The 72,089-nt window shown below is 41.3% G+C and overlaps 3 protein-coding genes across 3 annotated transcripts; all 3 read left to right on the top strand.

Annotated features, from left to right (window-relative positions):
• Positions 1-1,017: 1,017 nt before the first annotated feature.
• Positions 1,018-12,262, top strand: LOC131190393 (vomeronasal type-2 receptor 26-like). The gene is made up of 5 exons (XM_058167713.1): positions 1,018-1,704; positions 3,466-3,757; positions 5,646-5,942; positions 6,141-6,458; positions 11,984-12,262. The coding sequence occupies exons 1-5, from the start codon at positions 1,484-1,486 to the stop codon at positions 12,236-12,238; spliced, it is 1,383 nt and encodes a 460-aa protein (XP_058023696.1). The 5' UTR covers positions 1,018-1,483; the 3' UTR covers positions 12,239-12,262.
• A 384-nt stretch (positions 12,263-12,646) lies between these two features.
• On the top strand, positions 12,647-14,918 carry LOC131190392 (vomeronasal type-2 receptor 26-like). The gene is made up of 2 exons (XM_058167712.1): positions 12,647-12,741; positions 14,008-14,918. The coding sequence occupies exons 1-2, from the start codon at positions 12,714-12,716 to the stop codon at positions 14,916-14,918; spliced, it is 939 nt and encodes a 312-aa protein (XP_058023695.1). The 5' UTR covers positions 12,647-12,713.
• A 30,775-nt stretch (positions 14,919-45,693) lies between these two features.
• On the top strand, positions 45,694-63,007 carry LOC131190391 (vomeronasal type-2 receptor 26-like). The gene is made up of 5 exons (XM_058167711.1): positions 45,694-45,975; positions 49,345-49,641; positions 57,836-58,063; positions 59,997-60,123; positions 62,106-63,007. The coding sequence occupies exons 1-5, from the start codon at positions 45,694-45,696 to the stop codon at positions 63,005-63,007; spliced, it is 1,836 nt and encodes a 611-aa protein (XP_058023694.1).
• Positions 63,008-72,089: the final 9,082 nt, after the last annotated feature.

The raw sequence follows: 72,089 nt of genomic DNA, 5'->3' as shown, positions 1-72,089 counted from the left end.
TCTTTCTTGTCTGTTTGTTTTTAAAAATATCAATAGTTTCCATTTCCTAGTACCAGGTCTTTTTCCTATCTTCATTTCCTTTAAGGAAAAGACTTACATTTGTTGCTTGTGGGCAACATAAGATAGCTTGTGAGCAATTTGGTCTCTTAAAAGGAGGCTGGTATTTTGCTTTGTGTGGCAGCATCACCATCTCCCTGCTTACTTTTTGTTTTAAATTAATGAAACCCTTTAAAAAAATAAAGCCAAGGACCATGGCAGGAAAAACACAGCCCTGGGTGTGTTTTATTTAATGGCATTGAAAACACCTTCTATCTGATTTAAAAGGGAAATGATTGTGGTAGAGACCGTTTCAGCTGTTTCCAAAAAAATCCATTTCTGGTAAGTAGTTGTTACTGTATTAATATAGAATAGAATAGAATAGAATAGAATAGAATAGAATAGAATAGAATAGAATAGAATAGAATAGAATTTTTATTGGCCAAGTGTGATTGGACACACAAGGAATTTGTCTTGGTGCATATGCTCTCAGTGTACATAAAAGAAAAGATACGTTCATCAAGGTACAACATTTACAACACAAATGATGGTAAATATATCAATATTAATTCTTATATACAATGAGAAAAATTATGTAAAACATTAATATTAATAGTACGTAACTACAGGATCACTGCAAGGTATAATGATCAAGAGGCTCCGCCCACCCGCCCGGACGTCATCACAGACACTCTGAGCATGTGCAGAAGGTTCTGCGCATGTGCAGAAGGGCCATGCAGGCACATAGTACAGATACATGCGGGTGTAGTCACAGTTCCGAACCAGTAGCGAAGCACCCAAACCCAGTCTTTTGAGTTGGAGATGTGTAGGGACATTCCTGAGTCTGGGAATCAGATCTTAGTAGTCATCATTGAAGCGGAGAAGAAAAAGGATTATCTCATTTCCAACAGGAAACTGATATTCTTTTCTATCAAGAAAGAATTTTTGGCTCATTAAAAAGTTTACTCAATTCATTTCTGTATCTCTTTCAAAGATATGTCTCTCAGAGTCTGTTATTCTGTTAAGAATAAGTCTCTTGAGTGAAAGGAATAAGAAGTTACCTGAATTGTTGTTTTGACAAGTCTTATATTAGAACTATGCCCATGAGTCATACAAAGTTTTTTCCCCTCATGCATAGTAGTTAATCCCTCATATGCACCAACCATCAGCAACAGATTCGACAAATATTTATGAACACTTATTAAAAATATCTAAAAATTTGTTCCACAAGGACCTCAAGGACTATGGAGAGCACATGTGAGACTCCTTTAGGCAGGACTGTGCCAGTCTGGATGCGATCTGGCTCATTTTAATGTGCCAGATTTCATTTTATCTTTACGAATACAGTCAGTGTGTCTGGATTCTTTGGCAAGAGAACTTCCTTAAACAGCTCTGAGGCCAAAGACAGGGGTGTCTGTGTCGGAGAACTGTGTCGAATATCTCCATCATGACATGTGAGAATCTGCTGCTGCTGCTGCTTCTCCTGGTGTCCCATTTTCCCTGTGGCACAATGATGACCAAATGTCCATTGAATATGCAGAAGGAGGAAAAACACAGATTCAATTACTACAAGCCAGGAGACTTCCTGATTGGTGCAATCATATCCACAACTATCACTATATTTCAACCATACGTTTTCTTTAAACCTCCAAACAACAGATTTCAAAGGTAATTCCTGATATCTACGTAAGCCTAGTGATTCATTTTATCCTTTCTTTCTTTCTTGTCTGTTTGTTTTTAAAAATATCAATAGTTTCCATTTCCTGGTACCAGGTCTTTTTCCCATCTTCATTTCCTTTAAGGAAAAGACTTAAATATGTTGCTTGTGGGCAACATAAGATGGCTTGTGAGCAATTTGGTCTCTCAAAAGGAGGCTGGTATTTTGCTTTGTGTGGCAGCATCACCATCTCCCTGCTTACTTTTTGTTTAAATTAATGAAACCCTTTAAAAAAAATAAAGAAGCCAAGGACCATGGCAGGAAAAACACAGATTCACTTACTACAAGCCAGGAGATTTCCTGATTGGTGCAATCATATCCACAACTATCACTATATTTCAACCATATGTTTTCTTTAAACCTCCAAACAACAGATTTCAAAGGTAATTCCTGATATCTACGTAAGCCTAGTGATTCATTTTATCCTTTCTTTCTTTCTTGTCTGTTTGTTTTTAAAAATATCAATAGTTTCCATTTCCTAGTACCAGGTCTTTTTCCTATCTTCATTTCCTTTAAGGAAAAGACTTACATTTGTTGCTTGTGGGCAACATAAGATAGCTTGTGAGCAATTTGGTCTCTTAAAAGGAGGCTGGTATTTTGCTTTGTGTGGCAGCATCACCATCTCCCTGCTTACTTTTTGTTTAAATTAATGAAACCCTTTAAAAAAAAATAAAGAAGCCAAGGACCATGGCAGGAAAAACACAGCCCTGGGTGTGTTTTATTTAATGGCATTGAAAACACCTTCTATCTGATTTAAAAGGGAAATGATTGTGGTAGAGACCGTTTCAGCTGTTTCCCAAAAAAATCCATTTCTGGTAAGTAGTTGTTACTGTATTAATATAGAATAAAATAGAATAGAATAGAATAGAATAGAATAGAATAGAATAGAATAGAATAGAATTTTTATTGGCCAAGCGTGATTGGACACACAAGGAATTTGTCTTGGTGCATATGCTCTCAGTGTACATAAAAGAAAAGATACGTTCATCAAGGTACAACATTTACAACACAAATGATGGTCAATATATCAATATTAATTCTTATATACAATGAGAAAAATTATGTAAAACATTAATATTAATAGTACGTAACTACAGAATCACTGCAAGGTATAATGATTAATATCTGTCGTGGCTAATATATAACAAAACCTTTATATGCTATAATTTTTAAATTTGCATACCTATATGTTACTAGCCATCTATTTCTGAAAATGATGGAAATAGATTATTCTATGCAGAATACTGTCTGAAAAGATAATAACAATAAAAGTAAATTATTTTATGGCAAAGGAATACTAAGTTCCTAATATTAAGGATTTAATGACTAACAATGGAACGGGGCAAGGGGAGGCTTTGTCGTGGCTAGCAAATTCTTGTTTTCTTCTGACTTTTGCATGCTGAGAGGCAAAATTTAGAAACACTATAGGCTACTGTGGAAGAACAATATTAAAGAAATAAAATTAAATTAAAAGATGTAAAAGTCATCAGAACAGGCTCGTACTTAGCAGAAAATTTCCATAGCGATATTCTTAATTAATTTCAGATTGTTGGATTGTCCAGTTTCCAGACTAGACTCTTAAGACAGCAATCCAACTGATTAGTTATAAATGTCATAAAGGAATAGCTTCAGGAAAAATGATGTGATTTTATGAATTGAAGATGAAAACCCCACATCGACATGAAAACCAACTAAAATTGCTTATCTTGCAGTACACAGAGTATAAGCTTCTGGCACGTCCTGCCCTTCTTCTTTGCCACTCATGAGGTCAACCAGAACCCAAAGCTCTTACCAAACATCACCTTGGGCTACAGCATCTATGAGAACTTTTTCAATTCAAGGATAACATACGAGGTGATGATGGATTTGCTTTCTACGGGGCAGGAGAATGTCCCAAACTACAGTTGTGGAAAGCAAAATAATCTGTTGCCTCTACTTGAAGGGACTGATTCTGATCTCTTTAGTCAAATTTCCACCATGCTGAGCATCTACAAAATCCCACAGGTATGAATGAATACTGAAGCTAATTTCACTCTGCAAATAGACCCCCAAAAGCAATGGCAATAGCACTTAGATTTATAGACCGCTTCACTGTGCTTTACAGCCCTCTCTAAGCAGTTTACAGAGTCAGCATATTGCCCCAACAATCTAGATCCTCATTTTACCCACCTTGGAAGGATGGAAGGCTGGTGAGATTTGAACTGTCAAATTGCAAGCAGCCAGCAGGCAGCAGAAGTAGCCCATAGTACTACTGCATTCTAACCACTGCGGCACCATGGCTCAAAAGGTCAGATAATAAATAAAATTAGTGAGCCAATGGAGCTTTAAGAAGCCCTGAAATGGTATCAGGCATTCAAATAATGATATCCTTTTTGCAGCTGAACATTTATAGTTCAACTGAAATGCTCTTAACCATCCTGCACTGAAAACAACAAAATACCTTATCCCACCAGACTTGAAATCCTAGACTTAGAAGACTTGGAACTCCGTCGCCTTCGACAAGACCTAAGTTTAACTCAAAGAATCATCTATTGTAATGTCCTTCCTGTTAAAGACTACTTCAGCTTTAATTGCAATAATACAAGAGCAACCAATAGATTTAAACTTAATGTTAACTGCTTTAATCTAGACTGCAGAAAATATGACTTCTGCAACAGAATCATCAGTGCTTGGAATACTTTACCTGACTCTGTGGTCTCTTCCCATAATCCCATAATCCTAAAAGCTTTAACCAAAAACTTTCTACCATTGACCTCACCCCATTCCTAAGAGTACCATAAGGGGCGTGCATAAGAGCACAAACGTGCCTACCGTTCCTGTCCTATTGTTTATTGCTTATTCCTCCTAATATTTACTCATATATATGTTTATACACTATATAATCTTTTTTTGTATGATACTTATATATATTGTTGTGACAAAATAAAATAAATAAAAAAATAAAATCTTTGCCAATCCTTCTTCTGACTTTTCTTGATGTCTTTTAGTCACTTGACTTTGGAGAGAAAAACATCTTTTCAAACTTAGTTGAAACGAATTGAAAGAAAATATCAGGGCCTGTACTGTTTCAAAGGCTTTTTGGTCACAAGATGGTGGCGCGTTCACACGCAGCAGCCCTGGGCTCCCGATACTGGTGTGTGATGCTTGGAATAATGTGTGTATGGATGTGTGTGCACAGTGTAGTGCAAGGGGCAAAATTTGCCTTCACCTGCATAGAGCTGCTAAACATCATAACATCATAACTACGTAGTATGATGGACTGCAGGGCCAGCACAATGTGTAACATGTTCACACTGGTACAATAGGACTGGGTGTTTTGTTAATATGATTTATTGGGTTAGGGATTTTTTGTCTCCACTGTGAGTTGTATTGTGTTGCGAGTGGTGCACTGAAGGAGCTCAACCAATCTCATTGTACCTATGTTGTGAACTGACAATAAAGATTTGAATTTGAATTGAATTGAAGAAAAAAAATGAAAAGTATTATGTTAAGGGTTTTTTTTTAATTTCCCTCTTTGTACTTAAAGACAAAAACGAAAACATCCCACCCAACTTTTCTTTTTTCTGCTGAGTTCACATATCATTCCATCATCCCCAGGGCATTACTGAGACATGTGTAGCTGCTTTTATAATAGTTTTCTTGTCCTTTGTTCTTGCACTGCTGAAGATGTGGAAAAAAATGTCATATTTCGCCTCCCGTAATTTTGCAGAAAGTTGCTAATAGGCAATGACTGTAAATACAGGCAAGTGATTCCAGACTCTGAGGTGACATTTCCTGGTACAAACTCAAGAACAAAGGGAAGGAAGTTCTCTTCCATGGAGCCTTGATATGTAAGCACTTACTGTTGTCCTTAAAAGCAAAGAAATCAACCATCTTTTCTATCTCATCTTAGATCAATTATGGGGTCATCAGCCACATTCCAGAGCAGAAACATCATTTCCCTTTTTTCTACCGGGTGACCCCAAGTCAAGAACCTCCTCACTTGGCGATTGTCAAGCTGCTCCTGCATTTCCGATGGACGTGGATCGGCCTCGTTGCTCCGGACAATGAAAGTGGGGAAAAGTTCAGGAGAACTTTTATGCCAGCAGCCCTAAGGAAAGGGGTCTGTGTCGCCTTCTCAGAAAGGTTACCCGTGGTTATTGAAGTGGGAAAGAATAAGAACATCCTTCAATATTTTAGCGATGCCAAAGTAAAAACTCTTGTTTGTCACTTGAACTTTCAGGCCACAATAGTACTAGCAGTACTAATACGAGACGCTGAGGCTAGTGAAATCCTGTTTAGGAAAAAAGTATGGATTGCCACAGCTTTGTCCGATATAAGTGTGAGATTTTTTTACCGATTGCTTAATCTCCAGCATAACTATCTTTTATTATCCTTTACCACTCAGACAGAGAAAAGGACACAATATTATGATTTTAATTCACATTACTCTGCTACGGGGAATTTTGGGGAGGCAGCATTTCAGTGTTCCTATCCAAGCCCCTTGTTGTCTAAGAAATCTTGGAATACGTGCCTGGAAAAAGAGAGCTGGGAAACCCCACCCCAGGATCTGGTGGAAAGAATCCTGTCCGAGGATGGCTCCAGTATTTCCACAATAATCCAGGTTGTGGCCTCGGTCCTCAGTGCTGCCTCTTCTTACCAATTGAGTAAGAGGAGGATGCGTGTTGGGGACCATCAGACACCCCAGATAATACAGCCATGGCAGGTAAGACTTCAATTACAAAATTCCACTAACAATTTCCTTTCAATTCTTAAATGTTATGTTAGATGGAAGCACTAATAGATGGGGGCAGGGGTGGGGCTGCTGGGGGTTCACAGGGGTTCGGGAGGACCTCTAGCGAATATTCTGTGCAGTTCGGAGAACCCCCAAATCTCACTCATGGCTGGTTCTGCTCACTTTGCTCCTTCCAGGAGTCCCCACGCGGCCCGTTTTAGATGCAGGTAAGTGCAGGGCACGTGCGGAGTCTTGGGGAGGCCAAAAAAGGGTCTACTGGAAGCTCGGGAAGGCTGGAAATATTTGTGAAATAAATAAGTACCAGATGCCACAGTAACCATTATATTCTGTCTTAAATTCCAATATTGGTCTGATGTACCGTAGTTCCTGTCTGCCATACAAGGAGTGGACATGTCTCTCTTTATCTATTTATTTATTTTCATCAAACATCTATAAGATTACAGATAAACGTATAAACATAATTATGAATACATGAAATGTATAAACATGAATATGAATACATGGAAAGAGTAAAAGTAAAAAGGGACATTAGGATAGAGACGTAGGCATGCTGGTGCGCTTATGCACACCCCTTACAGACCTCTTAGGAATGGAGTGAGGTTGACAGTAGACAGTCTAAGGGTAAAGTTGTGGCGGTTTGGGGTTTATCGTATAGATAACCACTAAACTCCTTGGCCCGTCCCTGTAAGGGGTCATCCTGCACCTCCTGATGAAGGAGAGAGCGGGTCACCCGAAACAGGGCGGCCGGGCGGTTATCTGCCGACGCAATGAGGGAGGAAGCGTAGGAACGCTTCGCTTCCCTCAGTGCCACTAGGTAAGTCTTAGAGTAAGACTTAACTAGTGTCCGGTCAGCTTCGGAACGGCTGGATCTCCAAGCACTCTCTAGGCGTCTTCTCCGGCGTTTCATCTCCCTCAGCTCCTCGGAGAACCAAGGGGCTGGTTGAGATCTACGCTGGGTCAGAGGCCGCAAAGGCACGACCCGGTCTAAAGCCCCAGCCGCAGCCTGTTCCCAGGCCACAACTAGTTCTTCAGCCGTGCCATGGGCCAGATCCTCAGGAAACGGCCCAAGCTCCATCAGGAACCTCTCTGGGTCCATCAGGCGCCTGGGACGGAACCATCATATTGGTTCCGTCTCCCTGCGGTGGTGGGTAGGGGTCCGAAAGTCCAAGCGAAGGAGATAATGATCTGACCATGACAAAGGCTCTGTTACTAAATCTCCTAACTCCAGATCATTTAACCACTGACCAGAGATATAAATCAGGTCCAGTGTGCCTCCCCCAATGTGCGTAGGGCCATCAACTACTTGGATCAGGTCCAAGGCCGTCATGGAGGCCTGGAACTCCCGAGCTGCCATTGAGGACAAGCCGGTCGATGGCAAGTTGAAATCCCCCATGACCATAAGTCTGGGGGTCTCAACCGCCACCCCGGCCAGTACCTCCAACAGCTCGGGCAGTGCTGTAGTCACGCAGCAAGGAGCCAGGTACGTGATCAATAAGCCCATCTGACTCCTATGGCCCCACCTCACAAAGAGGGATTCACAACCGGCTATCTGAGGCACAGTGGACTCCCTCAGCTGTAGACTTTCCCTAATAACAACCAACCCCCCCCCACCCCTACCTTGGGCCCTCGGTTGATGGAATGCTCGGAAACCCGAGGGCACAGCTCAATAAGGGGAACACCCCCTTCCGTGCCCAACCAGGTCTCCGTAATGCCCATAAGGTCCGCGGACTCCCCCTGAATAAGATCACAAATTAGGGGGCTTTGTTAACCACGGACCATGCATTGCATAACATCAACCGGAGGCCCAGGCTCTGAGGATCCTGGCTGCCCGGGGAACGGGTGAAGTCTGAGGGGCCGGAGCATGCGATCGCTTTTAAACAGCGAGCACATGCTCCCAAAGATCGATGCGGCCCCTCGCTTCCGCCATACCTGCCTCTCCCACTTACCGTACAGATGGAACGACCCTCTAAACCCGGAACATACCCCTCCCCCCTGCCTTTGGACCTGATAAAGTAACGCCGTGAGCAAGCCCAGGAACTGGACCCCCTCTCCGACGAGTTACCCCCCACACCCGTCCTATCCCTCCCCCCCTTTAAAAAACCCTTTTCTAAAAAAACCCAAAGATTCTTCCTCGATGCATGCCACCTCTCTGGGTCCCAAAACCCATCAATAAGGCTGGCCCTCGGTAATGTGGAGGGCCATTCCTGTGGGGCGGGGGTATCTCGCAGGCGCAAGAGTTCATGTGGCGAATAACGCATGGAATCGACTGACAGCTGACTACATCCCCTTTAGCAGCTGAGATATTATGCTGAGATGTTTTTCTGGGGTCCGATATCAGATGGAAAAAGTAGAACAGGCAGTCCTTCCTGGATAGATGTAAAGTCCATTGATATCCTGGTGGATTAACAGACAAAAGATCGTAAACCGTCTTAACCCAACCAGAACCAAACATGACTGCTCTGTTCCATAATCCGAATCCCCTCAGGGAAGTAGATGGTGCTACCATCGCCTCTTTCACTGTCCGTCATTGTCCCCCCTATAAAAGGGGGACTCGTCGAACAGAGACCACAACGCCTCCGGCATTGACCACTCTGTTGCTGAAGTCGTATTTTCTGCAATCAAGTTTGGAGCGGTTTACCTTAAGTTTATATATATTATTTAATTATTTTATTTATTTATTTGTCACAACAATATATATAAGTATAAGCATGAAATAACCATACGAATTGGATACAACCAAAGGAAACGGTAGGCACGCTGGTGCTCTTCTTGTGAAATATCTCTGGACTCTACTCACAACCTCGGTGTTATAAGTACATTATAACATTCCTCTTCAGCATCTTCAAAAAACAAGCAGATCAGTTGACTTGCTTGTCACTAGTGCTTCCTGGTCACATAACCTGGCAATTTTCTTCTGCATTTTTAGTCTCCCGAGATCCTTTTTATCTTTCTTTCTCCTTTGAAAATTAAATCTTAGAATCTGGAGCCCTGTCGTTTCTCCCAACCTTTTCAGGTTGGTGGAAACACCACCAACTGTTGGTTACATAAAATACTACAGAAGATAAAATGTTGCAGAACTCCGAAAGGCCCTAAAATATCATTTATTATTTATTTATTTGTCAGACACAATATATATAAGTATAAGCATGAAATAACCATACAAATTGGATACAACCAAAGGGAACATTAGGACAGGAACGGTAGGCACGCTGGTGCTCTTCTTGTGAAATATCTCTGGACTCTACTCACAACCTCGGTGTTATAAGTACATTATAACATTCCTCGTCAGCATCTTCAAAAAACAAGCAGATCAGTTGACTTGCTTGTCACTAGTGCTTCCTGGTCACATAACCTGGCAATTTTCTTCTGCATTTTTAGTCTCCCGAGATCCTTTTTATCTTTCTTTCTCCTTTGAAAATTAAATCTTAGAATCTGGAGCCCTGCCGTTTCTCCCAACCTTTTCAGGTTGGTGGAAACACCACCAACTGTTGGTTACATAATATACTACAGAAGATCAAATGTTGCAGAACTCCGAAAGGCCCTAAAATATCATTTATTATTTATTGATTAAATTTATATCCCATCCCTCTTAGCAATAAGGCCACTCTGGGTAGCTTACAAACAGTAGAAAAATAATTATGATCAGTGGTGAAATCCAAACTTTTTTACTACCGGTTCTGTGGCCATGGCTTGGTGGGCGTGGTGCGGCTTGGTGGGCGTGGCTTGGTGGGTGTGGCAGGGGAAGGATACTGCAAAATCTCCATTCCCACCTCACTCTGGGACCAGCCAGAGATGATACTTGCCGGTTCTCCAGAACCTGTCGGAACCTGCTGAATTTCACCCCTGACTATGGGGTCATTAAAAGGAGATGATTAAAAATTTCATAAAACAGAGCAGGCAAAAATAATGAACTTAAAAGGTTTATGCATATGTGCAGTGATGGGATTGAAGTAATTTAACAACTGGCTCTCTGCCGTAATGATTTCTTCCAACAACCAGTTTGCAAAACTGCTCAGAAAGTTAACAACCAGTTTGCAAAACTGCTCAGAAAGTTAACAACCAGTTTGCAAAACTGCTCAGAAAGTTAACAACCAGTTTGCAAAACTGCTCAGAAAGTTAACAACGGTTCTCCAGAACCTGTCGGAACCTGCTGAATTTCACCCCGATTATGGGGTCATTAAAAGGAGATGATTAAAAATTTCATAAAACAGAGCAGGCAAAAATAATGAACTTAAAAGGTTTATGCATATGTGCAGTGATGGGATTGAAGTAATTTAACAACTGGCTCTCTGCCGTAATGATTTCTTCCAACAACCAGTTTGCAAAACTGCTCAGAAAGTTAACAACCAGTTTGCAAAACTGCTCAGAAAGTTAACAACCAGTTTGCAAAACTGCTCAGAAAGTTAACAACCAGTTTGCAAAACTGCTCAGAAAGTTAACAACCAGTTTGCAAAACTGCTCAGAAAGTTAACAACCAGTTTGCAAAACTGCTCAGAAAGTTAACAACCAGTTTGCAAAACTGCTCAGAAAGTTAACAACGGTTCTCCAGAACCTGTCGGAACCTGCTGAATTTCACCCCTGACTATGGGGTCATTAAAAGGAGATGATTAAAATTTCATAAAACAGAGCAGGCAAAAATAATGAACTTAAAAGGTTTATGCATATGTGCAGTGATGGGATTGAAGTAATTTAACAACTGGCTCTCTGCCGTAATGATTTCTTCCAACAACCAGTTTGCAAAACTGCTCAGAAAGTTAACAACCAGTTTGCAAAACTGCTCAGAAAGTTAACAACCAGTTTGCAAAACTGCTCAGAAAGTTAACAACGGTTCTCCAAACTGCTCAAAATTTCCGCTACCGGTTCTGTGGCCGTGGCTTGGTGGGCGTGGTGCGGCTTGGTGGGCGTGGCTTGGTGAGTGTGGCAGGGGAAGGATACTGCAAAATCTCCATTCCCACCTCACTCTGGAACCAGCCAGAGATGATACTTGCCGGTTCTCCAAACTGCTCAAAATTTCCGCTACCGGTTCTCCAGAACCTGTCGGAACCTGCTGAATTTCACCCCTGACTATGGGGTCATTAAAAGGAGATGATTAAAAATTTCATAAAACAGAGCAGGCAAAAATAATGAACTTAAAAGGTTTATGCATATGTGCAGTGATGGGATTGAAGTAATTTAACAACTGGCTCTCTGCCGTAATGATTTCTTCCAACAACCAGTTTGCAAAACTGCTCAGAAAGTTAACAACCGGTTCTCCCGAAGTGGTGCGAACTGGCTGAATCCCACCACTGCATATGTGTTTATGTATGAGAGAGAAAGAGACAGAAAGAATGGGAGAGGGAAAGGGAGATTTAGAGAAGGAGGGAAGAAAGGGGTGAGAAAGAGAATAATCTTCCTGCCACAGACAGACAGAGGCACTGAGCTGAATATCTCACCTCTGGCTTAGGGCTCCAAAGAAAATAAATACATGGCAAGTGTGATTCTCCATGTCTTTTCAGCTCCATCCTTTTCTTAGAAACTTCCAGATTTACAATCTTTCTGTGGAGGATGTTTATTTGGCTGAGGGTGGAATTCCTGTTGCTGACTTTGATATTATGGACTGGGCAGTATTTCCTAACAAGTCTTCTGCTGGGGTGAAAATAGGGAATGTTGAAAAAGAAGAAGTCTCTGCAGATATCAAGTTCTCCATCGATGAGAGTGTCATCATATGGCCAACTTTGTTTAACCAGGTAACCAGGTCTGCCTATTTGTGAATAATATTATTATTCACCCATTCCTAGGTATCCACCTGCTTTTGTATCAGTCTTCTCACTTCGATGGAGTCTCTGTGCTAATGACAAAAAAAAACTGGTTGAAGGAGATGCTATTATTTCTCCAAGATGTCTCCTGGATTGCTAACTGTGGAAATGCCAGCATTGTTCCAGGTTAGGATGGAAAGCATTTTGGCTAGTCCAATGATGCTTGTTCCCTGTAAGGAAGGTAAAGAACCACGCAAAACCCTTAGACCCCCGAGTTACTTACCTCAGGGCATGTAACTCAGTACAGTCCTTGGTGCTCTATCAGCACGGTTGTTTACAGATATTACTCCTGCGCTAAACCATATGTTTCCATAATTTTCTTTCTGTTTAGAAAGCCCCTTTTTCTAGGTGCACTAAAAGTTGCTTCCCAGGATACACCAAGCTCACAAGAGAAGGAGCACCAGTGTGCTGCTATGACTGCTCTCCATGCATGGAAGGAACAATCTCCACCCAGGAAGGTAGGTGGCTCAAGGACAAAAAAGGTACATCAGCCTTTTATTTTAAAGACACATATAGATAACTAAGATTTAATCTCCTCTGCCAGTATGCTGCATCCACACTTGGTAAACAGTGAAAAAAAAAAGACACAGCAGTGTTTAGTGTTCAATAAAAGTAGTATTTTACTAGGGTGGATGTTTTCAGAAACTGCTGAAACAGTAAAAAGTAATATTGAAAAAGATGGCAAAAATCTGTCAGTGTATGAAACTTCATGAATTGGAATAGACATGGTAACTGGTCAGCCCATGGGAACTGTTTGGTGACCCAGATACCTCAGAGCCTGGGCGTGGCTTAGTTTGCTTGATTTGAATATAAGAGTTACTTTGTCCTTGCAATATACCCTCTGTATTATATAGCTTCTGTGATTATATTGATTCTGGGCTTCTGGATTATGAGTTCTGGTTCTGGCTTCTGCTGCATGGGTATTGTATACATACATCATGCTTTATATTACTGTATATAAAGAAGTTCCTTTTATACACGAATCCTGCTGAATTATGTGCTGCTTGTGTGCTGCTTGGATTGCTGCAAAATCTAACATAATTGCAATACAAAGAAGGGATATTTTTTCATTTGTGATTGCTATGCGAACAAACTCAAAAGAATTCAGGCAATGAAATGCAACGGAATATTCAGAAAACAAACATTGAATCGAAACCCCAAATATTCTTTTCAGCTATAATTGTACCAAACTGGTACAGAACTGGAACAACACATTTTGTCAGTGATCGTCACATTGGGATGTGAAATTAGAGAATTTGCTGCAATGGCAAAATTTATAATATCTAAAGTATCTATGGTAGAAGTAGCAAGAATGGCTACCACATATGACACAGAGAATTTAAAACTTTGGAAGATAGTTTCTAGAAAGATAGTTCTTCACTTGGCAAATAATAAATTATACTTATAATTACACTTATACCTGTTATCTCGTACATGTTCAACAAACTAACTAAATAAATAAAAATAAAATGAAGGGATGGTGGCAATGTTTTTCTATAATCATTTAATATTTTATTCATGCTTATTGTCAATATCCAATGTAAATAATTTTTTCCTTTAAATTTCATTATTCTAATAATAGAGATATTTTTATTTTTTTAAAAATGCAAGAAAGGAGCAAAAAACACCTTCACTAGTGTATCTACACCCTTGCTCTAGTCAATTGGTCATGAGGTGTAAAATATCACTGAATCACTGGATAAACAGCAATTCATGTTTTCCAGATGCAGCACATTGTGAAAAGTGTCCAGATGAACAGCATTCCAACCAGAAGGGAAATCAGTGTGTTCCCAAAGTCATAACTTTCCTCTCCTACAAAGACCCGTTAGGTCTTATCTTGGCTATCATAGCCTTATTTTTGTCTCTAAACACTGCTTTAATTATGGCAATCTTCATTAAATACCGAGAAACCCCCATAGTCAAAGCCAACAACCGGGATCTCACCTACATTCTTCTGGTCTTTCTCTTGCTTTCATTTTTGACAACCCTTCTATTCATTGGTAAGCCCCAAAAAGTGACTTGCCTTCTTCAACAAATCACCTTCAGTGTTGTTTTCTCAGTTGCCATCTCTTCCTTGCTGGCCAAGACTATCATGGTGGTGGTGGCATTTTTGGCCACAAAACCAGGCAGCAGGATGAGGAAATGGTTGGGCAAAAGTCTGGCCAACTCCATTGTCTTGTCCTGTTCTGGAGTTCAGGTGGGCATCTGCCTTACATGGTTGGGGATTTCTCCCCCATTTCCACATTCTGACCTGCATTCCCAACCAGGAGAGATCCTCCTGCAATGTAACGAAGGCTCAGCCATCATGTTCTACACTGCCCTTGGCTACATGGGCTTCCTGGCTGCCGTCTGCTTCTTGGTGGCTTTCCTGGCCCGCAAGCTTCCAGGGACTTTCAATGAAGCCAAGTGGATCACTTTCAGCATGCTGGTCTTCTGCAGTGTTTGGATCTCCTTTGTCCCCACCTACCTGAGCACCAAAGGGAAATACATGGTGGCTGTGCAGATCTTCTCCATCCTGGCCTCCAGCCTTGGTTTACTGGGCTGTATTTTTCTCCCCAAATGTTACATCCTTATTCTGAGACCTCACCTGAACACTAAGGAGCATTTAATAATGAAAAGCAATGAAGGCTCTTGATTTTGAAAGATATATGTTACCCAAATTATTATTAAGTTAAAATAGGATAGTTGGAAGTAAAATCTTTGTTATATGTTCTAAAAACTCTCTCACATGAAGTCTCAATTATGACTGATATAATAAGATATACTAGAGATGTGAAAGGTAATTTTCTTTTGAATCATTGCTTTTTTTTTTTACTATAATCCATATTTAAGAAGAATCATTATATGTATGTATGTATGTATGTATGTATGTATGTATGTATGTATGTATCTATCTATCTATCTATCTATCTATCTATCTATCTACGTAGGTCTTTGGTTATTCGGGTTTTCTCCCGCGTAAAATTGGAGACCAAAATTTAATCCCCACATGCTTCCAATTGAAATTCCACTCCAACTCTGCAGCCGCCAAACGCATCCTAAAAAGAACAGAATTGGCCCATTCCAATTAAAGACTTTAAAAAGACCAGAACTATCACCAAAACTGAACACTTTAACAACCGTATAATCAGAGAAGCCATCAAGATAGAAAAACATTCACACAGCATGAACAAACTAGATGATACCTCCCGCCTACCAGCCATTTGGAAACCCGCCCTTCTTTATTTATTTTATTTATTTTTTATTTATCAAATTTTTATACCGCCCTTCTCCCGAAGGACTCAGGGCGGTGTACAGCCTAAATAAAACACAATATATATACAATTAAAATCAAAATTTAAAATAAAGCATATTACAAAAAGGCCAATGTTTAAAAATTTAAATTTAAAATTTAAAAATTTAAAACCCCACAACAATAAAACCCAATTTAAAATGTTAAAAAACCATTATGCCAGTCCAGCTTGAATAAATAAATAGGTTTTAGCTCACGGCGAAAGGTCCGAAGATCAGGCACTTGGCGTAGGCCAGGGGGAAGTTCATTCCAGAGCGTGGCTGCTCCAACAGAGAAGGCCCTACTCCTGGGGGCCGCCAGCCGACATTGTTTGGTGGACGGCACCCTGAGGAGACCTTCTCTGTGAGAGCGTACCGGTCGGTGGGAGGCATAAGGTAACAGCAGGCGGTCTCGTAAGTACCCGGGTCCTAAGCCATTAGGACCCTTAGGACCCTAAGTTTGCCTTATTGACAAACGAGTCCCTAACATGAGGAATGACACCAGACTCACACTCACGAGGTCCACACAGGATGTCACCACCACACATCCACCCAGAAAGCAGACCCAAACCCACACTGATCATGAAGCACGACCAAGGACCAGAAGCCAGACCTCAGCTGAAACATTAGCCATTTCAAACCCCTCCAATCCATACATGCAGCAGACTGACACCCACTATGAAGATGGAGCACAACCACGAACATGAAGCCAAACAACAGCAATGCAGCTCACCAACTCAAATCCCCCTGCAACTCAGACTAATCTGAGCACAACCAAGCCCCCATCCAAACAGGACACACCCCCAGCCAATCAGAGCACAAAAAACCCCATCCAATCAGAGCACAGCCAAGCTCCCACCCAATCAGTTCAAACCCACACTAGCAGTTAAAAGGAAGAAACAGCTGTGATCACACATTGCTCCCAGAAGCACGAAGCTGAAGCCTGAAGATGACGAATGAGACTTCGTCGAAACGTCGCCAAGACACTTCCAATTTTACACGGGAGAAAACCCGAATAATCAAAGACCTACATATATATAGACCTATATATATATATATATATATATACGCATTATAGAAACACATTTGCTTTATCTAATGTTTAGTAGATATGATAAGGTAGGTAGGTAATCGTTTGCTAATCTTTATGAAGTTTTGATGTTTTTTGTTTTCTTTCTTTTCATGTCATATTGTTATGGGTTGAGGTTTTTTCCTTCTGCCTGGGCAATGAATTTATTTTATGCCACCACTTGTTTTTTCCAAATCAACTGGCCCAATTTGATTGTTTTATTTGGGGGGGAAAAGTGTGCTACCATAGATGAGATTATTGATGTTTCTTCCACCTCTTCTTCTAATCCAAATTCTCTTAATATCCTTTCAGTATAAAGGATGAATAAATAAGAACAGAGTAATACTGCCTTGTCTCACTTCTTTACCATCCTGGAATTATTTCATTTTGCCCTATCCTATCCTATTATTACTATACACTTATTACTATAACCATGTTGCTTGTATCTTTCAATTTATATTGTTTTTATTTGTTTCCTAGTACGATTTGATAGCTTGTTAGTAACCTTGACTATCACTAAGTGTTGTATCTGTTTATTCTTGATGAATATATTTTATTCTCCTTATGTACACTGAGAGCATATGCACCAAATACAAATTTCCTGTGTGTCCAGTCACACTTGGCCAATACACTTGGCTAAGCTCCATGGCTTAGGGCCCGGGTACTTACGGGACTGCCTGCTGTTACCTTATGCCTCCCACCGACCCGTACGCTCACACAGAGAGGGTCTTCTCAGGGTGCCGTCTGCCAAGCAATGTCGGTTGGCGGCCCCCAGGGGAAGGGCCTTCTCTGTTGGAGCACCTACCCTCTGGAATGAACTTCCCCCTGGTTTGCGTCAACTACCTGACCTTCGGACCTTTCGCCATGAATTGAAAACGTACTTGTTTATTCAAGCGGGACTGGCTTAATTTTAATATTCTAAATTTTTAAATTTTTAAATTTTAATAATTTTTAACTGGTGTATTTTATTGATGGGTCAAATTTGACGGTTTTAATTTTCGGCCATTCTTAGAATATGTTATTTTAACTATGGTTTTAATCTGTATATCGCTCTGTTTTAATCTGGCTGTACACCTCCCCGAGTCCTTCGGGAGAAGGGCGGTATAAAAATCTAAATAATAAATAAATAATACAGAAAGAAAGAAAGAAAGAAAGAAAGAAAGAAAGAAAGAAAGAAAGAAAGAATTCTATTCTATTCTATTCTATTCTATTCTATTCTATTCTATTCTATTCTTCCTGTCTTATGTGTAGATTTCTCATGAGGACAATTTGATATTGTATGATTCTCATTTCTCAAGGACATTCAACATCTCAGTATAGTTTATTTCTTCTAATTATTTGTTTATTTTAAAATATTTTAAAATATTTTTATGGCTGCCCATCTTAGAATGATTCTGCCTGGCTTAGAACAATAAAATTACACTGTAATATTCTATTATATTCTGGAATAAGATAACTAGCCTAAGATGACACTCTGTAAAAAGGAATGGGTTAGCTCTAAGAGGTCTCCAACTTATTGCCAACATGCTCATTGAAATCTGTAGCCTTTTTCTCCTGAAAAATGCTCATTGAAATCTGTAGCCTTTTTCTCCAACCCCTTTAAATATGCCCAAATTGGCCATTTGAATCCAGTGTTAGATAGGCTTTCCTTGCCCAAAGGATACAGATTTATCTCAGGTAAGAGCAATTAAAACAGCTGCAACAAGACAAATATGTTTCACAGTGACATAGCCACATAGCCATAGATCCTGGAAAAGATAATGAGGCAGTGAATCCATTGACATCTAGTGGAAAGCAAAGTTATAACTTTTTAAATGTTATTGCATTCTTTGACTAATTGCCTAAATTAGTGGACCGGCGAAATACTGTGGGCATAATTTTCTTGGACTTCAGTAAGGCATTTGATAAAATAGACCAAAACCCACTATTTGGTAAAATAGAAAATTGTGGATGAGACATCATCAACATCAGATGGATTCGTAACTGGCTGATCAACACAATATGTAATCCTTAATGGAACTACATCTACATGGAGAGAAGCATGCAATACGATACCTCAAGGTTCTGTTTTAGGCTCATCACTTTTCAATATCTCCAGAAATGATTTAGATTAGGGGACAGAAGAGGAACACATCAAATTTTTAGATGACACCAAGCTGGCTGGAATAGCCAGCAGTCCACAAGATAGGCTCGAGATCCAGAAATATCTCAACAGAAATGAACATATGACCCTATTCAACAAAATTAATTTCAATGATGAGAAAAGTAAGATTTTACACTTAGGTAAGAAAAAACGAATGCACAGGTATAGAATAAGTGGTTTCTGGTTCAAGAGCAGAAACTGAAAAAGATCTAGGAATCCTAGTGGATACCCACTAAAGTATTAGCCACCGGTGAATTGCTGCTGCCAGATAGAAAAATGTGGGTTGATAGCCCAATACAGCCAACACAGTCCTAATGATGCATTACTGAAGGATAAAATCTAGATCATGTGAAGTGTTAATACCACTTATACAGTGGTGGGATTCAGCCAGTTCGCACCACTTCAGGAAAACCGGTTGTTAACTTTCTCAGCAGTTTGGCAAACTGGTTGTTGGAAAAAATCATTAGGGCAGAGAACCGGTGGTTAAATTACTTGAATCCCACCACTGACTTTATAATACTGTAGTAAGACCACACTTGAATTATTGCATCCAATTTTGGTCACCATGATATAAAAAAAGATGTTGAGACTGTAAAAAGAGTGCAGAGAAGAGCAGCAAAAATGACTAAGTGACTGAAGGCTAAAACAGATGAAAAATGGTTGCAGGAATAGAGTATGTCTATTCTAATGAAGAGAAGGGCTGGGGTGGCATGATAGCAGTAGTCCTGACTGTTTGGGAAGAGATTAGGGGAAAGAGTATGATTCTTTGACTCTTTATTCAATATTTAGTATTGTGTAAGGGTTCTGTGGTATTGTGTCATGTTGTGACTCCAGCCCCTGAACCTGGCCCCATGCCCAAAAGTGACTCCGAAAGTGAGGAGGAAGGGCTGGTAAGGCTTACCTCGGGAGCACCAATGCCTTTGGCCCGGCTCCAGGAGCCAGAACCAGACCAGTCGGAGGATGTAATGAGGCCGTCATCCCCTAATTCCTCCCTTCCCCAGGCTATGCCTTCAGACCCAGCTGATAATAATAATAATCAAGCTTGGCTTGACCCACGCTTCAGAAGATTAGAGAGGTGGCATCGCCACAGGATATATAAGGAAGCTGTCGAAGTGCTGTCCCGTTGCCTGGAGGCCATACGATCTGGATGGGGAGAAACAGACTCAGACTCAATCCATCCAAGACGGAGTGGCTGTGAATGCCGGCATCTCGGTACAGTCAGCTGCAACCGCGGCTATCTGTTGGGGGCGAGTCACTGGCCCCAACAGAGAGGGTACGCAATTTGGGCGTTCTCCTGGATGGACGACTGTCGTTTGAAGATCATTTGGCGGCCGTCTCCAGGAGAGCCTTTTACCAGGTTCGCCTGGTTCGCCAGTTGCGTCCCTTTCTGAACCGGGATGCCTTATGCACGGTCACTCATGCTCTCGTCACTTCTCGTCTGGATTATTGCAATGCTCTCTACATGGGGCTACCCCATAAGTGCACTCGGAGACTCCAGTTAGTCCAGAATGCAGCTGCGCGGGTGATTGAGGGAGCTCCACGGTGCTCCCGGATAACACCGCTCCTGCGCAGTCTGCACTGGCTACCTGTGGTCTTTCGGGTGCGCTTCAAGGTTTTGGTTACCACCTTCAAAGTGCTCCATGGCTTAGGGCCCGGGTACTTACGGGACCACCTGCTGTTACCTTATGCCTCCCATCAACCCGTACGCTCTCACAGAGAGGGTCTTCTCAGGGTGCCGTCCGCCAAGCAATGCCGGCTGGCGGCCCCCAGGGGAAGGGCCTTCTCTGTTGGAGCACCTACCCTCTGGAACGAACTTTCCCCCGGTTTGCGCCAAATATCTGACCTTCGGACCTTTTGCCGGGAATTAAAAACTTATTTATTTATCCAAGCGAGACTGGCCTGATTTTTTAAAAAATTTTAAAATCTAATTTTAAAATCTAATGTTTGTAATTTTATATGGGGTTTTTAGGTTGGGTCAATTGACGGTTTTAATTCGGCCATTATTGAATATGTATTTTAAACTGATATTTTAATTTTGTATATTTTATTGTTCTTATCTTTGGCTGTACACCGCCCTGAGTCCTTCGGGAGAAGGGCGGTATAAAAATTTAAATAAATAAATAAATAAAATAAATAAAACTTTGGGAGTGCTCTCACTCCACGGGAAGCAAAAGTTTAGCTGAACCGTTTCTAAAAGAGCTGAAAGTCTTGCTACTTGAGTCATTTGTTTGAACTTTGGCAGGCAGCTGCGATTTCTCTTCCAGGACTGATAAGAACCGTGAATCCACTGGCTGAAGGCCAGCTCGTGGGTCTGAAGTGGGGAAGGAGACAGAACAGTACAGCAATGGTGAAATCTGAACTGGTTTACTACCGGTTTGGTAGCTGTGCATGCGTGCTGCATGTGCACATGCATAGCACACACCACGCACCAAATGCAAGTTGCACGCATGCATAGTGCTTGCCGAAAGGAGGAATGGGGTAAGTAGAACAGTGCGTGGGGGGGTGATCAGCTGTGGCGGACGATCATTTTTTTTGTTTACTTTTAAAAGCATTTTCTTACAACCTATTCGGCCAAATAGGTTTTTAAAAAAATGTTTCAGAAGTTAAAAAAAAAAGGCTCTGACAATTGCATGGCTCAGCTGGGATCATCAGAGCCTTTTTTTTTTAACCTTTTAAAAGCATTTTTTAAAACCTATTCGGCAGAACAAGTTGTAAAAAAATGTTTTTAAAAGTAAAAAATGGCTCTGACGATTTCGCAACTCAGCTGTCCTTCTTTTCATTAAACTAGAGATACACAATTCCTGCAACCGTTCCTTATGATTTAGCCTCCAGTCCAATCCCCTTATTTTCTGCATGTGATCCAGACTCTTCTGACTGTTAGTGTGGAAATATTATGGGCTGAGATGAAGACACCAATCTCAGCTCACGGTGTTTTGAATTAAGCAGAAAATTTGGAAGAATTGGCTATTCTGTAGTGAAAGAAATAAAGGGAGGGGGTGTCAACTCATTTCCAGCCAAAAAATTGATGTTGTTTTCTATCAATAAAGGATTTTTGCAGGGGTGAAATGCTACCAGTTCATTCTGGTTTGGGTAAACTAATAGTAATAAAAGCTACTGGTTCAGGTGAAGCAGTGGCAAAAAAATGCTTTAAAAAAAGTTCCAATGAGCGTGCAGCACAACTAATTGTCAATCAGCTGTGCCGTGCGATCGTCAGAACCTCTTTTTTACTTTTTAAAAGCATTTTGTTATTACCTGCTTGGGCTAATATGTAGTAAAAAAATGCTTTAGGAAAGTAAAAAAAAGATTCTGATGATCGTGTGGCATAGGTGTGATCGTTAGAACCTTTTTAAAAAAAAACTTTTTAAAGCATTTTTTACTATGGTTTGGGTGAATAGGTAGTAAAAAATGCTTTAAAAAGTTAAAAAAAAGTTGCCCATATCCACCCAGTCACATGAACCCAAGCCATGCCTACCAAGCCACGCCCACAGAACTGATAGCAAAAAATTTTGCATTTTACCACTGGATTTTTGGCCTGCTAAAAGTCTACTTATTTCAGTACTTCTTTCCCAACCAATCTCATATTGGAGTGAAAATTGGAACGATAGAAAGTGTGGCCTCTTTGAAAATCAAGCGCTTCATCAATGGAAGTGCCATCATATGGCCAACATCATTTAAACAGGTAACTGAGCCATATCCAAACCCTGATCCTGCATAGGCCTCAAGTAGTGGTGGGTTTCTAATGGTTCGCCCTGGTTTGCATGAACCTGTAGTGGCAGCGGCAAGAGGCTCCGCCCACCCGCCCGGACGTCATCACAGACGCTCTGAGCATGTGCAGAAGTTTCTGCGCATGTGCAGAAGCGCCATGCATGCGCATAATGCAGATACATGCGGGTGTAGACACAGTTCCGAACCAGTAGCGAAGCACCCAAACCCAGTCTTTTGAGTTGGAGATGTGTATGGACATTCCTGAATCAGGGAATCAGATCTTAGTAATCATCATTGAAGCGGAGAAGAAAAAGGATTATTTCATTTCCAACAGGAAACTGATATTCTTTTCTATCAAGAAAGAATTTTTGGCTCATTAAAAAGTTTACTCAATTCATTTCTGTATCTCTTTCAAAGTCAGAGTCTGTTATTCTGTTAAGAATAAGTCTCTTGAGTGAAGGGAATAAGAAGTTACCTGAATTCTTGTTTTGACAAGTCTTATATTAGAACTATGCCCATGAGTCATACAAAGTTTTTTTCCCTCATGCACAGTAGTTAATCCCTCATATGCACCAACCATCAACAACAGTTTCGACAAATATTTATGAACACTTATTAAAAATATCTAAAAATTTGTTCCACAAGGACCTCAAGGACTATGGAGAGCACATGTGAGACTCCTTTAGGCAGGACTGTGCCAGTCTGGATGCGATCTGGCTCATTTTAATGTGCCAGATTTCATTTTACCTTTATGAATACAGTCAGTGTGTCTGGACTCTTTGGCAAGAGAACTTCCTTAAACAGCTCTGAGGCCAAAGACAGGGGTGTCTGTGTCGGAGAACTGTGTCGAATATCTCCATCATGACATGTGAAAATCTGCTGCTGCTGATGCTTCTCCTGGTGTCCCATTTTCCCTGTGGCACAATGATGACCAAATGTCCATTGAATATGCAGAAGGAGGAAAAACACAGATTCAATTACTACAAGCCAGGAGATTTCCTGATTGGTGCAATCATATCCACAACTATCACTATATTTCAACCATACGTTTTCTTTAAACCTCCAAACAACAGATTTCAAAGGTAATTCCTGATATCTACGTAAGCCTAGTGATTTATTTTATCCTTTCTTGTTTTGTTTTGTTTTTAAATACTTATGGCTTCCATTTCCTGGTACCAGGTCTCTTTCCCATCTTCATTTCCTTTAAGGAAAAGACTTAAATTGGGGATGAGGGTGGCTCTTCACAAAATTACTCGCTGTGATGGCGGGGAGAATTACTGAGTTGCCTCTTAGCTGAAGTCAAACTGTTTCATTTTATTTTCCCATTCTCTTCAATGTTCTCCTTGATGATGCACCCATCTTTCTATCTCGCCTGTCTGTCTGGCCATTGTCTGTCTATCTATCTATCTGTCTATCTAACTGTCTATCTATCTATCTATCTATCTATCTATCTATCTATCTATCTATCTATCTATCTATCTATCTATCTATTTCTGCCTGTCTATCTGTCTATCATCATCTCTATTATCCATCTATCTGCTGTCTATCTATCTATCTATTGTCTGTCTGTCTGTCTCTGTCTATCTGTCTGTCTCTCATCATCTTCAACTCTATTATCTATCTATCTATCTATCTATCTATCTCTATCTATCTATCTATCTATCTATCTATCTATCTATCTATCATCTATCTATCTCTTTGTCTCTGTCTCTATCTCTTCTATCTATTGTATCTCTGTCTCTCAATCTTTCTATCTGTCTCTATCTCTTTTTGATCTCTCATCTTTTTCCTTCCTGGGCAAGTCCTCACCTATTGGCTTTCAGCTTTCTTTCATAAGATGGTTTGTGGGCAACATAAGATGGCTTGTGCGCAATTTGGTCTCTCAAAAGGAGGCTGGTATTTTGCTTTGTGTGGCAGCATCACCATCTCCCTGCTTACTTTTTGTTTAAATCAATGAAACCCTTTAAAAAAAAATAAAGAAGCCAAGGACCATGGCAGGAAAAACACAGCCCTGGGTGTGTTTTATTTAATGGCATTGAAAACACCTTCTATCTGATTTAAAAGGGAAATGAATGTGGTAGAGGCCATTTCAGCTGTTTCCCCAAAAAATCCATTTCTGGTAAGTGGTTGTTACTGTATTAATATATGTCTTGACATAAAAATTAATTCTTACCTACAATGAGAAAAATTATGTAAAACATTAATATTAATAGTACGTGACTACAGGATCATTGCAAGGTATAATGATTAATATCTGTCGTGGCTAATATATAACAAAATCTTTATATGCTATAATTTTTAAATTTGCATACCTATATTTTACTAGCCATCTATTTCTGAAAATGATGGAAATATTGCAGAATACTGTCTGAAAAGATAATAACAATAAAAGTAAATTATTTTATGGCAAAGGAATACTAAGTTCCTAATATTAAGGATTTAATGACTAACAGTGGAACGGGGCAAGGGGAGGCTTTGTCATGGCTAGCAAATTCTTGTTTTCTTCTGACTTTTGCAAGCTGAGAGGCAAAATTTACAAACACTATAGGCTACTGTGGAAGAACAATATGAAAGAAATAAAACTAAATTAAAAGATGTAAAAGTCGTCAGAACGGGCTTGTACTTAGCAGAAAAATTCCGTAGCGATATTCTTAACCATTAGAAATCAAAGAAACCCTAGAACAAATTCTCAAGAAAAAAGGGAAAAGACTGTAGTTTCGCATGAATATGGTTTTCTAATGTGAATTTTAAATAAAACCATCCAGTTGTTCAGACATTTTATCCATGATTAGAATAATAATAATAATTGCTGTCGGAATGCCCCTCTGAGTTCTAGACCTGATTTGTAGACCCCCTCTGAGTTCTAGACCTGGGATCAGGTCTAGAACTTGTAATTGCGGTCACTTTGACCCTGAAGAAAAGCATGGAAAAGAAAGTCCCGCTTGGGTCAGTGGAGTATCAGTCGGGCGGATCTTCTAATTTCAAGACCCAAGGAAAGTCCATCACGGTAAATGAACAATACAGGGATCTGACATTTTTTTTTCATTGAGCAATGAATCTATGACAATATTTCCAGTGGTGAAATCCAATTTTTTTTACTACTGGTTCTCTGGGTGTGGCTTGATGGGCGTGGCTTGGTGGGCGTGGCAGGGGAAGGATACTGCAAAATCTCCATTCCTACTCCACTCTGGGGCCAGCCAGAGGTGGTATTTGCCAGTTCTCCAAACTACCCAAAATTTCCACTACCAGTTTTTCAGAACCTGCCAGAACCTGCTGGATTTTACCCCTGAATATTTCCTGCATTACATAAGGGTATGGAGCTTTTGACATGAACCTGTCCTACTTTCCCTTCAAGAGGCCAACCAGATTTTATGCAGGGAAAGTACATCGTCTCAATACAGTTGGAAAAGCGAGAGAATTTTATGTTGAGTCATTAAAAGTTGGAAGTCTTTCTCCACTGGATGCTAGAAGAAAGGAGACTGAAGTGAAGGAAAGAGAAGTGAAGCAGGTACAAGAACAGATTGTGATGGAAGAAGATTTATTACAAGTGTTGGAAATACCTACGATGGGTTCAGACTCAAAAGAACAAAGGCTGACAAGAGCTGCTGCTAAACGCAAGGAACAAGAGATGAAAGCACAACAACAACTGGCAACTACTACAACGGAAACAGTGGGAGGAGCAAGGCATAAAGCAAAATGTGATCTGCGGCTAGTGTTCCAAAAGTTTCCTTTGGCCGATAATGGCAATTAAACTATTATCTTGGAATGTTAATGGTTTGAATTTACCGCAGAAGAGAAGGAAAGTATTTCACTATTTGAAACAATTTAAAAATGACATTACCTGTTTACAAGAAACACATATTAGATCTTTAGACCAGAAATATTTGATAAATTCAAAACTGGGCGTACATTTTGTTGCCTCCTCTTTGGAGAAAAAAAATGGTTTAGTTATATATATAAAGAAGGATATATCGGCAAAATTAATTGAGGTAGATAAGCAAGGAAGATACATTGCTATTGAACTTTTGTTGGAGGGAAAGAAGACATTATTAATAGGAGTTTATGCTCCGAATCAACAACAAGAAATTTTTTTCAAGTTTTTACATAAAAGAATAGTATTTTGGGATTATAAATCATATATATTAATGGGTGATTGGAATGGTGTGTTGGATACTCAAAAAGACAAAAAAAGTTTAAGGAAGATATCAAGCCGGGCAAAATTACCAAAGGCTTTTTTTGAAATGATGGAGGACTTGGAATTAAGAGATATTTGGAGAGAACATAATACAGAAGAGAGGGATTTTACCTTCTTTTCTGACAGGCACCAATCATTTTCGAGGATTGATTTTATTTTGATTACTAATGATTTGTATTCTAGAGTGAAGAGGACTAAGATTTGTTCAAGAACTCTATCTGATCATAGTCCGGTTTGGATTGAATTTGATCGGGAAAAGGAGGCTAGGAGATCATGGAGGTTGAATGAGAATTTGTTTAAATATGAACAAAATGTAAATGAATGTAAAAAACAAATGAAAGAATTTTTTATTATGAATATGAAAAAAGAGACATCTATAGAGATGATTTGGGACTCCAGCAAGGCTTATATGAGAGGAAATCTTATACAAATGAATATTAAATACAAAAATAAATTGCAGAAAAAGAAAAAGGAACTGGAAGAGGAAATTAAAAAGAAAGAACAATTATTGATAAATAGCCCAGGAAATAGTAAAATAAAAGAATCAATAAATATATTAAGAGGTCAGTTTAATATGTTGATGGCAGATCAAGTAGCAATTAATTTACAATATGTAAAACATAATACGTTTAATAATGCCAATAAGCCAGGAAGATGGCTTGCCTATTTAATAAGGAAAAACAGAAAATCACGAACGATTGATAAAATAGAATATAGGGTAAGGAAGTTTATCAAAAGAACTTGATTAAAAAGCATTTTAGAGTATTATAGTAAGTTATATTCTAGGATATGATTGATGATACAGAGATAGAAAGATATTTACAACAACAAAATATTTGTGAGCTTACAGAAAATCAAAGAGAAGAACTGAATCAATTAATTACTTCAGAGGAAATTTTGTTAGCAATTAAACAACTTAAAATCGGTAAAGCACCAGGAACAGATGGTTTAACAGCTGTTTATTATAAAAATTTACAAAATGAGATGGTTGAACCACTTAAAGAGTTATTTAATAAAATTCAAATGGGAGGAGATGTTCCCCCTTCATGGAGGACAGCCTTTATTTCGTTAATACCGAAGGAAGATCGAGATGGTATTAAAGCAGAGAATTATAGGCCTATATCACTTTTAAATACTGATTACAAGATATTTACCAAGATATTGGCTAATAGATTAATGCCAGTGATGAATCAAATAATTCATAATGATCAGTCAGGATTTATTAAGGGTAGGCAGATGAGATATAATGTGAGGCAAATCGTAAATTTACTTGAATATTTGGAACGAAACAACCAAGTATCAGCGGCATTCCTTTTTTTGGATGCTGAAAAGCTTTTGATAGATTGGATTGGCAGTTTTTGTTTAAAGTAATAGAAAAAATGCAATTTGGGGATTATTTTATTCATGCAATTAAAGCAATATATCAGAAGCAAACAGCACAAATAATAGTAAATGGTGGGTTAACAGAAACTTTTAAAATTGGGAAAGGGACGAGACAGGGATGTCCTTGTCCCCATTACTTTTATTTTAACTTTAGAAATTCTTCTGAATAAAATACGTGGTTCCGATTGAATAAAGGGAATTAGAGTTAAACATCAAGATTACAGATTAAGAGCTTTTGCAGATGACCTGGTTGTTACTGTATCTCAACCAATATACTCAGTAACTGGTTTAAAAGATATAATTGGTCAGTATGGTAAAGTATCTGGATTTAAGGTGAATCAGCAAAAGACAAAGATAATAACTAAAAATATGAATATACAACAAAAGAAGAGTTAGAAAGAACTTCAGGTTTTGAAATCGTTAAAAGGTTAAATATTTAGGAATATATATTACAGCTTCAAATGTTAAATTATACAAAAATAATTATGAGGTATTGTGGCAGAAGGTATGGAAAGAAATGGAGAGTTGGAAGAAGTTACAACTATCTTTGCTGGGAAGAATAGCGGCTATAAAATGAATGTTTTGCCCAGGTTTTTATTTTTGTTTCAAATGATACCGTGTTTAAGAATGATATTAAATTACAGGAATGGCAAAAGGGGATTAGTAAATTTGTATGGATGGGCAAAAAACCAAGAATAAAATTAAAAGTAATGCAGGATATAAGGAAAAGGGGGGGTCTTAAAATGCCTAATTTAAAATTGTATTATGAAGCAGTTGTCTTATCATTAATTACTGATTGGATTAATTTAACTGAGGAAAGAGTTTTGAATATAGAAGGTTATGGTTTGTTATATGGGTGGCATGCCTATTTATTATATGATAAGAAAGTAGATAAAATATTTAAAAATAATATAATTAGAAATGCATTATTGAGGGTTTGGAGGAAATATCAATATAATTAGATGGAAAGATTCCAATATGGGCAATCCCGAGACACATGATAGAAAATATAAATATATATCAAAAGATGGAGGTAGTTACCTATAAAGAACTTCTTTGTATGGAAAAGGGGGAATTACAATTAAAATCTAGAGAAAAGATGGGGGAAGAAGGGAAAAATTATACATGGTTCCAATATGGACAATTACAAGCTAGATGGAAATTAGATCAAAAAATAGGTGTTAAGCAAATTGAGGATAATTTGTTAAAACAAATGAGAGATCAAGGTCAACAGCATATTAAGAGGTTGTATAATGTATTAGTAGAAATAGACTCAGAGACTGAATTGGTTAAGGATTGTATGATTAAGTGGGCACAAAATTTTCAGCAACCAATAATGTTGGAAACTTGGGAAAGAATTTGGGTGAGGAATGTTAAATTTACACAAGCGCAAAATATGAGAGAAAATTTTTATAAGATGTTTTATAGATGGCATTTAGACCCCAAAAAATTGTCATGTATGTATCCTAATGTACAGGCTAAATGTTGGAGATGCGATTGTGAAGATGCCACTTATTATCATATATGGTGGACTTGTAAAAAAGTTAAAGCATTTTGGATTAAAGTATGGTGGATCATGCAGAATATTTTGTAAAAGAAGATTAAGTTTACCCCGCAGTTCTTTTTACTAGGAATAATTATGGATTGTACAGCTATAGAGACTAAATTGATTTTGAACTTAATAACAGCCGCAAGACTTTTGATTGCTCAATATTGGAAGAAAGAAGAATTACCTACAATTGAAGAATGGACACTTAAAGTATCAAATCTGGCAGAAATGGCAAAAATCTCTGCTTACTTGAAAGACTATACACAAGAAAAATATATTTTAGAATGGAAAATGTGGATTGATTATATTCAAAATAAGTATCAGATAAAAAATATCGAATAGCATATGAGTAAATTTAGGAATAATTTGTATTAGATATATTTCTGAAGGAGAGGGGAATTGAGAGTGTGACTAAGTGTGGAGAGACTAGAGATTATAATTTAGGAATTATTTTAGATTATGATTGTTAGTTTTGATACCCTGCATTTTGTTCTGGGAAGTCGGGGTGGGGGGTGGGGGGTAAGGGGGAGGGGAATTGGGGGATTGAGGCTAGTGATGGAGTGATGGTTAATGTACAGGGATTATTGAAGATGTATAAATATAATTAATGTAGGGTCGGGTCTGCCCAGTTGCCATTTTAGAATGGTGGGGAGGGAAAAAAGAGAGAGTAGGAGGTAGGAAAGAGGAGAAGAGGAAGGAAGAGGGGTAGAAGAGGGAGAAGGAGTGGAGGGTGGAGGGAGGAGATAGATAAGAGAAGGAGAGGAAGGTTTGGAAAGTAAAAGAAGGTAGAAGAGGGAAGAGTGTTAAAAAGGGGGGTGGTGACTGGGCAGGCCCGACTAATTGTATATAACTGTACATTGGATGAATTATTTGATATGATTGTAAAAATAAAACTTTTTTATAAAAAAAAAAAAAAGAGGCCAACCAGATTATTTTATACTTAATGCATTCCAACACTGATTTCAGATTGTAGATTTCTGAACTTTCCACAGTAGCTTCATAAGACAGCAATACAAATGATTTATAAATGTTTTTAAAGGAACAGCTTCAGAAATGTGATCTAGTTTTTTCTTAATGAATTGAACATGAAAAACTGAAATCTCTTCACTTGCAGTATACCCAGTATGAGCTTCTGGCATGTCCTGCTCTTCTCCTTTGCTCTTCATGATAGCAGCCAGAATCCAAAGCTGTTCCCAAACATCACCATGGTTGGGCTACAGCATTAGAGATACACAAGAGGGCGATCCATTTCATAACTAATTTCAGATTGTTGGATTGTCCGGTTTCCAGACTAGACTCCTAAGACAGCAATCCAACTGATTAGTTATGTCATAAAAGAACAGCTTCAAGAAAAATGATGTGATTTTATGAATTGAAGATGAAAACCCCACATTGAGATGAAAACCAACTAAAATCTCTTATCTTGCAGTATACAGAGTATGAGCTTCTGGCACGTCCTGCCCTTCTTCTTTGCCACTCATGAGGTCAACCAGAACCCAAAGCTCTTACCAAACATCACCTTGGGCTACAGCATCTATGAGAACTTTTTCAATTCAAGGATAACATACGAGGTGATGATGGATTTGCTTTCTACAGGGCAGGAGAATGTCCCAAACTACAGTTGTGGAAAGCAAAATAATCTGTTGCCTCTACTTGAAGGGACTGATTCTGATCTCTTTAGTCAAATTTCCACCATGCTGAGCATCTACAAAATCCCACAGGTATGAATGAATACTGAAGCTAATTTCACTCTGCAAATAGCACCCCAAAAGCAATAGCAATAGCACTTTTCTGTTTTTCTGCTGAGTTCACATATCATTCCATCATCCCCAGGGCATTACCTGAGACATGTAGCTGAGCTGCTTTTATAATAGTTTTTGGTCCTTTGTTCTTGCACTGCTGAAGATATGAAAAAAAAATGTAATATTTCTCCTCCCGTAATTTTGGCAGAAAATTGCTAATAGGCGATGACTGTAAATACAGGCAAGTGATTCCAGACTCTGAAGTGACATTTCCTGGTACAAACTCAAGAACAAAGGGAAGGAAGTTCTCTTCCATGGAGCTTTGATATGTAAGCACTTACTGTTGTCCTTAAAAGCAAAGCGATCAACCAACCATCTTTTCTATCTCGTCTTAGATCAATTATGGGGTCATCAGCCACACTCCAGAGCAGAAACATCATTTCCCTTTTTTCTACCGGATGACCCCAAGGCAAGAACCTCCTCACTTGGCGATTGTCAAGCTGCTCCTGCATTTCCGATGGACGTGGATCGGCCTCGTTGCTCCGGACAATGAAAGTGGGGAAAAGTTCAGGAGAACTTTTATGCCAGCAGCCCTAAGGAAAGGGGTCTGTGTCGCCTTCTCAGAAAGGTTACCCATGGTTGTTGAAGTGGGGAAGAATAAGAATGTCCTTCAATATTTTAGCGATGCCAAAGTAAAAACTCTTGTTTGTCACTTGAACTTTCAGGCCACATTAATACTAGCAGTACTAATACGAGAAGTTGAGGCTAGTGAAATCCTGTTTGGGGAAAAAGTATGGATTGCCACAGCTTTGTCCGATATAAGTGTGAGATTTTTTTACCGATTGCTTAATCTCCAGCATAACTATCTTTTATTATCCTTCACCACTCAGACAAAGAAAAGGACACTATATTATGATTTTAATTCACATTACTCTGCTACGAGGAATTTTGGGGAGGCAGCATTTCAGTGTTCCTATCCAAGCCCCTTGTTGTCTAAGAAATCTTGGAATACGTGCCTGGAAAAAGAGAGCTGGGAAACCCCACCCCAGGATCTGGTGGAAAGAATCCTGTCCGAGGATGGCTCCAGTATTTCCACAATAATCCAGGTTGTGGCCTTGATCCTCAGTGCTGCCTCTTCTTACCAATTGAGTAAGAGGAGGATGCGTGTTGGGGACCATCAGACACCCCAGATAATACAGCCATGGCAGGTAAGACTTCAATTTACAAAATTCCACTAACGGTTTCCTTTCAATTCTTAAATGTTATGTTAGATGGAAGCAGGAATAGATGGGGGCAGGGGTGGGGCTGCTGGGGTTTCACAGGGGTTCGTGAGAACCTCTAGCGAAATTTCTGTGCAGTTCGGAGAACCCCCAAATCCCACTCCTGGCTGGGGCTGTCCACTTTGCTCCTTCCAGGAGTCCCCATGTGGCCCGTTTTTGATGCAGGTAAATGCAGGGTACGTGCGGAGGCTCGGGGAGGTGGGGTGGGTGGGGGGGAAGGGCCTACTGGAAGTTCGGGAAACAGGCCTATTTCCAGCCTCCAGAGCCTGGGGAGGACGTTTTTGCCCTCCCGGAGGCTTGAACAAAGCCTCCGGAGCCTGGGGAGGGCAAAAACACCCCCCCATAGTGCAGGAGGCCGACTAGGCCATGCCTATCATGGCCACACCCACCCAGCAACCAGGCAGAGAAGTCCTTGCTAAAATGTTAGAAGCCCACCCCTGGATGGTGGGAATTCCAACAACAACTGTCAGTTTCTAATACTTTTTCTGACCAGATGTGGAGGCTTAGAGAGAAAGAGACTGATTCTGTTACTGCATCTTCTAGACCAAACCGGGTATGTTGGTTCAGGATGCTTGTCAGAATAGACATGGTCTCAAGAGAGAGGGGAAGATTTCACATAGTTGTGAAATAAATAAGTACCAGATGCCTCAATAACCATCGTATTCTGTCTTAAACTCCAATATCGGTCTGATGTAGTAACGGCACTGAAAAAAGTGATTTATGACAAGTTTTCACAGTTATGACCGTTGCAGCAGCCCCATGATCATGTGATCGAACTTCACATGCTTGGCAACTGGTTCATAAAGATGACCCTAACTTTCTGAAAAGCTAAGTCAATGGAGCTGAAGTATTCATTGATAGGTACGACATTGTAGCAGATAATGTTAGGTACTATGCTTAGGTCAGAGCGAAGGCGGCGCAGTTCTAGGTTGTCCAAGCCCAAAATTTCAAGCCTGGTGCCATAAGGTATTCTGTTGCGAGCAGAGGAGTGGAGGTCTTTTCTTGTGAAATATCACTGGACTCTACTCACAACCTCAGCGTCATAAGTACATTTTAAGATTTTTCTTCAGCATCTTCAAAAAACCAAGCAGATCAGTTGACTTGCTTCTCACTACTGCTTCCTGGTCACATAACCTGGCAATTTTCTTCTGCATTTTCAGTCTCCCAAGATCCTTTTTGTCTTTCTTTCTCCTTTGAAAATTAAATCTTAGAATCTGGAGCTCTGTCGTTTCTCCCAACCTTTTCACTTTCCACCACCAACTGTTGGTTACATAAAATACTACAGAAGATAAAATGTTGCAGAACTCCAAAAGGCCCTAAAATCTCATTTATTATTTATTGATTAAATTTATATCCCGTCCCTCTTAGCAATAAGGCCACCCTGGGTGGCTTACAAACAGTAGAAAGATAAATAGAAAAACATTTTTTTTTAAAAAAAACTATTTTAAAAAACAACAAACAAGGAGACGGACAGCACTGGGATGAAATCTTCTTATCCCAAGAATGACCTCCAGTGGTGATTGCCCCACATCAAGGATACAAGCCAATTATCAAAAGTGAGTTTTGATACCCTTTCAAAAGTCTAAAAGGATGTGCTGGGACGCCATTTTCAGATTAACAGAGATGGAAGGAAGCTTGCAGGTCATCTAGTCCAACCCCCGGCCCAAGCAGGAAACCCTACATCTGCCTCTACCTAGGATAGAACTCACATTGTAAGTTCAACACAAGAGGTGGGGAAACAACCTTAGAAAGATGGTGAGATTGTTGGAGTTAAAACATGTTTAGGACCTGAGATTAAAAATTTCATAAAACAAGTAGTGCAGTGGCTTAGAGGTGGAACTCTCGCCTCACAATCAGGAAGCTGTGCGTTCAATCCTAGGTAGAGGCAGATATCTCTCTCTTTGGGCACGATGAGAATATATCAGCTGAATATAACTCCGCATTGGCATCAAGAAGGGCATCTGGCCAGTAAATACTCAGTTCCATTCAGTTGTCCAGACTCCACCCCGCAGGGGATTATGGACAGTGGTGAAATCCAAAGTTTTTTACTACCGGTTCTGTGGGCGTGGCTTGGTGGGCATGGTGTGGCTTGGTGGGTGTGGCAGGGAAAGGATATTGCAAAATCTCCATTCCCACCTCACTCTGGGGCCAGCCAGAGGTGATATTTGCCGGTTCTCCAAACTGCTCAAAATTTCCACTACTGGTTCTCCAGAACCTGTTGGATTTCACCAGATTTCTCCAGAACCTGCTGGATTTCACCCCTGATTATGGTGTCATTAAAAGGAGATGATTAAAAATTTCATAAAACAGAGCAGGTGAAAATAATGAACTTAAAAATTTTATGCATATGTGCAGTGGTGGGACTCAAGTAATTTAACAACCGGCTCTCTGCCATAATGATTTCTTCCAACAACCAGTTTGCAAAACTCTTCAGAAAGTTAACAACCGGTTCTCCCGAAGTGGTGCAAACCACTTGGCTGAATCCCACCACTGCATATGTGTTTATTTTATTTATTTATTTATTTATTTTATTTATTTTATTTTTATTTATTTGTCAAGTATGTATTAGATAATATATATAAGTATAAGCATGAATTGAATACATAAAATGAATACAGTTAAAGGGAACATTAGGACAGTGACGGTAGGCACGCTGGTGTTTTTATGCACACCCCTTACAGACCTGTTAGGAATAGGGTGAGGTCAATAGTAGCCAGTCTAAGGTTAAAATTTTGGGGATTTGGGGATGAAACCACAATGCATTCCAGGTATTGACCACTCTGTTCTCTGCCCTAATGATTTCTTCCAACAACCAGTTTGCAAAACTGCTCAGAAAGTTAACAACCAGTTCTCCCGAAGTGGTGCGAACTGGCTGAATCCCACCACTGCATATGTGTTTATGTACGAGAGAGAAAGAGACAGAAAGAATGGGAGAGGGAAAGGGAGATTTAGAGAAGGAGGGAAGAAAGGGGTGAGAAAGAGAATAATCTTCCTGCCACAGATAGACAGAGGCACTGAGCTGAATATCTCACCTCTGGCTTAGGGCTCCAAAGAGAATAAATACATGGCAAGTGTGATTCTCCATGTTTTTTCAGTTCCATCCTTTTCTTAGAAACTTCCAGATTTACAATCTTTCTGTGGAGGAGGTTTATTTGGCTGAGGGTGGAATTCCTGTTGCTGACTTTGATATTATGGACTGGGCAGTATTTCCTAACAAGTCTTCTGCTGGGGTGAAAATAGGGAATGTTGAAAAAGAAGAAGTCTCTGCAGATATCAAGTTCTCCATCGATGAGAGTGTCATCGTATGGCCAACTTCGTTTAACCAGGTAACCAGGTCTGCCTATTTGTGGATATTACTTTTATTCATCCATTCCTAGGTATCCACCTTCTTTTGTATCAGTCTTCTCACTTTGATGGAGTGTCACTTTGATGGAGTGTCACTTTGATGGAGTGTCCCACTCCTCCGCTGACGGCCAGGTCGGGGAAGTCCGTATCAAGCGTGCCTCTGCAGCTCTGCCAAAGTCCTATCAGAGTTCTCAAGGCAGGCAGGAGACCAGGAAGTGACTTCAGCAATCCAAGGTAGACTTTGCCTGACTCAGAGACTGCCAGAAAGCAGATCCTTTATATAGGCCATGGGGTGTGGCTCCATGACTCAGCACTTATCCAGGCCTGCCCCTTCCTTCCTTTTGCTGACCCGGCCTATCAATTCTCCAGAAGCGAGGATCTCTCCAGGCTCCAGCTGTTGGCAATTCACATTCCTCAGGCTCACATGCTGTGGGGGAGGGGGAGGGGTCTAGTTGCTCCGTTTGCCTGGGCATGGAGCCAGGGCTGGGGCCTGGAGGCATGTCAGGACATTCCTCAGCGTTCGGCAGGAGATAAGAGGGACCCGGCTGCGGGGAAAGCGAGCGAGACACAACACACATATGTGCTAGTCATTCCCTTCTCTAGGGGGCGGTGCTCATCTCCGTTTCAAAGCCGAAGAACCAGTGCTGTCCGAAGACATCTCTGTGGTCATGACTAAATGCCAAAGGTGCATGGAACGCCGTTACCTTCCCACCAAAGGTGGTCCCTATTTTTCTACTTGCATTTTTTTTATGTGCTTTCGAACTGCTAGATTGGCAGAAGCTGGGACAAGTAACGGGAGCTCAACCTGTTATGCAGTACTAGGGATTCGAACTGCTGAACTGCCAACTTTTTGATCGACAATCTCAGTGTCTTAGCCACTGAACCACCACGTCCCCTTATATTTATCTACTGGATCTTATTCAGTGCTTGTTCAAATTACAAATTCAGAATAGAAGGGACCTTGGAGATCTTCCAGTCCAATCCTCTGCTCAAGCGGGAGACCCTATACCATTTCAGACAAGTGTCTATCAGTCTCTTAAAGCACCTATTTCTGAAGGCAGGCTCTTCCTCCGGTTAATTGTTCTCACTGGTAGGAACTTTCTCCTTAATTCTAGGTTGCTTCTCTCCTTGATTAGTTTTCATTTGTTGCTTCTTGTCCTGCCCTCTGGTGCTTTGGAAAATAAGTTGACCACCTCTTCTATGTGGCAAACCCTCAAATACTGGAATACTGCTATCATGTCCCTCTTAGTCCTTCTTTTCTCTAGACTAGCCAAACCCAAATCCTGCAAACCGTTCTTCATTTGTTTCAGTCTCCAGGCCTTTAATTGTCTTAGTTGCTCTTCTCTGCACTTTTTCCAAAATCTCAACATCTTTTTTGTACTGTGGTGACCAAAATCTAATCTGTATTTGTACCTTTGGGTTTTCCTGCCTAAGTGTAAGACCTTGCTTTTCTCCGCATTAAATTTCATTTGTTGGATAGGGCTCATTGTTCAAATCTGCCAAGATCCTTTTGGATGCTGAGTTTGTTTTCTGAGGTGTTGGCTATTATTGCCAGTTTTGTGTCATCTGCAAATTTGATGAGTTCCGCTTCTATTCCCTCATCTAAGTCATTTATGAAGATATTGAAGAGTACTGGGCCTAAGATGGAACCTTGTGGTACCCCACTGTTTACTTTCTTCCATGTAGATGTAGTACCATTACTGGTACTACTTACTGAGTATGATTTATCAGACAGTTACAAATCCATCTGGTGATGATGCTGTCTATCTCACATTTTTCTAGTTTACAAGAAGTAGGTTGTGGTCTACTTTGTTGAATACCTTGCTGAAAACTAAGTATACTATGTCCATAGCATTTCACTGGTCTACAAACAGAAATCTAAAAATGCTTGGAGAGGAGAGCTTTGTTGAATATTGAGAGGACTTTGAGATCATATACTGCTGAAATCACCCAAACAGAAATATTTTCATTATATTTGAGAAAAGATCTTAAAAGTAACTTCTGAGTTCATGAACCCATCTTTGCATTGACTTCCACTTTTAAAATAAATTCCCTAAACCAGGGGACTCCAACCTTGGCAACTTTAAGACTTGTGGACTCCAGCTCCCAGAGCAAAGCTCAACCAGCTTTGCTCTGAAGTCCACAAGTCTCAAAGTTGCCAAGGTTGGAGACCCCTGAACTAAACGATATGTTTCCATAATTTCTTTTCTGTTTAGAAAGCCCCTTTTTCTAGGTGTACTAAAAGTTGCCTCCTAGGATACACCAAGCTCACAAGAGAAGGAGCACCAATGTGCTGCTATGACTGCTCTCCATGCATGGAAGGAACAATCTCCACCCAGGAAGGTAGGTGGCTCAAGGACAAAAAAGGTACATCAGCCTTTTATTCTAGAGACACATATAGTAACTAAGATTTAATCTCCTATGCCAGTATGCTGCATCCACACTTGGTAAACGGGGAGGGGGGGGGAGAGACACAGCAGTGTTTAGTGTTCAATAAAAGTAGTATTTTACTAGGGTAGATGTTTTCAGAAACTGCTGAAACAGTAAAAAGTAATATTGAAAAAGATGGCAAAAATGAAACAAATAATTTGTCAGTGTATGAAACTTCATGAATTGGAATAGACATGGTAACCGGTCAGCCCATGGGAACTGTTTGGTGACCCAGATAGCTCGCAGCCTGGGCATGGCTTAGCTTGCCTGATTTGTATATAAGAGTTACTTTGTCCCTGCAATATAGCCTCTGTATTATATAGCTTCTGTGATTATATTGATTCTATGCTTCTGGATTATGAGTTCTGGTTCTGGCTTCTGCTGCATGGGTATTGTATACATGCATCATGCTTTATATTATATAAAGAAGTTCCTTTTATACACGAATCCTGCTGAATTATTTACTTGTGTGCTGGTTGGATTGCTACTTGGATTGGATTATATTGGATTATACTTTTATTTATACTTATACCTTTTATCTCGTACATGTTCAACAAACTAAATAAATAAATAAAAATAAAATGAAGGGATGGTGGCAATGTTTTTCTATAATCATTTTCTACTTTATTCATGCTTAGAGATTATATCTTTTTGTGTTGTTCAATTGTCAATATCCAATGTAAATAATTTTTCCTTTAAATTTCATTATTCAAATGATAGATATATTTTTATTTTTTAAAAAAATGCAAGAAAGGAGCAAAAAACACCATCCCTAGTGTATCTACACCCTGGCTCTAGTCAATTGACCATGAGGTGTAAAATGTCACTGAATGACTAGATAAACAGCAATTTATGTTTTCCAGATGCAGCACATTGTGAAAAGTGTCCAGATGAACAGCATTCCAACCAGAAGCGAGACCAGTGTGTTCCCAAAGTCATAACTTTCCTGTCCTACAAAGAAATGTTAGGTCTTATCTTGACTATCACAGCCTTATTTTTGTCTCTAACCACTGCTTTAGTTCTGGGAATCTTCATTAAATACCGAGAAACCCCCATAGTCAAAGCCAACAACCGGGATCTCACCTACATTCTCCTGGCCTTTCTCCTGCTTTCCTTTTTGACAACCCTTCTATTCATTGGTAAGCCCAAGAAAGTGACTTGCCTTCTTCAACAAATCACCTTCAGTATTGTTTTCTCAGTTGCCGTCTCTTCCTTGCTGGCCAAAACTATCATGGTGGTAGTGGCATTTTTGGCCACAAAACCAGGCAGCAGGATGAGGAAATGGTTGGGCAAAAGTCTGGCCAACTCCATTGTCTTGTCCTGCTCTGGAGTTCAGGTGGGCATCTGCCTTACATGGTTGGGAACTTCTCCGCCATTTCCACATTCTGACCTGCATTCCCAACCAAGAGAGATCCTCCTGCAATGTAACGAAGGCTCAGCCATCATGTTCTACACTGCCCTTGGCTACATGGGCTTTCTGGCTGCCGTCTGCTTCTTGGTGGCTTTCCTGGCCCGCAAGCTTCCAGGGACTTTCAATGAAGCCAAGTGGATCACCTTCAGCATGCTGGTCTTCTGCAGTGTTTGGATCTCCTTTGTCCCTACTTACCTGAGCACCAAAGGGAAATACATGGTGGCTGTGCAGATCTTCTCCATCCTGGCCTCCAGCCTGGGTTTACTGGGCTGTATTTTTCTCCCCAAATGTTACATCCTTATTCTGAGACCTGACATGAACACTAAGGAGCATTTAATAATGAAAAACAATGAGGGCTCTTGATTTTGAAAGATATATGTTACTCAAATTATTGTTAAGATAAAATAGGATAGTTGGAAGTAAAATCTTTGTTATATGTTCTAAAAACTCTCTCTCACATAAAGTCTCAGTTATGACTTTTGAATCATTCCTTTCTTTTACTACAATCCATATTTAGGAAGAATCATATTATATATATATATATATATATAGCACATATATGTATGCATTATAGAAACACATTTGCTTTATCTAATGTTTAGAAGATATGACAATTGTTTGCTAATCTTTATGAAGTTTTGATGTTTTTTTGTTTTCTTTCTTTTCATGTCATATTGTTATGGGTTGAGGCTTTTTCCTTCTGCCTGGGCAATGAATTTATTTTATGCCACCACTTGTTATTTCCAAATCAACTGGCCCAATTTGATTTTTTTATTTGGGGGGAAAAAAGTGTGCTACCATAGATGAGATTATTGATGTTTCTTCCACCAATGTAGAACCTTGTTCCTCTTCTTCTAATCCAAATTCTCTTAATATCCTTTCAGTATAAAGGATGAATAAATAAGAACAGAGTAGTACTGCCTTGTCTCACTTCTTTACCATCATGGAGTTACTTCATTTTGCCCTATTCTATCCTGTTATTACTATACACTTATTACTATAACCATGTTGCTTGTATCTTTCAATTTATATTGTTTTTGTTTCCTAGTATGAGTTGATAGCTTGTTAGTAACCTTGACTATCACTAAGTGTTGTATCTCTTTATTCTTGATGAATGTATTTTATTCTCCTTATGTACACTGAGAGCATATGCACCAAACACAAATTTCTTGTGTGTCACACTTGGCCAATAAAGAATTCTGTTCTATTCTATTCTGTGTGGCTTCCTGTCTTATGTGTAGGTTTCTCAAGAGGACAATTTGACATTGTATTATTCTCATTTCTCAAGGACATTCAACATCTCAGTAAAGTTTATTTCTTCTAATTATTTGTTTATTTTAAAATATTTTTATGGCTGCCCATCTTAGAATGATTCTGCCTGGCTTACAACAATAAAATTGCACTGTAATATTCTATTATATTCTGGAATATGATAATTAGCCTAAGATGACACTTTAGGTAAAAAGGGATGGGTTAGCTCTAAGAGGTCTCCAGCTTATTGCCAACATGCTCATTGAAATCTGTAGCCTTTTTCTCCAACCCCTTTAAATATGCCCCAATTGGCCATTTGAATCCAATGTTAGATAGGCTTTCCTTGCCCAAAGGATACAGATTTATCTCAGGTAAGAGCAATTAAAACAGCTGCAACAAGACAAATATGTCTTTCACGGTGTCATAGCCACATAGCCATAGATCCTGGAAAAGATAATGAGGCAGTGAATCCATTGACACCTAGTGGGAAGCAAAGTTATAACTTTTTAAATGTTATTGCATTCTTTGACTAATTGCCTAAATTAGTGGACCGCGAAATACTGTGGGCATAATTTTCTTGGACTTCAGTAAGGCATTTGATAAAGTAGACCACATCCTACTACTTGGTAAGGTAGAAAAATATGGATGAGACATCACCATCAGATGGATTTTTAACTGGCTGATCAACACAATATGTAATCCTTAATGGAACTACATCTACATGGAGAGAAGCATGCAATGGGATACCTCAAGGTTCTGTTTTAGGCTCATCACTTTTCAATATCTCCAGAAATGATTTAGATTAGGGGACAGAAGGGGAACCCATCAAATTTGTAGATGACACCAAGCTGGCTGGAATAGCCAGCAGCCCACAAGATAGGCTTGAGATCCAGAAATATCTCAACAGACATGAACATATGACCCTATCCAGCAAAATTAATTTCAGTGATGAGAAAAGTAAGATTTTACACTTAGGTAAGAAAAAAACGAATGCACAGGTATAGAATAAGTGGTTTCTGGTTCAAGAGCAGAAACTGAAAAAGATCTAGGAATCCTAGTGGATACCCACTAAAGTATTAGCCACCGGTGAATTGCAGCTGCCAGATAGAAAAATGTGGGTTAGACAGCACAATACAGCCAACACAGTCCTAATGATGCACTACTGAAGGATAAAATCTAGATCATGTAAAGTGTTAATACCACTTTATAATACTTTAGTAAGACCACGCTTGAACTATTGCATCCAGTTTTGGTCACCATGATATAAAAAAAGATGTTGAGACTCTAAAAAGAGTGCAGAGAAGAGCAGCAAAAATGACTAAGTGACTGGAGGCTAAAACAGATGAAAAATGGTTGCAGGAATAGAGTATGTCTATTCTAATGAAGAGAAGTGACTCTGTAAACTGCTTAGAGAGGGATGTGAAGCACTGTAAAGCAGTATATAAGTGCTATTGCTATTGCAACTTTAGTATTTCAAGAATAGGTTTCTTAAGTAAAGGAAATAAAGCATTTCCTGGATTGTTATTTTCACGACGGTTATAGAAGAACTATGCCAATGAGTCATGCAGAGTTTCCCACCCCACCCCACCCAATAAATAAAGTCAACCAGAGAATCAGTTGGGATCCCTACATCTCTGTATAATTATCAAAATTATAATTATTATTTTTTTTTCCTAGGGACTCCTCACAACTCATGGTCACTTGGAAACCTAGGTATTGATAGCTACTAACTCTCATCAACAGATTTGACTAATATTTCATAACTCTGATCAAAGATCTGAAGATCTGGTTCAAAAAGACTTCAGGGATGGTGGAGAGCTTAGGATAAGAAGTCCTGAAGTCAGAATTGTGCAGATCCAAAAGTTAATGCTTTTAATGTTCATGTCATCTCACATGACTAAGTCAGTGCATCTGTGTTCCTTGGCAAGAGGACTGTGCTTCTCCTTAGAGAAGACAGCAGTGCCTGTCTCAGAGAACTACAGAAGATCTCCAACATGATACCTGAAATACTGCTGACGTTGCTTCTCCTGGTGTCCCACTTTCCCTGTGCCACAGTGATGACCAAATGCCCACTGAGTGTGCGAGAAGAGAAAGAATATTTTAATTACTACAAACCAGGAGACTTCCTGATTAGTGGAATCATATCTACATCTAGCACTGTATTTAAACCATACATTTTCTTTCAGCCTCCGAGTAACAGATTTCAAAGGTAACTCCTGAAGTGTATTTAACCCTGGTGATTAATTTTACCCTTCCTCCTTTTTCATAGGGATGATTCCCATTTCCCATGAACTGGTCTCAATCACCTTTCGCTCTCTTCATTTGCTTTAAGGGAAAGGCTTATGCTGAAGGTGTAGAGGCCTGACTCTTCACAAAATAGCCTTCTGTGAAGCCACAGAGAATCCTTGGATCCCCTTTTAGTTGAAGGTAAAGAAGTGAGGTTCTGTTCCATTTTATATTCCCATTCTCTTCAATGTTCTCCATGAAGAGGCATCTTCCTTCCTTCCTTCCTTCCTCCCTTCCTTCCTTCCTTCCTTTTTCTTTCTCTATCTCAAGAGACAGCTTTCTTTCTCTCTCTCTCCCTCCCTCTCTCCCTTCCTCCCTCCCTCCCTCCCTCTCTCTCTCTCTCTCTCTCTCGTCTGTCTATCTATCTATCTATCTATCTATCTATCTATCTATGAAGAGGCCACTTTCTCTCTCTTTCTCTCCCTCCCTCCCTCTCCCTCCCCATCTGTCTATCTGTCTGTCTGTCTATCTATCTATGAAGAGGCAGCTCTCTCTCTCTCTCTCCTGTCTACCTATCATCTGTCTGTCTGTCTGCCTGTCTGTCTATCTATCTATCTATCTATGAAGAGGCAGCTCTCTCTCTCTCTTTCCTGTCTACTTACCTATCATCTATCTATCTATCTATCTATCTATCTATCTATCTATCTATCTATCTATCTATCTATCTATCTATCTATCATTATTTCCCCCTCCAAGGCTTTCTTTCATAAGGTGGCTTGTGTGCAACTTGGGCTCTCAAAAGTTGAGAGTGAAATTCTGCTTTCCATGGCAGATGCACTCTCTTCCTGTTTCGTTTTTGATAAAACTAATGAAATCCTTAAAAAAGGATAAAGAACCCAAATACCATGGCAGGAACCCCAGATCTGATTTAAAAAGGAATTGATTTTAGTAGCATTTATTTAAACTGTTTCCAAGAAAAATCCATTTCTGATATATTGTTAACATTATTAAATGACATAAAAAATTACTGATGATTAGATGTGGTGAAAAATAATACCTTATTTTGGATATTGGATTCAGTCACAGAATTAGCATACCTTAACAATAAAATTAAAATTTATAATCCTCCCCTATGAAAGAATCAGTACTTACAGACTATGACGAAAGTAATAGAAATAATTAAATTAATATTCATCGTATGAAACTAAAGAACCATTTCATCATAAAAGGATTAATATCTGTGATAGCTGTTATGAACACAAACCTTCATATGCTATAATTTTTAATATTAACATATACGACATGCGCCGTCTGGTACTGAAAATTACAGAACTATTATAAAATATTATACTACAAGTATACTCTTTGAAAAGGTAACAATAAAAGTAAAAATCATTTAATGGCAAAGGAACGTTAGTTTTAGTATTAAGGATTTTATTGCTCCCAATGGAACACAGGAAGGGGAGATTTTGTCACGGTTGGCAAATTCTTATTTTCTTCTCAATTTTGCAAGTCGAGATGCAAAATGTAAAAATAATTATAGGTTCCTGTAGGAGAACAATCTGAAATCAATAAAATAAAAGGTGTAAAAGTCATCTGAACAAGGATGCAGTCTGATGGAGATAGGAGAGTGAATTCAATCTCCCAATTAAATGAGCAGTAAGGAAGGACAATGTTGGAGAGTTTGAGAGATACACTGTATTTTCCCAGAAGAGTCTGATCTAATAACTACTGAATTATTCCAGAATTGAGCTGTTTCCTTTTCTTCCATCAAGCACAGTCAAGGAAGAATTTTATATCTCCAAGTTGAAGCCCTCTCTAGGCTTGACTGCCTTAGATGAGGTTCAGGTGTCATTAGTTACTTTGGATCAGTGGTGAAATGTAAAATTTGTTACTGCCGGTTCTGTGGGCGTGGCTTTGTGGGGGGGGTGGTAATATGACTGGGTGGGCGTTGGCAACTTTTTTTTTTTACTTTTAAAAGCATTTTTTCTACAACCTCTTCGGCCAAAGAGGTTAGTGCAGTAATGAAGAAGTAGTGTTACATAGGCCAAATAATTGATACATTCACTATATGTGCAGCTACATTCTGCATCAGGTTCCAAATGAACTCTATACAGGGTCGAGTTCATTGCAATAATCCCAACAGGAGGTCACAGTGGCCCGGAATGGGTACCAATGACACACAGCTTGAAGTAGTGCAAACAGTCTTCTAGCTATCTAGGGTAATGCTTCCATCAATGATTTCAGATCGTAGATTTCTGAACATTCCAGATTAAACACATTTGACAACAATACAACTGTCCTTAAAGGAACAGCTTCAGGAAATACAATGTGGTTTTATGAATCAAACATGAAAACCCAAAACCAAGATGAAGTCCAACTGAAATCTTTTAACTTGCAGTATACAGATGATGAGCTTCGGGCACATCCTACCCTTCTTCTTTTCCATTCATGAGATCAACCAGAATCCAAGGCTGTTACCAAACATCACCCTGGGCTACAGCATCTATGAGAACTATTTCAATGCAAGGATAACATACGATGTCATGATGGACTTGCTTTCTAGGGGCCAAGAAAATGTTCCAAACTATAGATGTGGAAAACAAAAGAACCTGCTGGCAATTCTTGAAGGGATGAATTCTGAACTTTTTAATTCCATTTCAACCATGCTGGGCATCTACAAACTCCCACAGGTAGAAATGAATATTGACAGTGAAAATAATTTCACTTTGCTAAATCTTCCAATAGTCCAAAAAGGATCAGAGAATACATACAATGAGTCATTGTATGTAAAGGACACATGAAATAGTATATGTCCACTAGGCATTCATATAATTCTTTCTTTGTTCTGACATCATTGCACATCAGATAGCTAGCTAGCTAGCTAGATAGATGGATGTAGGTAGGTGGGTGTGTGGGTAGGTAGGTAGGTAGGTAGATAGATAGATAGATAGATAGATAGATAGATAGATAGATAGATAGATAGATAGATAGATAGATGATAGAGATAGATAGATAGATAGATAGATAGATAGATAGATAGATAGATAGATAGATAGATAGAGATAGATAGATAGATAGATAGATAGATAGATAGATAGATAGATAGATGTAGGTGGGTGTGTAGGTAGGTAGGTAGATAGATAGTGATAGATAGATTGAGATAGATAGATAGTGATAGATAGATTGATATAGATAGATAGATAGATAGATAGATAGATAGATAGATAGATAGATAGATAGATAGATAGATAGATATAGATAGATAGATAGATGTAGGTGGGTGTGTAGGTAGGTAGGTAGATAGATAGATAGTGATAGATAGATTGAGATAGATAGATAGATAGATAGATAGATAGATAGATAGATAGATGATAGATAGAGATAGATAGATAGATAGATAGATAGATAGATGATAGATAGATAGATAGATAGATAGATAGATAGATAGAGATAGATAGATGTAGGTGGGTGTGTAGGTAGTAGGTAGATAGATAGATAGTGATAGATAGATTGAGATAGATAGATAGTGATAGATAGATTGATATAGATAGATAGATAGATAGATAGATAGATAGATAGATAGATAGATAGATAGATAGATAGATAGATAGATAGATAGATAGATAGATAGATAGATAGATGTAGGTGGGTGTGTAGGTAGGTAGATAGATAGATAGTGATAGATAGATTGAGATAGATGGATAGATAGATAGATAGATAGATAGATAGATAGATAGATAGATGAAAGATAGATAGATGATGATGATGATGATGATGATGATGATGATGATGATGATGATTTATTCGATTTTTATACCGCCCTTCTCCCGAAGGACTCAGGGCGGTGTACAGCCAAGGTAAAACAAACAGTGCAATATACAATTTAAAGTACGAATTAAAAAACTTATTACATAATTGGCCATATAAAACTAAAACCCATTAAAAATTAATAATAAAAATTTAAAACCAATAAAATTTAAGCCAGCCCCGTGTGAATAAATAAATGTGTTTTCAATTCGCGGCGGAAGGTCCGAAGGTCAGGTATTTGGCGTAAACCCGGGGGAAGTTCGTTCCAGAGGGTAGGAGCCCCCACAGAGAAGGATCTTCCCCTGGGGGCCGCCAGCCGACATTGCTTGGCGGACGGCACCCTGAGAAGTCCCTCTCTGTGTGAGCGTACGGGTCGGTGGGAGGCATGAGGTAACAGCAGGCGGTCCCGTAAGTACCCAGGTCCCAAGCCATGGAGCGCTTTAAAGGTGGTAACCAAAAACCAAAAAATAGATAGATAGATAGAGTGGTAGGATTCAGCCAGTTCGCACCACTTCGGAAGAACCGGTTGTTAACTTTCTGAGCAGTTTGGCAAACTGGTTGTTGGAAGAAATCATTAGGGCAGAGAACCAGTTGTTAAATTATTAAATAAGGGCCTCTGGTGGCTCAGCAGACTGTCTGTTATTAACACAGCTGCTTGCAATTATTGCAAGTTAAAGTCCCACCAGGCCCAAGGTTGACTCAGCCTTCCATCCTTTATAAGGTAGGTAAAATGAGGACCCAGATTGTTGGGGGCAATAAAAGTTGACTTTGTATATAATATACAAATGGATGAAGACTATTGCTTAACACAGTGTAAGCCGCCCTGAGTCTTCGGAGAAGGGCGGGATATAAATTCAAATTAAAAAAAAAATTACTTGAATTCTACCACTGGATAGATAGATAGATAGATAGATAGATAGACAGACAGACAGACAGACAGATAGATAGATAGATAGATAGATAGATAGATAGATAGATAGATAGATAGATAGATAGATAGATAGATAGATAGAGCTAGGAAGGTAAGAAGGTAGGGAGGGAGGGAGGGAGGGAGGGAGAGAGAGAGAGAGAGAGAGAGAGAGAGAGGGATTTCATAAAGGTTTTGCAACTGAGCAAACCTTTCTCCGTAGCTCAACTGAAATGCTCTCAACCATACTGCACATTTGCAACTTCTATGCAAATCCTTTTGCCTCTTCTTTCTGTCTTCCAATCACAACAATCACATGACTTTGGGAGACAAAAACATCTCTTCTCCCATAACCCATTGATTTTCCAAACAAATTGGGGGGGGGGGGAAATCTCAAGGACAATAATGGAAGCAAAGAGGGAAAATGTTATTTTAAGAAGATTTTTTCTCTACCTTCACTTAAAGACACCAAAAACACTCCCACCTGACATATTTTTTTTTGCTAAGTTCACATAATATTCCTTCTCCCACAGGCCACCACATGGAGGCATAGAGAGCTGAGCTAGTATTTCTGCAGTATTTTGTCCGTTGTTCTTGTACTAATGTGAATTGTCACTGATCTTGGCAGGAAGTTGATAAGAGATCACATTTTATAGCTCAAGGACCGATGGAAGGAATTTCTCTGCTATGAGGCAAAAGCAGATAGAGCAGTGGTGAAATCCAATTTTTTTTTTTACTACCGGTTCTGAGGGCATGGCTTGGTGGGTGTGGTGTGGCTTGGTGGGCGTGGCAGGGTAAGAACCTTGGAGGTCTTCTAGTCCAACCCCTCACTCAAGCAGGAGACCCTATATCATTTCAGAGAAGTGGCTGTACAGTCTCATCTTCAAAACCTCCAACCTCTGTCCCACTGGTAAATTGTCCTCACTGTTAGGAAATTTCTCCTTAGTTCTAGACTGCTTCTCTCCTTGAGTAGTTTCCATCCATTGTTTCTTGTCCTGCCTTCTGGTGCTTTGGAAAATGGGTTGACCCAGTGATGAAATCCAAAAATTTTTGTTACCAGTTCTGTGGACGTGGCTTGGTGGGTATGGCTTGGCGGGTGTGGCAGGGGAAGGATACTGCAAAATCCCCATTCCCTCCCTACTCCTGGGGGAAGGATATCACAAAATCTCCATTCCCACCCTACTCTGGGGCCAGCCAGAGGTGGTATTTGCCTGTTTTCCAAACTACTCAAAATTTCCACTACTGGTTCTCCAGAACCTGCTGGATTTCACCCTTGCATTAGAGGTAATATTAATTGCCCTTAATAACAAAGCAATCGGCCGTCTTTTTCTCTCTTACATCTTAGATCAATTATGGGGTCATCAGCTATATTCCAGAGCAGAAACATCATTTTCCTTTTTTCTACCGGGTGACTCCAAAGCAGGAACCGCCTCACTTGGCGATTGTCAAGCTGCTCCTGCATTTCCGATGGACGTGGATCGGCCTCGTTGCTCCGGACAATGAAAGTGGGGAAAAGTTCAGAAGGATGTTTGTGCCAGAAGCCCTAAGGAAAGGGGTCTGCATTGCCTTCTCAGAAAGTTTACCAAAGCTTCTGTACGAAGGGGCAAAAAAGCACATCCTACAATATTTCGGAGACACTAAAGTAAAAAGCATTGTTTGTCAATTGAACTTTGAGGCCGCATTAACACTAGCTATGATGTTACGAAACATTGAAAATAGTGCTATCCATTTTGGGGAAAGAGTATGGATTGCCACAGCTTTGTCCGATATAAGTGTGAGATTTTTTTATCGAATAGCTAATCTCCAGCATAACCATCTTTTACTGTCCTTCTCAACTCAGAGAAAGAAAAAGGCACAGTATTATGATTTTAATTCACATTACTTTGCGAGTGGACAGTTTGGGGAGGCAGCATTTCATTGTTCCTATTCAAGCCCCTTGTGGTCTAAGAAAATTTGGAATATGTGCCTGGAAAAAGAGAGCTGGGAAACCCCACCCCAGGATCTGGTGGAAAGAATCCTGTCTGAAGATGGCTCCAGTATTTCCACAGCAATCCAGGTTCTGGCTTTGGTCTTCAATGCTGCCTTTTCCTCCCAAAGGAGTAAAAGGAGGATGCATGTTGGGGACTATCCGACACCCCAGATGATACAGCCGTGGCAGGTAAAACTTGGAAAATAAAATAATAGGGTTGGAAGGGAGTTCCCCTTCTATCCCCTGAACTAGATCATTTCAATCCATGAAATCCTTCCTAGTCTCTCTCTTGATCCTGCCTGATAGGGATCTATGAGACCTGACAGTTGCCTTGGGACAGAGGTGGGTTTCAGCAGGTTCTGACCAGTTCTGGAGAACCGGTAGCGGAAATTTTGAGTAGTTTGGAGAACCGGTAGTAAAAATCCTGACTGGCCCCATCCCAGGGGTGGGTTCTACATACCTTTACTACCGATTCGCATCGTGCCCGTGCGCAGATCGCTTTTGATGACGTTCGGGTCAGTGGGCAGAGCCTCCCACCAGTTTTACTACCGGTTCTATATAACTGGTCCCAACGGTGGGCAACCCACCACTGCCCCATCCCTATCTTTTTTTTTTAAATTTATTTATTTTTGTCACAACAGTATACACAAACAAATGTCATAGATAAAACAGCATATCTTGAAGAATATATATATATATATATATAATTAAAATTATGCATCAACTATAGTAATTGGATATAATGAAGGGAACAATAAGACAGGAACGGCAGGCACATCTGTGCTCTTATGCACGCCCCTTATAGTCCTCTCAGGAATGGGGTGAGGTCAATAGTAGACAGTTTTTGGTTGAAGATTTTGGGATTATGAGTAGAGACTATGGAGTCAGGTAATGAGTTCCAAGCATTAACAACTCTGTTACAGAAGTCATATTTTCTGCAATCAAGTTTGAAGCGATTGACATTTAGCTTGAATCTATTTTTTGCTCTTGTAATATTGCGATTGAAGCTGAAGTAGTCTTTTATAGGAAGGATATTGCAATAGATGATTTTGTGTGTTAAACACAGGTCATGTCGAAGTCGACGGAGTTGTAAGTTTTCTAATCCCAGGATTTCAAGTCTGTCGGTATAAGGTATTTTGTTGTTTTCGGAGGAGTGAAGAGCTCTTCTAGTAAAATATTTCTGGACTCGTTCTATTGTGTTTATGTCAGAGATGTGGTATGGGTTCCAGATGGATGAGCTGTATTCAAGAATAGGTCTGGCAAATGTTTTGTATGCTCTAGTTAGTAGTATAGAGTTTTTTGAAAAGAAGCTGCGTAAAATAAGGTTTACAACTCTTAGGGCCTTTTTTGCTATGTAGTTGCAGTGGGCTTTGGCATTAAGGTCATTAGATATGAGAACTCCAAGGTCTTTGACAGGGTGGGGGTCGTCAGTTAAGTAATGTCCATCCAGTTTGTACTTGATGTTGGGGTTCTTTTTTCCAATATGTAAGACTGAGCATTTGCTGGTTGAGATTTGGAGTTGCCAAGTTTTAGACCAATCAGAAATTAAGTTGAGGTCTTCTTGAAGAGTAGAAGTATTATTAGTGGTATTAAATAGTTTGACATCGTCAGCAAAGAGAACACAATAACTTGAGATTAAGTCACAGAGATCATTTATGTATAGTATGAAGAGTGTTGGTCCAAGAACACTACCTTGGGGAACACCACTTTTGACAGGAACAGGATTCGATATAGCGTTGCCAATTTTGACCACTTGTTGTCTGTTTGACAGAAAGGCATTTATCCAATTGTGAAGAGGTCCCGAAATACCGTAGGATTTTAGTTTAAGGAGTAGTTTATCATGTACTACTGAATCAAAAGCTTTGCAGAAGTCTATGTAGATTGCATCTATTGGTTTTCCTTGATCAAGGTTGGTAATCCATATATTTTTGCAGTGGAGTAGTTGTAGGTTACAAGATAATTTTTTTCTGAAACCAAATTGTTTATTAGATAGAAGGTTGTTTGTTTCAAGATGGAGTGTAATGGATTGGTTAATGATGGATTCCATTACTTTGCATGAGGCTCTGCGCATGCGCAAGATGGCGGCTCGCTAGGCGAACGGAGCCGCCGACGGGATGATCGATGCGGGATGGCATCGCCCAGACGGCTAGCCGAGCCACCTATACCCCCCGGTCCACTTTATCAGCTTCTTGGCAGCCGTGGGAGAGGTCTGCGGGCCTTTTCGGTGTCACGGCTGCCGAGAACGAGGCCGGGTGAGGGAGAGTGGCGAACGGCGGCAATTTCCTGGGCGCGTGGTGCGAGGCGAGGCCGCAGCCGCGGATCATAGGCTTGTTGGCCCATCATGGCCTGTGGACTGTGGACTGTGACTGCTGAGCACTGGACTACTTTGGGTATGTTTACCTCCCCCCAGCCTGGTTTTCTCGGGATGAAGGGGGTTGAGAGCTTACTGGCTTTTCCACTGCCTTCCCTGCATGGAGGTGCTCTGAGGACGTTTTACCCCACTTCTGCCGTATTTGGGATCTACGGCCTATCACATCTTACCGGCCTTCCTCAGAGGTGCCTGGCCCGGTTTTTGGGAAAGGCCCTGGATCTGAGGAGTGGCCAGGCCTTTGGATTAACTTTGAATGTGGGGCTTGCCTGGGGCTTGCCTGGAGGATCTTTATCTTTGAACCATCTTAACGGAGGGAATTGGCGTGGTGATTATTGGAGGTGTCCCGGCCTTTGGGGCCCGTTTCTTCCACTATTATTTGTGCACTGTCATCTGCACTTATATGGCCTTTTGGGATCTTTGGCCAGGACTGTTCTTTGGAACTATGGTGGAAGAGACTTGGAGACCGATTTGAGATCTGCCGGAGGACGTACCCAAGAACAGCTGTAGACATTGCCGAGGGTGGTAGAAGACCTACCCACCCACCTCGTTTTTCCCCCATGGATTTTAGGACTGGGCTATTTTCTCCATCTTTCCATCTTTAGCCTATCTATCAACATTATCAGCCACCATCGGACGATGGGTATCCATGCGAAGAACTATGGACTAATACCCTGCCATCCCGGACAATGATCATCTCCCGGCGACTGTTATCCCCTAGCGAAGTATTATTTTCACGATTCGCCTATGCTATTCGGTACAGGAACTCTTGCGCCTGCGAGGTGCCCCCGCCTCGCAGGAATGGCCCGTTTTATTACCAAGGGCCGGCCTCAATGACGGATCTTGGGATCCACAGAGGTGGCATGCGAAGAGGAAGAGCCTTTGGGGTTTTTTAGATAGGGCATTTTTAAGGGGTGGGAGGGGTAGGGCGGGTGTTGGGGGAAACCCGCCGGGTGGGGTATCAGTTCCTGCGCATGCTCGTGGCGGTGAGTTAATAGGTCCGAGGGTTATGGGGGGAGTTCAGGTTCCACTGGTGGAGGGTGGTGCTATTTGCACGGTATGGGGGAGGGGCAGATTTGGCGGAAGCGGGGGCTCGGATCGTGTTAAGGGGGCGCGCGCTCGATGCTTGCAGGCGATCGTGCGCCCCGAGCCCCCAGACTTCTCCCGTTCCCCGGATAGTCAAGACCCCAGAGCCTGGACCTTCGGCTGATGTTGTGTAATGCACGGTCCGTGGCCAATAAGGCCCCCCTAATTCACGATCTTATTCAGGGGGGTGCCGCGGACTTTATAGGCATTACGGAGACCTGGTTGGGCGCAGAAGGGGGCGTGCCCCTGGTACAGATGTGCCCACCAGGTTTCCGTGCATTCCATCAGCCGAGAGCCCAGGGTAGGGGTGGGGGGTGGCGGTTGTGATTAGAGAGAGTCTGGAGCCGAGGGAGACCACTGTACCTCAGATTGCCGGGTGTGAATCCCTCCTTGTGAAGTGGGGCCATAGATGTCAGATGGGCTTGCTGGTCGCGTACCTGGCTCCTTGCTACGTGACAGCTGCCCTGCCCGAGCTCCTGGAGGTGCTTGCTGGGGTGGCAGTTGAGACCCCCAGACTTCTAGTCATGGGGGACTTTAACTTGCCATCTTCCGGCTCGTCATCGACAGCAGCTCGGGAGTTCACGGCTTCCATGACGGCCTTGGACCTGACTCAAGTAGTTGATGGCCCTACCCACACTGGGGGTGGTACACTCGATCTGATTTTTGTCTCTGGTCAGTGGTCGAGAGATCTGGACTTAAAGGAAATAGTCATCGAACCTTTGTCATGGTCAGATCACTCTCTCCTTCGCCTGGACTTTCTGACCGCCATCCAACACCGCAGGGAGACGGAGCCGATGCGTTGGTTCCGTCCCAGGCGCCTGATGGACCCAGAGAGGTTCCGGACGGAGCTTGGGCCATTTCCTGAGGGTCTGGCTCACGGCACGTCTGAGGAACTTGTTGCGGCCTGGGAACGGGCCGCGGCGGGGGCCTTAGATTGTGTCGTGCCTTTGCGGCCTCTGACCCGGCGCAGGTCCCAACCGGCTCCTTGGTTCTCCGAGGAGCTGAGGGGGATGAAGCACCGGAGAAGACGCCTAGAGAGCTCTTGGAGGTCTAGCCGTTCAGAGGCTGATCGGACACTAGTGAAGTCCTATACTAGGACTTACCTAGTGGCATTGAGGGAAGCGAGGTGTTGCTACGCCTCCTCCCTCATTGCGTCAGCAGATAACCGCCCAGCCGCCCTGTTTCGGGTGACTCGTTCCCTCCTTCACCAGGGGGAGCGGGATGACCCGCTGCAGGGACGTGCTGAGGAGTTTAACGGTTATCTATATGATAAAATCGTTCAGCTTCGGGACGGGTTGGACCAAAATTGCGGTGACTCAGGTGAGGCGCCCGAGGGTGGTCTTGGTGACATTGTCTGGGATGAGTTTGACCCTGTGGCTCCCGAGGACATGGACAGGTTGTTGGGTAGGCTGAATGCCACCACGTGTTTACTGGACCCGTGCCCCTCCTGGCTGGTGCTGGCCACTCAGGAGGTGACACAAGGCTGGCTCCAGGCGATTACGATCGCTTCTTTGGTGGAGGGTGTCTTTCCGGCCGCCTTGAAAGAGGCGGTGGTGAGGCCCCTCCTTAAGAAGCCTTCCCTGGACCCGGCTGTTTTAGGTAATTATCGTCCAGTCTCCAACCTTCGCTTCGCGGCGAAGGTTGTAGAGAGTATGGTGGCATATCAGTTTCCCCTACACCTGGATGAAACCGTCTATCTAGACCCGTTCCAGTCCGGTTTTCGGCCCGGCTACAGAACGGAGACGGCTTTGGTCGCGTTGGTGGATGATCTCTGGAGGGCCAGGGATAGGGGTTGTTCCTCTGCCCTGGTCCTATTAGACCTCTCAGCGGCTTTCGATACCATCGACCATGGTATCCTGCTGCGCTGGCTGGAGGGATTGGGAGTGGGAGGCACCGTTTATCGGTGGTTCTCCTCCTATCTCTCCGACCGGTCGCAGTCGGTGTTGACAGGGGGGCAGAGGTCGGCCCCGGGGCGCCTCACTTGTGGGGTGCCGCAGGGGTCGATCCTCTCGCCCCTTCTGTTCAACATCTACATGAAGCCGCTGGGTGAGATCATCAGTGGTTTCGGCGTGAGGTACCAGCTGTATGCGGATGACACCCAGCTGTACTTTTCCACGCCGGACCACCCCAACGAAGCTATCGAAGTGCTGTCCCGGTGTCTGGAGGCCGTACGGGTCTGGATGGGGAGAAACAGGCTCAAGCTCAATCCCTCCAAGACAGAGTGGCTGTGGATGCCGGCATCCCGGTACAGTCAGCTAAATCCGCGGCTGACCATCGGTGGCGAGTCATTGGCCCTGATGGAGGGGGTGCGCAACTTAGGCGTCCTCCTGGACGAACGGCTGTCTCTAGAAGATCATTTGACGGCCGTCTCCAGGAGAGCGTTCTACCAGGTTCTCCTGGTGCGCCAATTGCGCCCCTTTCTGGACCGGGATGCCCTATGCACGGTCACTCACGCACTCGTGACGTCTCGCCTGGATTACTGCAATGCTCTCTACATGGGGCTCCCCTTGAAGGGCATCCGGAGGCTACAGTTAGTCCAGAATGCGGCTGTGCGGGTGATAGAGGGAGCCCCTCGTGGCTCCCGCATAACACCCATCCTGCGCAGGCTGCACTGGCTACCTGTGGCCTTCCGGGTGCGCTTCAAGGTTTTGGTGACCACCTTTAAAGCGCTCCATGGCATAGGGCCGGGTTATCTACGGGACCGCCTACTGCTACCGAATACCTCTCACTGACCCGTGCGCTCTCATAGAGAGGGACTCCTCAGGGTGCCGTCAGCGAGGCAATGTCGTCTGGCGACACCCAGGGGAAGGGCCTTCTCTGTGGGGGCTCCCACCCTCTGGAACGAACTGCCCCCAGGACTTCGTCAGCTTCCGGACCTTCGGACCTTCCGCATGAGCTTAAAACATACTTATTTAATTGCGCAGGACTGAGCTAGATTTTAATTTACGGGTTTTAAATTGGGTTTTATTCTTATATTTTTAATTATTAGGCTTTTAGAATAAGTTTTTTAATTGTTTTTAGACTGTATTTATCTGTTTTTTAAATGCCTGTAAACCGCCCTGAGTCTTTTGGGAGATAGAGCGGTATATAAATATGAATAATAAATAAATAAATAAATAAAAACACAACATAGAGAGATAGGTCTGTAATTTTCAACAAGGCTTGGGTCTCCTTTTTTGAAGATAGGAATGACTGTGGCTAGAGACCAGAGTTTTGGAAGGGAACAAGTTTTGAAGGCTTTATTAAAAATTATGCTTAGGGGTTCAGCTATATTAATTGAAAGTTTTTTTAAAAAGTATGCACATAGTCCATCTGGTCCGATAGATAATGATGGTTTTAGGTTGTGAAGGGCTTTCTCAACATTATCTTCTGTGAAGTCTATATGTGTTAGGTCGTTGCTAACATTTTTGGTACGATTATGGAATGTTGGATATGAGCCATCACTGTTTACAAAGACTGAGCCGAAGAATGTATTAAAGAGGTTTGCTTTAACTGTTTCGTCAGTACATTCTTTACTCTTAGGTTCTTTTAGTGGTGGAATGGATCTTGTTTCTTTAAGTTTATTGTTTACAAAATTATAAAAAGCATGACTGGAATTGGTGCGTAGAAGGTCTTCTTCTTGTTTGGTGTGGTAAGTGTTACATTCTTTTTTTATTTGGTTGCAAATATTTTTGTAGTGGTTTTTGAAGTTTGCTACATAACCCTTTTTGGTTTTTTTCCAGAGGGATTTTTTTTTGGATTGCAGCTTTTTTATTGATATGGGAAATTTGCTTTTACTTTTGATTTTGGTGATGATTTGTGGTACATATAGTTTGACGATTTTATTGATTTCAAGTAGGAATACTTTATAGTGGTCATCTGTAGTGATACAGGTTGAGAATAGATTTTGCCAGTCAATCTATTCTCTGCCTCTCAAGTCCCAGCTGATCGGGAGGAAATGGGGATTTTTGCAGTAACCTTCCCCTGGAGTTCAGAGGGAATGGAGATTTTACAGTATCCTTCCCCTGCCACGCCCATCAAGCCATGCCCACATAACCGGTAGTAAAAAAAATTGAAATCCACCACTGTCTTGGGACATCTTATTCCTTTACACCACCTAGATTAGTGCATCATTCCTTCCAGCAGATGACATGGACAAAGAGAGGATAGCAGCAGGTTTCCTTGGGACATCCATCAAAGGAGATCGAAGAATTAACACCAGGCTGATATTGGTTATTCAAAGCCAAGGTGGAGTTGATCTTTAGGGAAGGAAAATTGGGACACTGGTGTTTTGGGGAACATTAATTCCAGAGGTGGAAACAACCGTAGAGAGATGATGAGATTTCTGGAGCTAGAACATGTTTATGACCTAAAATTATTGCAATTTTGACTTAGGGATCAAAAGTTTACAAGTAGTTCTCCATTTTCTTTCAGCTCCATCCTTTTCTAAGAAACTTCCAGATTTACAATCTTTCTGTGGAGGAGGTTTATTTGGCTGAGGGTGGAATTCCTGTTGCTGACTTTGATATCATGGATTGGGCAGTGTTTCCTAACAAGTCCCCTGCTGGGGTGAAAATTGGGAATATTGAAAAAGAAGTCTCTTCAGATATCAAGTTCTCTATCGACGAGAGCGCCATTATATGGCCATCATCTTTTAACCAGGTAATCAAGTCTGCCAGTTTGTGGGTATTGTTATTCATCCATTCCTACATATCCACCTGCTGTCAGGCCTGGAAACTATATTACCTTGGTGCGTTCAGGATCCAGGCCTGCCACAATCCTACAGTGGGAGGTTGGGCAGGGGGGATTGCATGAGTGAAGTAGAATTAGCCACAACAAAGCTTTGCAGAGAAGTTCAAGGCCATAATGTCCGACAGCTGTGCAGAGGTTGTCTTCTGTATATGAAGGAACTGATTGGAGCAGTGGTGGACATGTGGGAGAAGTGGGCAAGGTCTTGAACTTTCTTTTGGGTGAGGAAAAGCCAGAAGCTCTCAGATTTGGGTTTTCCCAGATGTGCCAATATGACATCTCTAATAAACGTTAGCTTTGAGGAATCGCAAGCCTTGGAGTTTGATTTCATTGGGAGTGTTACTTGGAACCCTAACACCTGCTTTTGTGGTATTGTTCTGTTTCCCTCCCTCCAATACTCCCAGCAAAGAGTCAGTCAGAGGCCTCCTTTTCTGATTTATTTACATAGATAGATGTCCTGGCCACGTCTACCCACAGGCCTGCCAAGTTTCTGGAGATAACGAGGAAATTACAGATAAGGCCAGAATTACTCACGAATATATTCTTCCCTCCATTGATACGGTTTGCCCGCGCAAATTCATTGCTTTGTCCAAGACAAAATACCAGGAAGTTCCGCCTCCTATTTATAGTCTCTGCAGATGTCACTGCATGACAATTCATTACTTGGCTTTATCCCAACGCTGCTTCTGCTGCGCGCGCCGGTCACGTCTACGCAGTCTTGCATCACTCCAAAACTGTTCTTGGGGCATTGCCAAATCAGAAGAAGGCTCGGGAGAATCAGGCCTTGCCGGCCCCTCCTCCTCCCTTTGAGTGGGTGCCAGGGAGGGAGAGGGCTCAAGAGAAGCAGGGCTTGCCAGGTCTTCTCCCTCACTTTCTGAATCATCCGAGTCCAGGAGTCCGGGTCCAGAAACCTGGGTCACAACAGGTATTTCAATCTTCTGATGGAGGCACTGTACTAATGAAAAGACTGGTCGAAAGAGAGACTAGTATTTCTCCTGCACTTCTCTTTATTGCTAACTATGGGAATGCCAGCATTGTCTTAGGGTAGGATGGAAGTCATGTTGGCTAGTCCAATGGTGCTTGTTGCCTGTAAGGAAACTAAGGAACCACACAAAGTCCTTAGACCCTGAGGGATTTACTACAGGATGTTTTACTCAATGCAATCTTTGGTGCACTCAAAGCTTGGTTGTTTGCTTGCAGACATTGTATTTAATTACCCAAGTTAAAAATATTGTGAGTGCCTGATAATAGCATTGATAATGTAACTTATTTATTTAATGAGACATCTGCAAGCAAACAAGCTAACTCAGGGAGCAACCAAGAACACCATAGCTCAACCCTGACCAACATGTACTATTGAATCCTACTCTGTGCTTGCTCAGAATTAGACTCTGCTGTGAGAATAAGATGGTAGGAGATCCATGTTGGAAGAAGGCAAAGACATGAAGACATATTATGGTAGGTAGTAATGTACCATTTCCTAAAATGGAACCAAAGCAATCTTCTGCTTCTTATGCTTTGGATAATTCTTCCCATCTTTTATTACCATTGGCAATCCAAGCTGAAACTGATGGGATCTGGAGTCCAAAGGCATGTAGCCTTGCATTGGTGGAAAAAAATGCCTGGATAGACACAGCATCAGCTTTGAAGGAATCCTAGGATAATATCCTGCTGAAATAAAACTGTGAGTGGAAAGTTTTTCACCAAAATAAAATTGCTTTTGTTATATTTGGGGAAAGATCTTGAAAGTATCTTATTGAGTTTATGAACCCGTCTTGGCAGTGACTTCCACTTATGGAAGGAATCTGCTCATTCATACATTTCCATGTTTTTTCTTTCTGTTTAGGTGGCCCCTTTTTCTAGGTGTACTAAAAGTTGCCTCCCAGGGTACACCAAACTCACAAAAGAGGGAGAACCGGTTTGCTGCTATGACTGCTCTCCATGTATGGAAGGAACAATCTCCACTCAGGAAGGTAAGTGGCTCAAGGGCAAGAAAGGAACATCAGCCTTTCATTCCTGGGACAATTATATTAGCCAGATTCAATCTCATGTGCCAGTATACAACATACAAATTCTGGAAAGAGACTGAAAACTTAGCAAGAACTCACAAAGGAAAGCAAGTGAAGTTCCATGATAATTGTACAGGAGCTGATTTGGTTGGTCACCAGGACCAGAGATGTAGCCTTCTGAGCTTTCAGACTCATGTTGCAGCCTATCCTCAGGGAACTTTTCTCTCACAATTTGGTGAGACAGAAGTTCCCCGAGAACGGGCTCTAGCCCAGGGATCTCCAACCTTACTAACTTTAAGGCTTGTGGACTTCAACTCACAGAGTTCCTCAGCCAGCTTTGCTGGCTGAGGAACTCTGGGAGTTGAAGTCCACAAACCTTAAAGTTACTAAGATTGGAGACCCCTGCTCTAGCCTATATCTGAAAGCTTAGAAGACAAAAATTCTTGCCCTGGGGTGACTGACTGAGGTTTGATTCTGCAACAGCAATAACTATTTAGTGAAAGTATTTCACTGAAGGTATTCCGCCTTGGTGGATGTTTTCAGAAATGGTTCAAAGAGTCAAAAGCAATCCTGAAAAAAGATGGAAGAAGCTTGAGAAAGATGATAGAATTTGAAACAGGCATACAAAGTCAATATCAACTATTGTATATCAAAATTCAAAAAATTCACTCCTAGTTATAAGTTAAGGGAAATTAGTATTATATATAATGGTATAGGGTCTCCTGCTTGAGCAGGGGGTTGGACTAGATGACCTATTAGGTCCCTTCCAACTCTGTTAATCTGTTAAACAAACTAGACAAATCATATAACAATAAACGTTGGAAATGCCATAACAACAAAGAACATATATCTACAGTATTAATGACAGAAGTAGCAAGAATGGGTACCATACATACTGCATATTTAAGCAGTAGCAAATTTACACATTTGGAACATGGTTTTAAAAAAGAAAGTTATGTGTGTAATGAAACTAATAGATGAAAGTATTCAAGTAGATCAGCGGTTCTCAACCTGTGGGTCGTGACCCCGTTGGGGGTCGAATGATGATTTCCCAGGGGTCGCCTAAGACCATCAGAAATATGGGAAGTATATTTGCAAGTCGAAGAATCGCGCTCCAATGGTTGACTCCACAAGCCAGCTGTAGGCTCTTCAAATCGCTAGCCGAATTCGGCTTCAGGCGCGATGAATTAAAAAAGAGAGAAATCTTTGCTCTGATGTCTCCCTCTCAAGCCAGCTGCAATCACTCCCAATCGCTAGCCTAATCTGGCTTCAGGCGCGATAAACTTAATAGGGGAGGAGTCTCTGCTTTAATGCCTCCGTCCTCAAGGCAATCGCAAGCAGTTCAGATCGCTAGCCAATATGGCTTCAGGCGCGATCAATTCAAAATGAAAATAATTTTATGGTTGGGAGTCGCCACATCATGGGGAATTGTATTAAAGGGGTCGCAGCACTATAAAGGTTGAGAACCACTGAAATAGATGCTTGCAAGAATTGTTTAAAGTTAAGCTCAAACACATACACGTAGAGGCTCTCGATGTACACACATACACAAACATAACAAAGGATGTGCAAATAAAGAGAAGGGACAATGGCATGCTTTTCTATAATCACCTGATTAATGCTTAGTAATTATTTATTTGTATTATTCAATTATCACTATTCAATGTATATTATTTTTTTCTTTACATTTCAATATTCCAGTAATAAAACAGATTTTTTTTAAAAAAAAAAAAACTTCATTGCTCTAGTTACATCCTACTTCTGGTCAGTTGGTCATGAGCTTTAGATCAGGGGTCTCCAACCTTGGTAACTTTGAAACTTGTGGATTTCAACTCCCAGAGTTCCTCAGCCACCTTTGCTCAAAGTCTCAAAGTTGCCAAGGTTGGAGACCCCCTGCTTTAGAATCCCACTGAATCACTAAATAAACAGCAATTCATGCTTTCCAGATGCAGCCCATTGTGAAAGGTGTCCAGATGAACAGCATTCCAACCAGAAGCGAGACCAGTGTGTTCCCAAAGTCATAACTTTCATGTCCTACAGAGAAATGTTAGGTCTTATCTTGGCTATCACAGCCTTATTTTTGTCTCTAACCACTGCTTTAGTTCTGGGAATCTTCATTAAATACCAAGAAACCCCCATAGTCAAAGCCAACAACCGGGATCTCACCTACATTCTTCTGGTCTCTCTCTTGCTTTCCTTTTTGACAACCCTTCTATTCATTGGTAAGCCCCAAAAAGTGACTTGCCTTCTTCAGCAAATCACCTTCAGTGTTGTTTTCTCAGTTGCCGTCTCTTCCTTGCTGGCCAAGACTATCATGGTGGTGGTGGCATTTTTGGCCACAAAACCAGGCAGCAGGATGAGGAAATGGTTGGGGAAAAGTCTGGCCAACTCCATTGTCTTGTCCTGTTCTGGAATTCAGGTGGGCATCTGCCTTACATGGTTGGGAATTTCTCCCCCATTTCCACATTCTGACCTGCATTCTCAACCAAGAGAGATCCTCCTGCAATGTAACGAAGGCTCAGCCATCATGTTCTACACTGCCCTTGGCTACATGGGCTTTCTGGCTGCCGTCTGCTTCTTGGTGGCTTTCCCGGCCCGCAAGCTTCCAGGGACTTTCAATGAAGCCAAGTGGATCACCTTCAGCATGCTGGTCTTCTGCAGTGTTTGGATCTCCTTTGTCCCCACCTACCTGAGCACCAAAGGGAAATACATGGTGGCTGTGCAGATCTTCTCCATTTTGGCCTCCAACCTGGGTTTACTGGGCTGTATTTTTCTCCCCAAATGTTACATCCTTATTCTGAAACCTGACATGAACACTAAGGAGCATTTAATAATAAAAAACCAATGAGAGCTCTTGAGTTTTGAAGTTTTTTTCTCTTACCCAAATTATTTTAAAGATAAAATAAGATAGCTTGGAAGTGAAATCCGTTATATAAGAACTCTCTTGTGTGAACTTTTAATCATGACTGATTTATTAAGATATATTAGAGATGTGTAAGAGGTCATTTTCTTTTGAATCATTACTTTACACAATCGTTATTTAGTGAGAATCATAAAATATCGCTAACCATATATTTTCTGATACCAATTAAGAGAGAGCATTATAGAACATCTTTGCTTTATCTGATGTTTAGAAGAGATGACAACCTTTTGCTGATGTTGATGAAATGTTGATGTACTTTGTTTGTTTTTCATGTCATATTCTTGTGGATTGAGATTTCCCCCCTCTGTATGGCCAATTAGTTATTTGCTGGCCCCACATTTATTTATTTTTTGCAGATCATCTGGGCCAAACTGATTGTTTCGTTGAAAAATAAACTGTGCTAGCATAGAGGAGGTTATTGATGTTTGTTCAACCAATGTAGAACCTTGTTCCTTTTCTTCTAATCCAAATTCTCTTCATATCCATTCAGTATGCAGGATGAATAAATAAGAACAGAGTAGTACTGCCTTCTCTCGTTTCTTTACCATCTTGGAGTTACTTTGTTTTGCCCTGTTCTGTTCAGAGTTTGGCTTCTTGTCCTATGTGTAGATTTCTCATGAGGGCAATGTTATATCTTGCAATTCTCATTTTTCGAGACAATTCAACAGCTAAACATAGTTTTTAAAAAAAATTATTTATTTATTTTACAAGATTTGCATGGCCACCCATCTTAGAATAATTCTGCACATGCACAACAATAAAACTGCAGATAGAATATTGGTTTCTCTTTAAATGTTTAAGGGAAAGAAGCAGTGGTGGGATTCAAAAATTTTTACTAGTGGTTTTGTGGGCATGGCTTGGTGGGCGTGGCATGGCTTGGTGGGTGTGGCTTGGTGGGCATGGCAGGGGAAGGTTACTGCAAAATCCCTATTTCCTCCCAATCAGCTGGGACCCCGGAGGCAGAGAATAGATGGTGGGCGGGGCCAGTCAGAGGTGGTATTTACCGGTTCTCCGAAATACTCAAAATTTCTGTTACCGGTTCTCCAGAACTGGTCAGAACCTGCTGAATACCACCCCTGGAAAGGACACTCTATATCTCTTCCAAGAGATTGAATATATTCCTTCCAGCAGTGCAGTACAGTGTCTGCAGACCTTTAAGTGCAATGGTCCATTATCTTTCCTCCCAGTAGGGGGGGCTTGAATCCCATAATAAAAGTTTTGCCTAAGTTAGGGGTGTCAAACTCAATTTCATTGAGGGCTGAATCAGGGTTGTGTTTGACCTTGGGGGGCTGGGGTGGGCGTGGCTAGCTCAACGTCACTCGTGCCTGTGGTGGCCCAAGTGTTTTGCCAGTGATAACGGGCTCCCAAGGTCTGTTTTCTGCTGTGACGGCTTCCTGCAATCTTGCTGTTTCCAGGCTGGCCCCATGGGCCAGATCTAAGCACCCCACAGGTCACATCCAGCCCCCGGGCCTTGAATTTGACACCCCTGGCCTAAGTACATCTGGCAAATCCTAATTTGGGTGAAACAAGGGTCACACTGCCTCCTGATGCTCCTTGTGGCTTTTAAAATCCTCTCTTAACTTACTCATATGAGAGCAGCAAAAATACTTCTGTGCAATCTTGAATCTGGCCCATATCTTCTTCAAAATGGGTTGCGAATGCATGGCTGTATGCTATTAAATCAGAAATACCTGGGCACAAGTCCACATTCTTGTTCTCTTCCTGGTAAATTCAAGCCCTTTCCTTAACCATAACCGTCCTTTACATCTGCTTCCTGAGATCCCTAGTTGACATTCTATTTTAGAGACGTAATGATGTCCTGGTGGGTGGGTGGAGCCTCCCGCCACTGGCGTTACCGGTTCATGCGAGCCGGATAGATCCGGCTGGATTTCACCAGTTCTCTGTCCAATAAATCAGCAACAAGATTTTCCCATCACACTGATCTTGAGCCTCCTCACCAGGGGTGAAATCTGCTTACCTTCCCTACCGATTCGGAAGTGCATGCGCTACCCACGCATGATTGCTTCGTTTGCACATGCGTGCACATCACATGCACATGCACACCCTCTGTGCATGTGCAAAACCTTTCTGCGCATATGCAGAAGGTACAAAACACATTACTTCCTGGTTAAAACCATGGATTGGGGAGGGAATGGAGATTTTACAGTATCCTTCCCCTGGATTGAGGAGGGAATGGAGATTTTACAGTATCCTTCCCCTGCCAAGCCCACCAAACCACACCCACCAAGCCACACCCACAGAACCGATAGTAAAAAATTTTGAAACCCACCACTGGCCTATGCCTATGCCTATTCCTATTCCTATTCTTTTATTCTATTCTCTTTTTAAGAGTTAGCAACACTGTTAGCAGTTAATGATTTTGGGACAGGAGAGAGACTTTTGGAGGAAAATGCTGATGAAGGAATAGTTTAAACAAACTATTGTCCTTATTTTTTTAATCCTTTATTTTGTTCCTTATCTTTGTAAAAGAATTGGCTCAATACATCTTTTGTGAATCTATGACAGCTCCGTTGTAAAAGAAACCATAAAGAAAATTTAAAAGAAAAATAGTGCAGAAAAAAAAGCAGCATTGAGCAGCATATTCAAATGGACCCAAAAAGCCTATTGTTAATCTATTATTAACAAAGGGGAATACCAGTATTTGTAGCTTAGAGTTGACACGAGGGATCTTTGGTGCTTGTTTTCTTGCAGGCATTTCATTACCCAAATTTGACAATTGGGTAATAAAACGTATGCAAGAAAGCAAGCAAGCTCAGGGATGCATTATTTGTGGCCATAATGAATTTTTAGTTCAAATGTCATTAGTTTAGTTTAGTATTTAGTTTAAAATGAGTTTAAAAATGCTATTTAATGTTTTATAGATTATTTATTTATTTATTATTTTTATTTATTTATTAAATTTTTATACCGCCCTTCTCCCGAAGGACTCAGGGCGGTGTACAGCCAAAATAAAACACAATATATATACAATTAAAATCAAATTTTAAAATAAAGCATATTACAAAAAGGCCAATGTTTAAAAATTTAAAAAATTTAAAACCCCACAACAATAAAACCCAGTTTAAAATGTTAAAAAACCATTATGCCAGTCCAGCTTGAATAAATAAGTATGTTTTTAGCTCACGGCAAAAGGTCCGAAGATCAGGCACTTGGCGTAGGCCAGGGGGAAGTTCATTCCAGAGCGTCGCTGCTCCCACAGAGAAGGCCCTACTCCTGGGGGCCGCCAGCCGACATTGTTTGGCAGTCGGCACCCTGAGGAGACCCTCTCTGTGAGAGCGTACCGGTCGGTGGGAGGCATAAGGTAACAGCAGGCGGTCTCGTAATGGCATTTGGATCCTAAAAAGTTGGCATCCGAAATTGCAAGCTAAAAGTTTTGTATCCGAAATTGCAAGCTAAATATTGGAGATGTGATTGTGATGATGCAACTTATTATCATATATGGTGGACTTGTAAAAACGTTAAAGCATTTTGGATTAAAGTATAGTGGGTTATGCAGAATATTTTGAAAAAGAAGATTCAGTTTACTCCATAGTTGTTTCTACTGGGAATAATCACGGGCTGTACAGTGATAGAGACTAAACTGATTTTAAATTTAATAACAGCCGCAAGACTTTTGATTGCACAATATTGGAAGAAAGATGATTTGCCAACAATTGAAGAATGGACACTTAAAGTATCAAATTTGGCAGAGATGGCTAAAATCTCTGCATACTTGAAAGACTATACACAAGAGAAATATGCATTGAAATGGAGAATGTGGATTGATTATATTCAAAATAAGTATCAGACTAAAAAGTACGAAATAGCTTATGAGTGAACTGGGAAGTCTCGGGGGGGGGGGTAGGGAGGGGAAGGGAGGGGGAGGGGTGCAAGATGAAAGATTATTAATGTACAGGAATGATTGTAGATATGTAATTAAAAAATAGAAATAATTTGAACAATTTGAAATGAAATTGGGGCTGCTCAGCTGCCATTTCAGAAGTGAATGGAAAGGGAGAGAGGAGTAGAGAGAGTGAAGGAAGAAAGTAGGTAGGAAAAGAGAGAGGTAGAAGAGGGGGAAAGGAGAGGAAGAAGAAAGGGGAAAGAGAGAGGGTTAGAAAGAGGGGAAGAGAGGAGTGGGGAAGGAGGAGAGGAAGTAGAAAAGTGAAAGAGAGGAAGGATGGAGAAAGTAGAAGAAGGTAGAGAACGGAAGAGGAAAGGTTGTGTTAAGGAAGGAAGTGGTAGCTGAGCAGGCCCGAATAAGTAACAAATGAAAGTTAATGATTAATGTTGAATAAGAGACTGTACATTGAATATGTTGTTGGAAAATGGAAATAAAACTTTTTTTATAAAAAAAATGCTATTTAAAATAAATAAATGCTACTTATTTTATTTATTTATTTTTATTTATTTATTAAATTTTTATACCGCCCTTCTCCCAAAGGACTCAGGGCGGTGTACAGCCAGAATAAAAACAAAGATATATACAATTTAAAACAACATTTAAAAAGAGCAAATTTTAAAGGCTGATTATTAAAATTTAAGTTAAAAAGTTAAAAATATTAAAACCCAATTAAAATACATCACTAATTATGCCAGTCCCGCTTTAATGAATAAATATGTTTTGAGCTCACGACGGAAGGTCCAAAGGTCAGGCACTTGACACAGGCCGGGGGGAAGTTTGTTCCAGAGCGTCACTGCCCCCACAGAGAAGGCCCTACTCCTGGGGGCCACCAGCCGACACTGTTTGGCGGACGGCACCCTGAGGAGACCCTCTCTGTGAGCGTACGGGTCGATGGGAGGCAAAGGGTAACAGCAGGCGGTCTCGTAAGTACCCGGGTCCTAAGCCATGGAGCGCTTTAAAGATAGTTACCAAAATCTTGAAGCGCACCCGAAAGACCACAGGAAGCCAGTGCAAGCTACGGAGCAGCGATGTCACGTGGGAGCCACGAGCGGCTCCTGTTACTACTCGCGCAGCCGCATTCTGGACTAACTGCAGCCTCCGGGTGCACCTCAAGGGCAGCCCCATGTAGAGAGCATTGCAATAATCCAGCCTAGACGTAACCAGAGCGTGAGTGACCGTGCATAAGGCATCCCGGTCAAGGAAGGGCGCAGCTGGCGAACCAGGCGAACCTGGAAAAAGGCCCTCCTGGCGACGGCCGCCAGGTGTTCATCAAAAGACAGCCGTCCATCCAGGAGGACGCCCAAGTTGCGAACCACCTCCTTTGGGGCCACTAACTCGCCCCCAACAGTCAGCTGCGGATGCAGCTGACTGTACCGGGATGCCGGCATCCACAGCCACTCCGTCTTGGAGGGATTGGGCTTGAGTCTGTTTCTCCCCATCCAGACCCATACAGCTTCCAGGCACCGGGACAGCACTTCGACCGCTTCGTTGGGGTGGTCCGGGGTGGAGAAGTACAGCTGAGTATCATCAGCGTACAGATGATAACTCACCCCGAAACCACTGATGACCTCACCCAGCGGCTTCATATAGATGTTGAACAGGGTAGGCGAGAGAATCGACCCCTGAGGCACCCCACAAGTGAGGCGCCTCGAGGATGACCTCTGCCCCCCTGTCAACACCGTCTGCGACCGGTCAGAGAGATAGGAGGAGAACCACCGATAAACGGTGCCCCCCACTCCCAATCCCTCCAACCGGCGCAGCAGGATACCATGGTCGATGGTATCGAAAGCCGCTGAGAGATCTAATAGGACCAAGGCAGAGGAGCAACCCCTGTCCCTGGCCCTCCAGAGGTCATCCACCAATGCGACCAAAGCCGTCTCCGTGCTATAACCGGGTCGGAAGCCGGACTGGAACGGGTCTAGATAGACAGTTTCCTCCAGGTGCCGGGGGAGCTGCCATGCAACCACACTCTCTACAACCTTCGCCACAAAGCGAAGGTTGGAGACTAGACGATAATTACCCAAAATAGCTGGGTCCAGGGAAGGCTTCTTGAGGAGAGGTCTCACCACCGCCTCCTTCAAGGTGGCGAGGAAAACCCCTTCCATCAAAGAAGCATTTATAATCCCCTGGAGCCAGCCTCGTGTCACTTCCTGAGCAGCCAGCACTAACCAGGAAGGGCACGGGTCCAGTAAACATGTAGTTGCATGTAACCTCCCCAGCAACCTGTCCATGTCCTCGGGAGCCACAGAATCGAACTCATCCCAAATAACCTCAACAAGACGTGTCTCTGTCATCTCAGCTGGATCCTCGCAATCTTGGCCCAAACTATCCTGAAGTTGAACGATTTTATCGTATAGATAACCGTTAAACTCCTCAGCTCGTCCCTGTAAGGGGTCATCCCGTCCCTCTTGATGGAGGAGGGAACGGGTCACCCGAAACAGGGCGGCCGGGCGGTTATCTGCCGATGCAATGAGGGTGGAAACGTAGGAACGCTTCGCCTCCTTCATTGCCACTAGGTAGGTCCTAGTAAAGGACCTCACTAGTGTCCGATCAGCCTCGGAACGGCTAGACCTCCAAATACTCTCTAGGCGTCTTCTCCGGCGTTTCATCTCTCTCAGCTCAACTTATGCCATTTGAAATATGAGCATTATGATAACTTATTTGCTATAGATACAATTCTAATCAGAACCTGAATCTGAAATGGTCTTGGCTATTTTGTAACTCCTTTGCAGAATCCTCTGTGTGCTGCAATTTTATCTTCCTTGTATCACCCTTTTGTTTGACCTCTAATGGCACAGCACCTGCACGTAGGTCCACTGGGGAGGGACACATGACAAAACATGCTTCAATAGAATAGAATAGAATAGAATAGAATAGAATAGAATAGAATAGAATAGAATACAATACAATACAATACAATACAATACAATACAATACAATACAACAACAGAGTTGGAAGGGATCTTGGAGGTCTTCTAGTCCAGCCCCCTGCTCAAGCAGGAGAACCTATACCATTTCAGACAAGTGACTATCTAGATCCTCAAATTAATCCAGCCCGCGCATGACCACAAGGCTGCCCCGCCCACATCGCCCCGTCCCCACCCTTCAGCTGAGTGCAGGACTTGCCTTCACTAGCCCTGCGGGCTGGAATTGGAAGGTAAGACCAACAATTTTGGCCTGCAGAGACATTCTGGAGGCGGGGGAGGTGAAAAACGGGGCACACTGATGCCCCAGGAGGCCAAAAAAACCGAGTGAAAATGGTCCATTTTTGGCCAAAAAAACAGACCATTTTTGTCTGTTTTGGGCCTGCGGAATCTACTGGAGGCAGGGGAGGTGAAAAACAGAGCATACAGATGCCCCAGGAGGCCAAAAAATAGGAGGAACCAGCCCATTTCACCTCCCCTACCACAAAAAGATAAAGAGAGCTAGATAGACAGAGAGGGGGAGAGAGAGAGAGAGAGAGAGAGAGAGAGAGACAGAGACAGAGACAGAGACAGAGACAGAAGGAGAGAAAGACAGAGAAAGAGAGAGGAGAGAGAGAGAAAGATTTCTCAGGCTCCTTGGGGCTGAGAAGAATTGCTGCAAAAGTAAGTTTCCTGAACTGGTCCACTAGACTCCTAAACAACTGAAAAAATGATCTAGTAAAAAGAAAAGTCAACCAAAAGAGCAACATACAAACAAAGGCAAATAAAACACCCCCAGGAGCAAAACAAATTAAAGTTTAATTTATGAGCATTGTTTAATGGACTGTTAAATTGGCCATGCCCACCTAGTCACATGATCTAGCCACACCAACCCAGCTGGTCCGCCCCCCCCCCCCCCCGGCAAACAGTCTGAGGGACCGTGAATTGGCCCCCTGTTTAAAAAGTTTCATCTTCTTAAAAAGCTCCAGTGATGGAGCAGCCACAATTTCTGAAGGCAAGCTGTTCCACTGGTTAATTGTCATCATGCATATGCTGCATGTTATCTGTTTGTATCAAATGTCTGGATGTAAACATGTAATGGGGACATCTGCATAATGACATCACCACACGTGACATCTGTTGGGGTGGGGTCATCACTGTTTGCTGCAGATGCTGTGCATTTATGAACATTTCTGCACTAGCCATTTATAATCCCATTCAGCTGTCTTTGTGGTACTAGTTAATGAAAATAGATTAGAAGATCAGAGCAGCAAAAAATGCTGAAGATTCCTAGAAGAAATTATGATGTCGCTGTTATGAGAATCAATGGTAGCAAGGAGGAGAATTGGTTTCATTTAAGCAAAGGTGTATACCTTTATCCTTTAGTGAATTATGCCACCTCAGTAACAGATGGATAGCCCTATAAATTGCTACTGTGGGAATGTTCCAGATTAAAGAGAAAAAAATGAAATATTCCAATCATAATAAACACAGGAAGGAACTGTAGCTTCCCAACAAATTCTGAAGTCAATAAAAATAGCCTTCTCAACGTAGCATCCACAATGCTTCCAAACAGAGAACCTGCTGCTACAAGTTTAAAAATCAAGCGCATCTATTCCAACCTTCCATCCTAAACAGATTTTATTCTGATGGGAAATATAAACCTGAAAAAGTGAATGGAAAACACAGGAGTGTTTCAAATGGGAGACCACATGATCTAGAATGAACTGTAAAATGGTTTGAACTAGAACAATTGTTCAATAAAGCTTTTGATCTAAAAACACATTTTCCCAGTTTTGAAAAATATGAATGTAATGTCACAAATACTCCCATTTCGTTACATAGCAAAGTACACCATTTTAAAGCTGTTTTCACAAAATGACTGCTGTCCTATTCTGAAAATAACTGAAAAAAGTATTTCTCCCCCCTAGGATGCAATCAGGTTTGAATGTTTCCTACTAGCCTGAGGAAACTTTTAATCAACTCTTATTTCTATTTTATATTTATTTTTCCAACAAACATGAAGCAAAGCACCTTTATTTTATCTTTATTATCTAAGGTCTATGGAGTTGTTGTGAGGGCTCAGGGGCATTTGTATAAATAAACTTGAGTCATTGCTTCCCTTTGCATAATAATACTTTTCCAATTTTTAAAAAACTATTACTAAAAGTAATAGTTACTTTTAAAACATTGAAATCAG

The sequence above is a fragment of the Ahaetulla prasina genome, chromosome 2, assembly GCF_028640845.1.
Source record: "Ahaetulla prasina isolate Xishuangbanna chromosome 2, ASM2864084v1, whole genome shotgun sequence".
NCBI lineage: Eukaryota > Metazoa > Chordata > Lepidosauria > Squamata > Colubridae > Ahaetulla > Ahaetulla prasina.
This window is presented reverse-complemented; position numbering and strand designations above follow the sequence as displayed.

Excerpts from the sequence above, each read along its gene's own strand:
- LOC131190392 (XM_058167712.1), top strand. The coding sequence starts at position 12,714 with ATGGAAGGAACAATCTCCACCCAGGAAG. Across the intron at positions 12,742-14,007 it reads AACAATCTCCACCCAGGAAG|ATGCAGCACATTGTGAAAAG; the intron begins GTAGGTGGCTCA and ends CATGTTTTCCAG.
- LOC131190391 (XM_058167711.1), top strand. The coding sequence starts at position 45,694 with ATGAGCTTCGGGCACATCCTACCCTTCTTCTTTTCCATTCATGAGATC. Across the intron at positions 49,642-57,835 it reads AATATTTCGGAGACACTAAA|CTCCATCCTTTTCTAAGAAA; the intron begins GTAAAAAGCATT and ends ATTTTCTTTCAG. Across the intron at positions 58,064-59,996 it reads GGCCATCATCTTTTAACCAG|GTGGCCCCTTTTTCTAGGTG; the intron begins GTAATCAAGTCT and ends CTTTCTGTTTAG.
- LOC131190393 (XM_058167713.1), top strand. The coding sequence starts at position 1,484 with ATGACATGTGAGAATCTGCTGCTGCTGCTGCTTCTCCTGGTGTCCCAT. Across the intron at positions 1,705-3,465 it reads CCAAACAACAGATTTCAAAG|TACACAGAGTATAAGCTTCT; the intron begins GTAATTCCTGAT and ends CTTATCTTGCAG. Across the intron at positions 6,459-11,983 it reads AGATAATACAGCCATGGCAG|CTCCATCCTTTTCTTAGAAA; the intron begins GTAAGACTTCAA and ends ATGTCTTTTCAG.